Genomic DNA, 67840 nt, shown 5'->3' with positions numbered 1-67840 from the left:
ATGATACAAAATATAACATATCAATACAATTATTTATTAGTTAGTCAATTGCCCAAAATTATTAAATTTATGATATTTATTTATATTTTTAGTCGACGAATCTTCATGAATTTACATAATTCACGTGAGTTAAATTTTATCACATGATAAGAAGTGAAGTTTCGTAATCACGTGTCATGACGGTTTTAGTCTCAAATATAAATAAAAAATGTCTTTTATATATTATTATAATAAAACTCGAGCCTACCATAAATAACTCTAAAATTATGTCAAGACTAGCTTGGACAATTCGAAGGGTAATTAAATTTTGTTTTAATATTTAAACAATTTTATTATTATCTCTCTCTATATATATATACTAAAGAAGCTATGTGATTTGACATATACCTAAAGTGGGCATCACTTTGACAAAAGGATAGGAGTCATAGCTAGCATCCATCCATAGATAATAGGACAAAGTGCATCCTATCTACATCAATTGGGAATGTTGGGGGACCCACCCAAACATGACCTTAAATGTACCACGACACGCCAATAACAATAATTAGTTTTGTGGGTTTAATTTTTACTTTTATATTCTTGTCTCAATCAGGCGTCTCATATTCGGCCTAACAAAATGTGAAGAGATTAATTATGGTAATTTAATCAGGCATAATGATTAGATTAGTACTCATTGCACACAAGAAGTCTCTTTCATTTTGAGAGATTACTCTCACATTATTATTGGCGAGACTCGATTTTTGATTCTTGTCCCAAACTTTATCATAGAAACACTTTGTGTCCTCAACTATAATCAGCTGAGCTGCTTATGTGGGTTACTTTTATATTCTTGTGTTATTTAAAGACGTTGGAAAAGATAAATTAAATTTATGTCAAATATAATAAAGGTAGGTACAAGTCAATGCCTGCCTGATAATTCATAATTTGACCCAAACCATAGCTGTGTAATGTTGAATCTATGTAAGTAGAATCCAAGTAAGAAGGTCTTGAAGGACCTATCCGTCGAGCCCTCCCTCTTCTAGAGGCAATTTATATTCTATAAACTATGAACTTATATTGACAGTTTATAAATGTCTAAAATTTGAGAAATATATAAATCCAAATATAGCATGTAGAATCATAGGATTGACATTTTAAATTCTCTTGATATCAAGTGCTCTAATGTTGTAAAACTTAAAAAGATAAAAGACAACTCACGCTCATTCAATAATTTTAATTTAATTAAATTACAAAAGTGAATCCTTTTATGATTCTACTCATTATAAAACTCAATCTAAAATACATAGACCATTCTTATTAGCTCCCAATTTCTCTCAATTTTTTTTTGTTGATTTAAGTATCAAAGTAACATTATTCTGTTCAAGTTTTGAAATAATCATTTTTGTTTGTTTGTGCAAGCATGCTAAGCCTAATTAGTTCCACACACGATCAAAATTCTATTCATAGTGGTGATGGTTTTAGATATATGCAAATGGTCGATTCGATTATCGAATCAATTGAAATCTAATAAACGAAAATATTGAACTGAATGAATAAACCAAAAAATTGAAAAAAATGAACCAAAAAAAAAAAAAAATCAAACCGAACAAACAAACAAAAAATCGAACAAATCAAAAGACCAAACAAATCAAAAACATTGAAGAAACCAAGAAAACCTAAGAAATAGACAAAACCAAAAACCATACAAAAAAAGCAAAAAATCTAAAGTAAAACTCACTTCTATGGGTTGTCTATTGAAGTAAAGAGAAAGACGAAGACAATGTTGGTTGATGGGAGATGGGGACAATAGCGTTGATGGGTGAAGACGAAAAGAATAGTGGCGGAAAGAAGGTCGAAGACGGAAGGGATTCAATTCTCTATTTGAATCGCATGTAGCCGATCGGAGCAAAAATGAAGACGAAGACGATAGCGGCCAACGAGAGACAAGGACCAAAATAGTTCGTTGAAGGTCAAAGGTAAAATTGTAAAGGGAAATGACAAAGGTAGAAAGCAAGAGGCAAAAAGCAGAGGGTCTTATGAGTTTTGACTTTTGTTCTTTCATTCTTCTTTAGTGAGTGGAGTTGGGCAAAAAAACAACATAATTTTATAAATTTGATCAAATTTGTTATTTTGATTATTTTCAATGCAAAAATTAAATTGAAATCGATTACCAAAATAAAAAAAAAAAAAAACAAATCGAATCGAAGTGATAGTTTCAATCAATTCAGTTCAGTTATTTTGATTAGACCAAAGTTTTACACACTTAGATGATTTAATTCTTAATTAAAGTTTCAAATTTCCTAAGAAATAAGACTATTATGTCACGTTACTCATGTTTCTGATTTTATAAAAAAAAACATTTTGCACGCGGCGTCATCTCCAGGGACGGAGACGAAATAGCCACCGCTCCTCGCATTTGATTTGATCACACCACAAAAACGTGTTTGAATATTACAACAAATATCTAAGTTAATCACAGTCTGGTCTAATCACAGTCTGGGCCTTACCCCTTGGGCAGGTGGTCATGGGCCTTGCTGGGCCCGTGAGACATCTTGGCCCAAATTCCCTTTCAGACACAAATTTCACCGTATCCGCCGCAGTCCTTACTTCTTCTTCTTCTTACAAACAGCCATTGGGGATGATGACGCCGCTGCTAGTTTCGGCTGCGTCGGAGCAGTACGCATTCGCCGGTCCGTTTGCCTGAGTAAGCTTTATGTCTTGCAGTCTGATTCCGGTGCACGGATTGCTCCTACTGCAATCAAATGTCATCGCCGTCGGCGTCGACGACGTTCCCTTAATGTTACTGTATGTCACTTGGCTCACTTTGACTCCCGAACTCTTGTAGATAAGATAATTAACGATCGAAACGTATCATCATGGGTCAGTGAAAAAGTCAAAATATATGTAGAATGAAGGGTTTAATTAGTTTGTTCCTGACGCGGGCAACCGTACGTGTCCATCCGGGCAGTAGTTTGATCTATGATGATGGGGTTGGCAACATTGTTCATGATCAGGTTTTTGAAGAAGATATTCGAAGCAAATCCATTGCTGGGTCTTGCCCATGACTTGATGCGCATCCCGTTCTGTGTTTTTGTGAAGACTGAATTTGTTACCGTTACATTCTTCACGCCATTCTCACCAAGACTGTTGCCCAGGCTGCCTACGCTGATGCCATGGCCAGGGCCATATAAAGGATCCTCTGGATCCAGACATTGCTGGTGCCCGGACCAATGGATATGCAATCATCTCCGGTTCGGAAGAGGCTGCCGGAAATTGTGTTGCCCGTGGAGGACTGGACATGAAGGCCGTCGGTGTTGGGGCTACCGCTCGGAGCTCTGATGTTTACGTTTTGTACCATCACATTTTTGCACACGTTTATGGCAATGTGAATCCCCTGGCTGTTCGTCGACGTCAATCCCCGGACCTTCACATTCTCCGACGCCAAGAACGTCATCGACCGAGCTCCGGGAGCACACCGGGCTCCGGTCATTTCCCCTATCTCCATCTCTTGCATCTCAATCCAACATTAATCTTAATTTATCTTTTCACTTGTTAACTCTCGAGATATTTTCCTTGTTTCTTTTTTTTTTTCCTTCTTATTTTGGGCCTGTTGGTTGAATGTTTTTATAGCGTTTAGCGTTGTGGATTTAAGATTTTCAAAAAGTTCGGATCTAAAGCTGTGGAGGTGTAAGTGGATGGACAAGAAGAAGTGGTGGTGATGGGTGGCCGCCGGTGGGAGCTTTGCGATGATGGTGGCCATGACGATGATGTGCGATGATGGTGTGTGCGAAGAGCAAGTGATTGTGTACATTAAAAGGATATTTTTGAAAAATAATAGTTGCAAAGAGTAATTATGAATGGTTATAAATAGCAATTTTAAAATGTGACTATAAAGAGCAGATAGATTCTGTAAATATATACAATTTCTCAAATAGCAAACCGACTGACAAATTTGCCCTCACCACCTTCTCTATTAATTCATGGCCCTTCCCACCAATATATCACTGCCTTTGCCTTTGCCTTCTCAACCAAATTTGTGGGTTTGACCTATGATATTGGAAAATGGGTTTTGATCTCATCAGGGGCTTGTGGGTTAATTTGGTCAGAGTTGGGGGCTCTAGTTTGGTCCTATATATGATCCATGCATGCATGGTAACACATAGAGTAGTATCATGTCAAGTATCAAATTTACGTATTTTAATAATAATTATGTTTTTTTTTTTTTTTATGAATGCAAGTACATTAATTGAATCTCAATATCAATAAATAATAATCTGAAAAGGGCATGCAAGGCTCCAACATGTAATCTCTAGGCATCTAATTAAGGTATCGACTTTTGCCATTAAACCAAAATTTCATCGACTTATATAAACATATATATATATTTGCAATTATATATTGTAAAAAAAAAAAAAAAAGGTAACCATCGTAGAATGAGTTTGTTGTGTAAAAATGAATTTTACAAAATTACAAGTATTTTAATTGCATTAAAAAAGTAGGATGGTGTTCAAAATGATGACCAAGTTTTAAATTTATGCAATTATTGTAAGAAAGTTTTAAAAATTAAGCATATATATATATATGTATATGTATAACAGCAACATGCACGGCATGGCCACCTCCCTTTTCTAAATGCATGCTTGGGTCATCTATGCATTCGTGTGTGCTGTATTATGTGTTTATTTTATAATTTTTAATAATATTATTCTTCTATATACAGATAAAAATAGTAATGATTTCTCTTATTATTAAATAAAATAACTATTTTATTTTTTTTTCCTTTTCTCTCTTCCATCACCTCTAATATAATAGTCGCGCCAATTATTAGTGACCATTGGATCATTTAGTTTCGCAATCGAAGTTAGATGTATCTCAAATTCAAATTTAAGTATGAAGTTGAGAGAGAGGGAGAGATTTACTCATTGCCACCACTAAGTTAATTTGGAGTAAATTAGAGGATTCTAACAAACTCATCATATCGTGACAAATTAAAACTATAATAAAACTTAAATCCTAGTGATAAGAAAAAAAAGATAAAAAATCAAAATATATACTACTAGCTAGTACCATGATTAAAAATATATCAATGTGTATATCTAAATTGCTAAATTATTTTAAAACTAAAATCAAAATATAACTTATTATCTTAAACTCCCATCAAATCATCAAGTGTTGTAAATAAAAATTATAATTAATTAATTAATGTTGTTTAGGACTTGAGTCCATATATATTCTATTTTCAAAAAAGCCAAATAAGCACTCATATATATTTTCAGACTTGGACTCAAATATATGGTTGACCTAAATTGAACCCAAACTCAATCCCCAAATTGAACTATTAGTTGCAATCTCATCTCAAGTCGCATTAACATAGTCATTGATGGTAATTGAAGATTCATACATCTCCCAAATAAAAACGCAAGAGCTAAGTAGGTGCAATGTTGTTGGAGTTTTGATTTGGGTTTGATTTTGGGCAATAATGTCTGATTAGGGATAGAGGCTAATTAATTTCGTTAATGAAATATAAATATTATGCAATTAGATATCGTTTTTCGTTAATTAACACGGTAATGAATTTAAAAATATAAGGGAATATATAATCTTTAAATCAAAATAAATTAATTAATTTGACACTTTATCCTATAACTTCATATATATTTAACAAAAAATCACATGAATCCTAGCTAGCTATACACTAACATATATACCCGAAGACAAGGAAGCCCTAAAATAAGGTCTAATATAAAATTTTATATGAAGACTTGATGAGGTCTTACTCCAAAATAGTAGAAATAAATAATATAAAAATTAAAAACCCAAAACTATAAACATTCGATGGATTAATCAATATAATATATTGATGATGTCTACAAAAGTAAGTATATATATATATATATATATACGTAAACAAGTGATCAAGGCACAGAAGTCATGAGTGCCCAATTAATTGGTAGTTCGATCAACCTTGAAAACAAAATACCAAGGATAGATAAAGTATTATATTTAAAAGGAAGTCGAGATAAAAGATAATTTAATTTATGTAGAATTAGATAGCTAGACATTGAAATATTTTTTAAGTAAGATAAATATATACTCTTATATCATTGCAAACACAATCAAAGTAGAAGAATTAAGATCCCAATTAATTAAAAGACTCATCCACTAATTAGCCCTCAAGTCGATCGAGGCAACCCCTAAGATTAATTTAGAACACAAATAAATTTAAACTTAGTATGAAAAAAATCAAAAGATGTATACAGCTTCAAGTTTTTTTTGATGTCACATGCATGCATGTCTTAGCTAGCCTGATCTATAATTAACTAATTATATCATTTATAATATGGGCCAGATTGACTCATTCTTGATTATCATCTTTAATTAATTTACTCTAAAATATTAAAATTTAATAAGATACGGTACATATATATCTTATCTAGAAATAAAGTGTAATTATTAATTTTATAGTATAAAAATAGCTAGATTATGCATGATTGGATTGATGATGATGATGAGGAGGGAGGAGCAAGACATTGGAACCGGAAAAAAAGGAGGTGAATTAATGGCGATCGATCGAGGTGGTGGGGATATTGGTACTGCTGCCCGCCGGAGATCATCTCTGGGATGTCATCCCACGTTCCTATCAATATCGATCTCATCTCCGGCCCCCAGCTCATTTTGACAAATTATGCACCAAATTAATTAGTTAACACGTACGTACACCTCACCCTAATTAATGAACTAATTAATCAATCATATATAAATTAATGAATAACTTATTATATATCCATATATATATATAATTAACTTGCCTTGAAATCGATCGTACGTATCTTCTCTTTCAAGCAACCACCACCACCACCACCACCACCACCACCATATCCATGCATCTGATCCCTTCATTCCTTTGTTGGAATGTCAAAACAACAGAAACAATTAAAAAAAAAAAAAAAACTGTCCATCTCCCGCCGCCGATTGCTTTAGCCTCAAGAAATGATCGATCATCAACACGTGCATGCGGGCTTGCTGCAATTTGCTCCACCAAATCTGTACGTAATTTCTGCATGTTTTGCTCTCTCTTCTAAGATCAGATTCGTTAACATCCTCTCTATAAATACCCCTCCCTGTCCCTGCTGCTGCTTCCCAAACTCTCCCATGGCGATCAACTCCAAGATGAATCCTCTTCTTCTTCTTCTTTCCTTTCTTGTCCCCATCTCCCAATTATCAGCTCTTCCATTCACCCAACACATTAATAATGTGTTGGATTTGGGAGCCAACCCTGACGGCCACACAGATTCCACCGCCGCCTTCTCCGCTGCATGGGCGGCGGCCTGCGCCTCCGCCCTGCCGGCTTCCGTCTACGTGCCCCCGGGAAGGTATTTGCTTCCCAAAGCCATGAAGTTCGCTGGGAAATGCAAGAACAGTGCCGTTACTATCCGCATCGACGGCACCCTCCTGGCTCCCTCCGACTACAATGTCATCGGAAGCGCCGGTAACTGGCTTCTGTTCGACGACGTCACTGGAGTTTCCATTCTCGGCGGAGTCCTTGACGGGCAAGGGGCTGGCCTTTGGGCCTGCAAGGCCTCCGGCAAGTCGACATGCCCCAGTGGAGCCACGGTACTTGAACAACCACTGCCTTTTAAATATTATTAAGCACTGTTTTCTCTCGTCTTACGACCAAATTATCTTACTTAATCATGTTTTGCGCATCTTATGCAGACATTAGGCTTCACGAACTCGAACAACATCTTGATCAGTGGGTTGGGATCAGTAAACAGCCAGATGTTTCACATTGTGATAAACGGGTGCCGCGGGGTGCAGCTGCAAGGAGTGAAGGTTTCAGCCTCCGGAAACAGCCCGAACACCGACGGCATTCACGTGCAGTCATCGTCGGACGTCGCCATCCTCAACTCCAATGTCGCAACCGGGGATGACTGCGTCTCCGTTGGGGCGGGAACGGCCAACTTGTGGATCGAGAACATGGCTTGCGGCCCCGGCCATGGCATTAGGTTCCATCAAATAATTAATACCATGTTAATTATGAAAGATAACTGCAGATATATATATATAGATATAGATATTATGCTAATCAATTATATATATATATATAATTAAGTGTGGGTTTTGATTTGACTTGGCGCAGCATTGGGAGCTTGGGGAAGGAATTGCAAGAGCCTGGGGTCCAGAATGTGACAGTTAAAAGTGTGAGCTTTAGGGGCGCTGAGAATGGGGTGAGAATAAAGACTTGGGGCAGGCCCAGCAATGGGTTTGTTAAGGGAGTCCTCTTCCAGCATGCCCTTATGGTGAATGTCCAGAACCCCATCATAATTGACCAAAAGTACTGCCCCGACAACAAAGGCTGCCCCGACCAGGTGTCGGGTGTGAAGATAAGCGACGTGACGTACGATGACATCCACGGAACGTCGGCGACGGAGGTTGCAGTGAGATTGGAGTGCAGCAAAGCGCAGCCATGCAGCGGGATAGTGTTGCAGGATGTGAAGCTGACTTACAAGAATGAAGAAGCTGAAGCATCCTGTGCTAATGCTGCAGGAACAGCTTCTGGGTTTGTTCAGCCCTCTAGCTGCTTCTAGATGCATCATATGCATGCATGCATGTATGTATGTACCCCAATATATATCTACCTAAACATTTGGCTGCCCTTAGTATATTAATTTCAAGCTTAATTAATTAATTAGTAATCAATCCACTTACTTATATACATTTATTTTGTACCAATCTCAATTATATATATATATATATATATATTGACCAAACTCTTGGAAGCTGGGGGTTTGAACTTTAATATTTTAATTTAAGCTACACTATATTCAATGAGTTGGAATATCCTTAATTTTGTTCAAAATTTCAATTCATTTTTAACATTTGTGACATATATATATATACATCAAAATCAAATTTGTATGACGTCACACCTCATTATATTATTATTATTATTATTATGACGTGAGACTCTTTGACCATATTCTTTGTAACAAAAAATTAAAGTTTTCTTCATTCAATCAGTTCAATTTATTCGATCGACAGACAGACAGACAGAGAAGTTGGATCGATTCCATTTCCATTTAAATATTAGTAAGCCAAATTTGATCCCGAATCGACTGAATGGGGAGCCCAGCCCTACTGATATTCGTGTTCATGCGTGTGAATAAAGGATGAAGATGGGGGCATTTTGGTCATTAGAGAAGTAGCGTCGCTGGCCTATATAAAAGGGGAGCTACAAAAACTAGGGTATAAAAAGCCTCAATTGGTCTCCCTCCACCGATTCCGATTCCGATTCCGAGTCTGAGTCTGAGTCTGTTCTTCGGCAATTCAATTCGAGAGAAGGAGAAGCCGATAACGGAGCCTTCAATCCGATCATGTATACTCTCCTTCCTTCTGTGCAATCTTCATTTTACTCGTATCTTAATGCAATTTTCAATTCAATAAGGATCCTTCCACCTTCTCTTCTGAATTTTTCAAATGTTTTTGAATTGGATCCCTCCTCCTCCTCCTCCTTGATTCTTTCTCTTGATCTTGGAGCAGTTGCTTGCTTTCTCTAACTTGTTTTCTCTCATGCACTTCTGCGAGATTCGAAATTGCACTTCTGTTTCCTCTGATTTTAGGTTGATTCCCAGATCCGTCCCTTCTCTCTCGCTCGCTTGATTGCTAAAACCCCTTTCTATTTGCGTACCGCAGAGGCTTCATTTTTTGCTTGTTTATAATTATACGCGCCGCCCTTTTGGGGCGATGACTTTGATGTATGGACTTGAAATCTTGGCTGGTTGAAATTCTTTGTGTAATGCAAATCCGTTAACTCTATTGGACCTGTATATTGGGTGATGATCTTAGTGTTCGGAAGCCAGCTGTTTTGAAAGTTTATTGGATTTTGATTATTTTTGCTTAAGCTGCCATGCTAAACGTAAATGGTCTTGGAAGGGGGAAATAAAAGGAGGAAGATGTTGTTTGAGCTTGGTCGAGTCAGTCATACCACAAAATATGTTATTTGCACCACACAGTGGAAAGTAAATATTTTCAAAGACAGATATAAAAGATTTTTGGTTTTAAATCTTGTAAGAACATTTTATGTCAAAATTAAGAAGCAGAACCTTAATTCATGTCTTCATTGAAATGCAAGTTGTTAGTATTGTTTTGTTTTGAAGTTTCCATTCACATGCCCTTTTGACAGATCTGATAAGAAAGGGGAATGGCAACGTTTGAACTGTACCGCAGGTCGACAGTTGGCATGTGCTTGACCGAAACATTGGATGAGATGGTTTCAAACGGTGTTCTCAGTCCTGAACATGCCATCCAGGTCCTTGTTCAGTTTGACAAGGCAAGTCTGGAGCACTTTAAATAGCACTACTTGAGATCTAAATTCATGAATTTGTAATCATGTTTTTTTATTTTGGCTAATAATATGTGTATATATGTGTGTGTGTGTGTTTTTTGAATTTCAGTCAATGACTGAAGCTCTGGAAGCCCAAGTCAAGAGCAAGGTTTCAATGAAGGTAGTTCTTCCACTTCTTGAAATTTTCTGATCATAATGAGAGTTATGTTTGAACTTTTAGTGCTATGTTTGGACCTCCAAACCTTCATTTGTGAAGGGAAAGTAAAATATTCTTTATTCACCTCTAAAAAAAGATGAACTAAAGGGAAAGTACAAAAAGTAAAATCTAAGCATATATATTTGTTAATTTTTTGTATAGATGACAAAACCAAAAATTATTTTTTCTTGAAAAATTATCTTCTTTTTTAACTTGAAGACGCCTTTAATAAGATGAGGGAAAATATATAGATGAGAGACTAGAGAAGACACCTTTTAATAAGATGGCTCCCTTTGAGAGTTATTATCTTTTCCGAGACCTCCTCTTCTCAAATCTCTCCATGTCATTCTAAATCCTCTTAGATTTAAAAGCAACACCTAAAAGGAAGACAAGCATACATAATGGGGAGACTCCCTATTTTACAAACCTGATTAACAAATTGATGTCGTCCACCAATCCCACTGCCACAATCTCACTCTTAGTAAGATTGATGCAAAGGCTTGACACTGATGTTGCAATTAGCCACCCTGACCTCGCGCCACTACCATGATCCTGCTAAAAGGTCATTACTGTCTTCAACGCTTCGCTCATATGGCTATGTGTTTCTTGGCCGACTTCGAATGTAACAAGATGTCATTAGTCTCAAATCTGTGTGAGGTCTGAATACTTGGTTTCATCAGGTTTGTAAAAGCTGTCTGAGCATTTGTTCAATCCAAAAGGCATTACTACATATTCTTAATTTCCATATCTGGACCTGAAAGCTTAATTTGGCACATCCTCTAGTTGGATATTCAGCTAATAATATCCTAATTCTAAATGTATCCTGAAAAATATATGCGCTCTCTGCAAATGATCAAATAGTTCATCAGTGTGAAGTATCTATTCTTGATGATTATCTAACCAATGTATCATTTCATTTTTCTTGTGTATTCTGTTACTGTTAATCATTTACAGCTTAAGACTAGGTACTGTGCTGTTATTATCTAGACCTGGCATATTTCATTCTAATACCTAACCCCGTATGGCGGAATACTCATCATCAATGGTTATGGCATGATGTTGTCTGTTATCCCAAGCTCCAGCTGATAGCTTTCTTATTATGCACTGCGCCCACTCCAGGGACATCTGCACACCTACAGATTCTGCGACAACGTGTGGACGTTCATTTTACAAGATGTGATGTTTAAGACCGAGGAGTGCCAGGAAACTGTTGGTCGGGTTAAAATAGTGGCATGTGACTCGAAGCTGCTCTCACAATGAGACAGATTGCTGCCACCAACCCCCCTGAAGATTGTTTCCAATCCGAGGAGCGAGGAGATTGAGATCCTAGTCTGGTGGGGGACGAGAATTGAATAAAACGAACACTGGGGCGGGCTTGCGTTGCTCGCTTGGTTGACAATCAAAGTTGAAGTTGAAGTTGAAGTTGCAGTTGCGGCTGAGTTTTCAGTTAGTGCAGGAAGATTTTAAACCAAACAGCCAGAACCCACCCACCATCAAAAGGCAACGGCTGTTTCTATGTACTGTTTGTGACTTTGGTTATGCTTTCATTTATAAAATTTTACTCTTTTCGCTGAGTTCTTTGTAGTTTGTTTCACTGGACGGAGAGAGAAGTTTACACATTTTTGGTTCTAAGATCACTAGACCCTACTTAGTAGTTATAACACTTGGCTGAGCAATGACCTTGCCAAATGGTTGTTGCATTTGGTTTGCCCTAGGCCTAGGGTATCCTTATTCCTTACAACACCAGTATACCAGTACCAGTAGTCAATTTTATAGCCATTGGATGTGGTTTTCAAAAGCCCAGCCGTTGGATGGAGTTTTAGGGAACCCAGCTTTAGCCGGTAGAAACTGGAGAGTGGGGTGTTTCTGCAATAAACAAAGGTTAGGGGATCTTGCTGGAAATTCGTAAGTTGTAAATAAAACCAAAATTAAGAGCTATTTGATTTTGTTGTGGTTGTCTATAATGTAAAAATAGTATTAATACAAGTAATGTTTAATAACACATACGGTATTGTCTATAAATAATCTTTAATACTCCTTAGCAATGCACTTCCAGTAACTAGAACTATGGTCCCTTCATCCCAAACCATCATCCACATTGCTGATTTTTGTTTTGTATTTTCAATTTTTAACCTTTGATTAAGTTTTTTTTAATTGCTCTTTATTTTTAGTTAAATCTAAATTTAATATAACTTAATTAAATTATTTTTAAAAGAGTTAGTAACAGTGCTCGAGCACACCCCCCCCCCCCCCCGCAAAAAAAAAAAAAAAAAAAAAAAAAAACACTATTTTCAATGTCGAGAAAGTCTTCCTCCAAATGACCCAAACCAATAAAAGTGCAATTTGTACATATAAATATGTTTAAAAGTAAAAGGTAAAATTACCTCTTCATTTTTAAAATAAAGTCTTTATAATAAATTCGATTAAGAGTAAACTCATTACTCATTGAATACACACACACACACACACACACTAAATAAACTCTTAAAACACCCACACTAGGTCACACTAAGCACACAAAAAACTAAGCTGCAGAGTATGCATAGCTTGTGGTTGGGGGTGGGGGGGGGGGGGGTAGGGGAACAAGCCAGTGTTTGATACTCACAATATCATAATCCCCCTTAATTCAATCAATTTTATTCTGCTAAAAATGGCTTACGAACGCCCACTTCAATAAAGGGCTTGCATACCAGCATATACGTTTGGTAGCAGCCACTAAGACATCTCTTTGCATTTGCATCTGTTCTCTAAAGGATTGAAACAACAAAATAACCTACAACAGGATTAGGGAATTCTCTAACCATGTTTCTTGTTCACATTTGCCATCATTTGGCATTGATACATCCAGAAGACGATCCCTTGAAACCAGGCGCATCCATCAACCTGCATGCTGAAGCTTAGAGTGGATAAGAATACCCGCGGAGGTACCTGGAATCCACACCTGACTCGCGTATTAGTGCCACTCGCCCCGTGCGAGCCACCTACAAGAGGAGTTGTCGCACGTTAAGCCTTACACATAATATAGAAACAAAAGAACTGTACAAATTCGATTGGAAAATTGTATCGAATGATCATCATAAGTATCGATGGTTATAACAAAAGAGAAATGATATGGTGGAATCCAATATAGTGCCCTAGGCTAAAGCCCTAGACTTTTAGTGCCCCCTAAGGGACTTGAGTAAATAAAACCAAGATCAAGGATGGGTCACAGACCTCACAAATTCCATATGGCTCTAACAATCTCTGAAGAGCAACCATCTTGTCCAAATCTCCAGTAAGCTGGGACAAAAGCCAAAAAATATATATATTTATATATATATATATAAGTACATTACCATTCAAAGAAGAGAGAAAATAAGCAATCTAAATATATATATAGAAAAAAAAAAGGATAGAATGAGCTAATAAATTGAAGTGTTTTTAACCTCAATAATGTTAATTGTATAAAAAAATATTAACCAACTATTGTTTTTCTAAAACCATTTGCCAATTTGGGTTAATTATGACACGCCATACTCTATCCAGGAGAGACAAATTACAGATCAAAAGGTAAAAATTATATACGTGGACTAGTCAAAATTATGGCCAACTACTTTTTTTAATACTTTTATTCTTATTAGAAATGTTTGGTTTGATAATTTCCTAGCTCCAGGAAAATTCATAGTTGGCATGCAAATCAACTTGTTTTGCAGTAGGAGCCATAGTTTGAGGGAAAAAATGAAAAAGAAAATACAATTAACGCAATAAATGGAAATAGTTAATCTGGAGGAACTATTCAACTCCTGTTACATGTAAAGCTTGAATGAACAGTAAAAGATTAGTATATTGTTGCAGTATTGCAAATTCCCTTTTTTTTAATTTAATTTTTTATTTTGCTCTTCTTTTTTTCTTTTTACTCCTTTCTCTTTTTTTAAGATTATGTAAGAGGAAGTCAATTTATATGATGAGATCATTTTAAGACAGGTATGGAATTGAAGAGGAGAGCTAGCATACTCGTTCTGTTTCAAGGTTTAGAAATAATGAATTAAATATGTGATACAATATGTTTTAAACATAATATTCATAGTGGTATTAACAACCTGTATACAGGTTTTTCTCTTTTCAGATTAACTCCTCTCTCCTACTCCTACATGGCATATGATGTCCAGAAGTAAACCTAAATTGGGAAGAAAGAAAAGAACCCCCCCCCCCCCCCCCCCCCACACGCGCGGGCGCGCATGCGCATGCACTACCAAAAAAATATATATATATATATAGGCAGACTAAATGCAAACATAACAAACCAACCATTGATGCTTAAATGGAGTTTATCATTGTTGACAGTAAATAAAGTAAATTCAATATCTATCAGCTTAAACTTGTAGATGAAATGGTCGTTAACAATTTAATATGATATTATAGCAGACAAAGGTTCTGAGTTTAAACCTCACTGCTAACCTAACATTTAAATAGTTACACATATTTAGACCAATTATGGAGAAAAACGTAACCACATATGGGGCGAGCTGGGAGTAAAAAATAATAATATAAAAAAAAATTAACTCTCTACCTACTAGCTTAAACTTTTAGATCATGGTGGTTTTTAACGGTTATCATTTTTCCATTCACAAGCCACTATGCAAAAATGTCATCTGCAACATGCACTTTATGAACAAACTTTGTTAGGCATAAAATGTGTAATGACCAGATTTGTGCATGGTAAACAGTATGCCAATGTCAGAGAAGTAGTTAATTTCCCAAGTTCTTAATTACCTAGATGCAAATAGTACACTTGGATATATAAAGTAAAAGCACAAGATAACTGCCCCCAAAATGCACCTCTTAAAAGCTTTATCTCATCTACAAGTGGCAAAATGTTACTCATGCTAAGAAAAGGGGGAAGAGAGAGGGAGAGACTGATATACCTTCAAAGCATCAATTCAATACACAGCAACATATATGCTTGAAGACCAGCACTGCCAAACCTTCATCTAACAAGTAGAATTGGCTACATGGATTACAGTTTGCTAATCATCTCTATCCATAATCATATTTTCTATAAGGCCATTATATCTCATATTATACCCAAGAGTTTTTCATTATTTTTGTTTTTATTGCAAACTTCTTCCATTCCATAACTCTCCTCACAAATGAGTCTATTAATTGTTCATCACATGTCTAAACAAATCTTAAACATGCCTCATGCATCTTATCTTCAATAAACATAGCTCCAACCTTATGTGAATAATTGTTTCTGTACTCCCCCCCCCCCCCCCCCCCCCCCCCCTCTCTTTTCTTATATGAGTACACATCCATTGTAACAACATATGTACTTTAAATCATGTAAATATAGCTCAAGGAAACATCTAGATTTTTTTTTTTAATTTTTCAAAATTATTTTCTCTCTTTCCACTTGGGGCAACAATGCCTCAAAACATGTATCATAAGGAAGAGAATACAGTGTTTCCATGTTGTATTAAATCTTAAAAGTAACTTCTTAAAAGTAACTTCGGTGATGCATCTGTAACACTACCAATGACTGAATTTCACTTGGCACGTAGTCAATTCAATGCCACTTCTAGATTAACATAATTCTTCACTAAGAAGCATTGACTCTTTCTAAGAAGGTGTGGTATTAGGGCAGACACCAGCATACTCATTGGACACTGCCAAATGCAGTCAAACACCCATCTAAACATGGCCTTTTTTCAGTACTAGACACTGTATGATCTCTTAGAGGGACATTTGAAGCTAGATTTTGCATGATCTTCACTTAAAAAAATTGGAACTATAATGTAAGTGTACAAAATAAGCAAAAAATTTATTATAAAATAAAAACAATGGATAATGATTTACATTTTATAGTCCTCCCTATATAAGCTTTAATTTTAAGAATTGAGTTCTAAAGGAAATTCATAAATAGTTTTGCTAATCCATATTATATTAGACATGACATGAGATATAATGGCCCTAAAAAAGACATGGACATAGATAGGGGTCACCTTATGAGATTAAGGCTTGTAAAGTTGTTTATGTAGTTTGTTAGTGTATTATGTTAACTCTTTTCAATCACAATGATTTCTTACAATGTAGAATTTGAGCCATGTTTCATGTAAGATATCTAGTTTACTGTTTGATTTGTCCGATTGCATCATTTCTTTTCTTTTTTTTGACAATTACTAAGTCAAAATATTTGTGCTGTGCCCTAATCCTTTTGACAATTACCATACCAGCACGCATGTGTGTGTTGTCTCCATTCATATCCCATGCCTGAATACAAGCATCTTAAATTCTGTAATTTGTATATGTTCTATTCAGTACAAAAATAAATTCTTTGAGGGTGAGCCTTGGTAGCAATGGTATGGTAGCTCCTTTCTGATTGGAAAGTAAAAAGTTTGAGTCGTGAAAACAGCCTCTTTGTAAAGCAAAGGTAAGGTTGCATACAAAAATGACCCTTCCCCCAACTCTCACAAAGCAAGAAGCCTCGCGGACTAGGGATGCCCTTATTTTATACACTGAACTCATTAATCATATACCATGCAAAATGCATGGATTGATTCTTATCCTTGGAATTCTTGTATGGAACTACAAACCACAAAGCAGCAGTCATCAGAATATGAATTGTGGACTTGGAAAGATAGAAAGTTTGGAATTCACTTGTAAACCTAACATTTTAAAGACTCAACTCTCAATTTGTGTTGCCATGAAGCAGTAATGAAGGAGAGAAATTTAGATAAAATTGAAGGCGTTGACTTCCAGAAACAAAAATCATCAGCCACAAAGGTGCTAAGTCAACAAGGGTGTTGACTTTAAGGCTATAGATTAGTTGTGAAAATTTATAGTTAGATAGAAATTGCCCAAGTCTTGGAAGGAAAACAGCATACTGAAGAAATTGGCATCTGATAGATCATTCAATTTGAATAGCTTCCAAAACATGTAGCTCAAGAAATGCAAATCCATTTCCTTGTTTTTGGTAAATAATGCCTATGTTAATACACTTTTTTTTTTTTGTGTGGCTTTGTAATACACTCCATAACAACCAAAGAAACCACTCTATTCACACCCCCCCCCCCCCCCCCCAAACAAAAAGAAAGAAAGAAACAGAACACAGAAGTGATCAACGGAGAAGAATGGATATAAGAAAATGTAGACTAGTGGAATGAACTGCAAGAAACAATGCTCACCTCAAGTGTTATTGTATGGTCAGAAACATCAACAGCGTTCGCTCTAAAAATACTAGCAATGTCAAGGATATCCCGACGGGCGGCAGAGTTAACAGCAATCTTTATTAGCATCAGTTCTCGCTCCGCAAATGGCACATGGGTGATATCCCGGACCTAAAAGAGTGACCAGATCTATAAGCAAGCTGAATGTTCACCAGGCAAACTATAAGGGTAGTCTAGTGAGTAATCATTGAGTTCTATGCTTAAGTTCAAAGCTGAATACAACTAATGTATGACACCTGAAAAGTAATAATAGAAAACAAAATTTAAGGGGGAAAAACCCACAGATGAACAAACTCCAGATCAGGTATTCCCCTGAAGGGACAGCACTCCCCCTGCCCCCAAGCTGCCTTAAGAGGTGACCATCTGATCTCCTATGAGGTAAACCATTTCGGCGACCAATTTTATCCACTTGGAGAACTCTTCTAATAGATATATATTATAGAGTTTTCAAGCTAACTTTAGTGCTACATTCTATTTTCTATTTTCTGAGAGGCAATGAGGCATGGACCCTACTGCCTGCTACATACACGGTAGACCTGAAAACTAAGACATAACTTGGCCAACTGAAAATGGCGAACATATCTCGCCCCATTTACCAAAAGCAATAACTACTGGAATTCACATGGATGCACTAAGATATAAAACCCAAAGTTACCAAGAGACACAATAAACAATGGTAAAAAAACTCCATTTTCCACAGGAAAAAAAAAAAGAAATGCAATCCCAATTATGCTATTTACTCAATTAATATGTTGCATCTTTGAGAGGGATAATTTTACCTCATGAAGAACTACCAGTTTGTTCAGTTGCTGCACCAACTTGTTAATAGATTCATCTGTGCCAGGAACAACAGTTGTAATACGAGAAAGCCCCTCAACTTCAGCATGGCCAACAGCCAAACTCTGAAGGGGAAAAATGAATCCATCATCCACAAATAAAGGATAAAAATGAAGACCAAAGAAGAAAAAGTATAAGAAGAAACAAACCTGAATATTATAGCCCCTTCTAGAAAAAACTCCAGTTACCAGGTTAAGAACCCCAGGGGAATCAGTTACAAGCATGGATAAGGTGTGTGAACGAAGCCCAGTTGTCTGGAAGTATTAAACCATGCACAAATATTCAGGTGACTACTTGAAAAAATAACTCCTTTTTTTCAGGAAGGAACAAGCCAGTGGTATTCAGGAATCAATTCCCAACAGAATTATCGCTACTAATTACTCAAGTTTAATGTTGGCACCACAGGGGTCACTTTTGTTTTGGATCAAATTAAAATCTCTCTCAATTTGGACACTGCACAAATTTTTTGGGGTAGGAGTGAGAGGCCTTGTCCACATAGTTATGCACCCTCCAAAAAAGATGCTCCCTTCCGAAGGCTGCCTTATTTATTTAACTAACTTCTCGGGTGCTGTTAACAAAGTACGGATCATGTAGTTTGGCTTGTAACTCCTTCCCTTTTTTTGGTTATGTGGGCTGGTGCCATTGTATGGCATGGACAAAACAGCAGGGCCAAGCATTCAGCCCGTTTTTTAAAGGGTATTATCCTTGTTTCCAATTTTGTTACACATGGTAACAAGAAACAAAGGTTCATCTGTCATTTTGCCTACAGCTCATGAAAGTGAACATATTTCCAGAGAATTAAGGGGAATGGATCAAAAAGTTATAAACTACAAAAATGATTGAAAAGACTGCATTTAAATAATTGAACAAATTGAGTTCTATACGTCTCATTAATAGATAGGCACAAATACACTTCTCAAGCAAAGCCATTACACGTTAGAGGGGTGGGGGGGCAAGGGGACAATGATTTGATGTTGGCAATAACTATTAAGTATTATTATAATTAACACAATTATTATTGTCATCCAGAGCAACTTGCATTTTCTAAGCATGGCACATTAAACAAAAGAGGAACAGACTGCAAGCAACAATTGCTAATGCCTTCATCAACAAGACATCCTAATAAATGCTAGGACCTAAATTCATTCTAGCAAAGGCACACACCCTGACAAATTACCCAAAAGAGACTACTTGCTGCCAGATTATTTGACCAAGAGAATAGAAACCTCAGTTCCAATGCAAAAAAAAATAAAATTATGATCCAACAAAATTCCTTGCTTTTACAATCGGCATTTTCATCTAAAAGAAGAATGTCCAGACACCAATTGCAAATGTAACTGACTAGATTTGTTGGAAGAAAAACACAATTAAAAATAAGTCCTTGGGAAAGAAACAAAAGAAAAGGCCGTGCACCTGAAAATTACATATATATTGACCATTCTTGCTTTCAGCACATATTTTATGTGCTTAGTCATTTTCACATCACTGCATTTTATACAGTTTATCATCCTGATAGTCATTCAGGAAATATAACTTTTAAGTTGTATTTTTTGTAACATTAAGTTCCTTAATTTCCTTTGTAATTAATCACTAAAAGAAATTTCCAAAATCTATAGTTAGTTCATAACATCCCAACTATGTCATATACAGCCTAACCTTATCATGTGGCAACAAAGCTGCTTTAAGTAAAATGATCGGCATCTGGGTTAATAATGTTCAAGGGTATCCCACTGTTTCACCAAAGGATGAGGTAACCTGGAAGCTTCATAATCAAAATGAATCATAAATTACCCTTTTTTTTGGGGGGGGGGCAGGAAGCATACAAACTAGATATTGGAAGTTTGATGGACATCCAGAAGTTAAACACAGCAATTATCATGAAATGTGCTACTGTGATGAATTTCCAAAATTCAAGCAGAAAAGATGGATGCTAGACATGGACGGCCCCATACCTTTTTTTATCCCAAAAGCCCCAGAGAAAGAGAGAAGAAAGTTTATTTAACTACTCAACAAATACATGAGATAACAAAACAAATTGTCTATTAAATCTTCAATTTTAGGTAAGAAGAATGCTACAATCAGCTGAAAGCTGTGCTGCTGGTGATGCCACAGCAGCATGCTTACATAACCTAACATAAGATGAGTGTTTGTCCGCACCATGGGTCCACCACCTGTTGCTGATGGTAGCACCCTGCTTTTGACTAATTAGATTGGATATCTCAACAACATTTCAAAATAAAGAAGAAATAAATAGGATCATGAATAAATAGAAAAAAGAATTCTTACATCATCATCATTGAGAACACCCCAGTGAGCATCAAGAACTTTATTTACAGGGAAGTCATCAATTGGTTCCACAGGATAGACGTCACCCTTCATGAAAGAAGACAAATGTATCAAAGACCCAATCAATAAACCAAGATATGCAAAATGAATAAAGAAAAAATATAAATTACCCATGAAGTTAGTGATATCAAATAGCCATGGGCCAAAAAACTCTCATGAGTCCTCTAGTAAGATAGGAGCTAGTGACCAGAAGTTCATCAACAAACAGCAAAACATTCACAGTTTAACATCAAATTATCCAACACCAATATTATGGTAAAGCCCAGGAAAAATAAAAAATGGATTACTACTTTTGTAGATAGTCATAGTGCTAGTATCAGTGGAGCATACTGTCAAAGGTGGAGTGCTAAACTTGGTTGCTGGGGTGGTTAATCAATTTGCTTCGTCCATGTATGTCTTTATCAGTATTATACCAGGGACACTAAGAAAAGCAAAGATGGGAGGATCTGGATATACTTGGGGGAACTAGAACTGGAGTCTAATTAATATAAATTTTAAGCATAATGCTATGAGAGCTTCGAGAGAAAGAAGGTAAGAAACTAAAATCTGATTCTTGTTATTCCACAAACAATACAACAGCTCTTTCAAAGAAGAGAAGAGCTCTCCTTTGGAGAGAACTCTCCAATCAACTCTCCATCTATCTCTAGCTACCAATTAACATAACTGTTAGGACCCAAGGGTATTATTGAAATTTTTGTAATAAAAGTAGCCTCATGGTTATGATCATATTCCATGGGAAGAGCCTACATAAGGCCATGTATTGGAGGATGGGAGTTGTCTGGTTTGAATGATAATCTCTTTCCCTCTAAATTCAATTATCTCTCTCTCTCTCTCTCTCGTCTTCTAAACTCACGGTAACTTCAAGTCTCTCCTCGGAGACTTGACAATTGGTATCAGAGCCAGTCATCCTCGGTTGTGATTCTGAGCGCGAGAGTCAGTTCAATTGGTAGGATTGAGGTGAAGTGAACAGAGATAGAGATGGCAGAAGAAACTCGATTGAAACAACTGGAAAATCACCTAGAAGCAATGGAGTTCGGGATGACTCAAACGCAGGAAGCGATAGCGTAGAGCCAGGAAGAGACCAGGGTGATCTGCGATGAATTAAGGAAGGAGATGGCGTCATCCCAAGAAGGAGTTCAAGGGGAATTGGCGAAGCAAAGGAAGATATTAGATCAGTTCGGGCAGTGGATAGGCAGTGTGGTCAGCATGCTGTCCACTCTCCCTCAATTCCGATGGTCGTCAAAATTTCCTCCCCAGTCAGTTTCGAAAGCTGGCATGGCGGGCGCGAGAATTCTTCCCCAACCCCAAGGAGTCGCAGAAATGGGAAATTCATTGTACGAGGACACTAAAGAACTAGTAAGAGAATTCAATTCCCCTCGTTCTCACCAAGGCTCTATGCCGAGGTTGGAGATTCCTCTATTCGAAGGATCCAAGCCTAGGTGATGGATCCGGAGGTGTGAGAGGTTCTTTCAGTTCTATCAAATCCCTGAAAATCAACGGATCAATCTGGCCACAACCTATCTAAATGATATGGCGGATGCTTGGTTTCAAGGGTGGTATAGATCAAGGGGAATGGAGGCTAGATGGATTGATTTTGCGGAAGAAATGTGTATACGCTTCGAGGAATGAAATATGGTGGATGTGATAGAGAAGTTTAATAAACTCAAACAGGAAGGGTTGATGGCCGAATATCAGGAGAAGTTTGAAGAGTTAGGAGCTTTGATGTGGAGTGCTCAACCAACTCTCACCAATCAGTACTTCGTATCCAGCTTCATTAGTGGTCTCAAGGATGAGTTGAGGTCCATGGTAAAAATAATGATGCCAACAACGGTTAGACAAGCGGCAGAAAAGGCCAAGTTGCAAGAATTGACACTGGAGGCGATATTCAAGAGGAATAGGGTGGTTGCTAGGTCAATGCCAACTCCTAATTACTCTGCAGGAGGGAATAACATATCGTTATTATTGGGAGGGCCTTTTGGGGGTCCTAAGGTTAACTCTTTGCCTTCCCGTGCTACAACCATGGAGCATAGGCAACTTATGGGACTGTGTTTTAAATGTGGTGAGAAGTATCATGCCGGGCACTAGTGCAGGAGGCAACTCCTTAACATGGAAGGGGAGGAGGAGCCTAATGTAAACGGTCTAGAGGAGGAGGAGGATGAGGTGACTCAAGAGGCAATTGGACTAGTGAGGGAAGAAGAAACAGAGCATGAGGGAGGAGAAATTTCCTTCCATGCTTTGAAAGGTGGGCCTACTGGTCAAATCATAAAGGTGCAGGGGTAGGTGGGACAAAAGAGGTTAGTATTGATCGACAGTGACAGCACCCATAGTTTCTTAAATGAAGCCATTTCCATGGAATTGAAGTATAGATTAACAGCTACAACTCCCCTCTCAGTGACGGTGGCTAATGGGAGTAAGATGTATAGCCACAAAAGGTGTTAAGGGTTTTGTTGGGAGATGTAAGGACATGCATTCCAAGCTGACTTGAGGGTGCTGGAATTAGGTGGTTGTGACATAGTGTTGGGTGTAGATTGGATGAAGACTGTTAGTCCTCTCACCTTTGACTTCAACAAACTGGAAGTCACAATGGAAAGGGGAAATTCTAAGCTCATTTTGGAAGAGACCATGGAGCAAGGAGAATGCAAATGGATAAGGGGAGAGAAACTACAGAGATGGATGAAGAGTAAAAGAGGTTAGATAGCCCAATTGTATTCAATCCACGCATTGGAGGAGCATGAACCAGAGGGCAGGGATACATAAAATAATTTTCTATGGAAAGGAAGCTGGGTACTACTCCAATCCACCACTCAGGTACCACTTCTGAATGGCTTAACTTTACTGTTAAAGGAATTTTAGGATTGTTGAGCCAACTTACTCATATTAATTAAGTTTTGATAATTAACAAAAAGAGAATTTTTAATATACAAATTATAGTATTTTTGGTGATTAACTAAAAGAGTATTTTTCTTAAATATATTAATTGCAGCACCAAATTATTTTTTATTAATTTATAAAATATTTTTTTCATAGCATATGTATTACCAAAAATATTATTTCTTGTTAAAAATATTTTTTAGATTAATTTATAAAATATTTTCAAAACATATGCATTATTAAAAATATTATTTTCTATTAAAAATATTTTTTAATATATTTTTATGCATTATTTAAAATATTTTTTAAACATATTTTAAATTAATTTATAAAATATTTTTCTACCTTATGTATCAAAAAAAGAATATAACAAACTAGGTGTGCCCCCCATGGTTTGATCCCATAACCTCAAGCTAGCTACAGCTTTCTTTTGCCAGTTGATCTACAAGCCTCTTTGTTATTTAAGTACATATATTAAATTTAAGTTATACTAAACTTTTTCTACAATAATGGTCAAATTTTTTACCGTTAGAAAAGTGGCTAAAATGCCTATAAATACCCTTCAAACTCATTTTTTGAGCATCCAAGTACTTCCATTGCATATCCAAAGCACCCAAAAGCTCTCAAACGCTCTCAAGCAAAACATCCAAGCAATCCAAGGCTGTCGAAGCATTATTGTACATCCACCGAAGAGCTACAAGGCAAGAGAAGAAAAATTCTTCAAATTTTCTACGACAAATCTAAACTTCTCAATTTGACGTTACAAATTTATTTATTTATTTAAATATTATTGCCTTGTATAATTTGTTCTTAATTGTTTATTTGTGTCCAAGTGTGAACAAATTATTTGTAAACATTTAAATTATTATTGAGGATTGTATAGATTTCCTAAATCTGTTAAAATCTAGGTGAATCTAGTTTTCAAGGTAAGGTAGGGAGAAAACTTTGGTGTAATGGTTGCCTAGAATCTATTGTAATCTAAGTGTGTATCTAGTTTCCAATGTGAGCTAGTATGGAAACCTTGATGATTTTGATTTAGTGAAACTTCAAGGGTAGTTAGATCTTGAGAGAGTGGATTAGGTATGCGTGGAAACACCGAACCACTATAAATTGTGTTGTACTTCATATTATTTATTTTTCTTATATCTTGTGGCTTACATTTATTATTAATCTTAAACATAATTTATTAGATTTATCAAATGTATTTTCCAATAAAATCTTTAATCAATAATATTTATTAAAATTGAAAAAAAATTTAATCAAGCAATTCACCCCCCACCCCCCCTCTTGAGTGGCCATACCCTAAGGGACCAACAAGGATCTCTTTGTTGAACCTCACTCCTTACCACCCCAAAGAACCTTAGACCATTCGATATTCGTTAAACCTCACTCTAAACTAGTGAACTTGAGAGCCTATAAATACTCTCCCATACAAAAAGCGGAGATTGAAAAACAAGTGGCTAGCATGCTCTCTTCAACCATCATACGCCCTAGCCAAAGCCCCTTTACATCCCCCGTCTTACTTGTGAAAAAGAAGGATAGGACATGGAGGTTATGTGTTGACTACTAACAACTCAACTCCAATACCATCAAAAACAAATTCCCTATACCCCTCATTGATGACCTTTTAGATGAGTTACATAGGGCCAAAATATTTTCTAAATTGAACCTAAGATCTGGATATCATCAAATCCGGATGTCACCCCCTGATATACATAAGATAACCTTTTGTACTCATCAAGGACTATACGAATTTATGGTGATGCCTTTCAAACTCACCAATGCCCTAGCTACCTTTCAAGCCTTGATGAACCAAGTATTTGTCAGATCTAAGGATCTGACCGGGAGTTACTTCCAGAATTTAGGGGAAGAAGTGGCGAGAAGAAGGGAAATAAGAGAGAGGGAGAGAACGAGATAGAGAGAGAGAGAATTGAGATTGAATTAGGAGGGAAAGGACTTGTGGATTAATCTTCACATATACCCATCCTCATGAGCAACTTCTTATTTATAGGAGTTGGTTACACTAGAGACTTCCTCTAACTAACTCTCTAGAATCTCTAAGTGGTTTATTACAGTTATACCAGCCTCCTTTATACCCTGCTATACCCTTCTAATTACATACCAGCCCTTGGGCTGTGACAGTATTTCAATCTTACCTAAGGAAATTCATCATAGTTTTCTTTGATGATATCCTTATATATAGCCAAGACTTTGACCAACATTTAACCCACCTAAGAATGACATTTGAGGTCTTGAATTCTAACAAACTGTATGTTAATCTATCCAAGTGTATATTTGCTCAAAAAGAGGTGGAGTACTTAGGCCACATTATTTCAAGGAAGGGGGTGAGGACTGACCCTCAAAAGATTGCAGCTATGGTTGAGTGGCTTAGACCACAGTCAGTAAGGGGGTTCCTGGGTTTGATTGGTTATTACAAGTAGTTTGTGCAAAATTATGGGCTCATTAGCAAGCCCCTTACAGAGCTCCTCAAGAAAGACAGTTTTCAGTGGAACTCTCAAGCAAAGGCTTCCTTTCTGACCCTCAAACAAGCCATGATGGAGGCCCTTGTGCTAACCCTTCCAGATTTCTCCAAGAACTTTGTGGTGGAGACAAACGCAAGTGACAAAGGAATAGGGGTTGTGTTAATGCAGGAAGGTAGGCCCCTAGCTTACATTAGTCAGGCACTAGTTCCCAGGCATTTGGGTTTGAGTGAGTATGATAAGGAGTTACTGGCAATATTAGGGGCTATTGAGAAATGGAGACACTACCTTGAGGCCAGCCCTTTTATAATTAAAACCGACCACAAGAGTCTGCAATTTTTATCCCAGCAAAAATTGCACACTCAACTACAAAGGGAAGGGGTCTCAAAGCTGATGGGGCTAGACTACTCCATTGAGTATTGAAGAGGAAAGGAAAATATAGTGGCAAATGCTTTATCGAGGAAGGAAGAGGTTGGACAATGCCAAGCAATGTCGGCGATAATTCCAGAGTGGATGAAAGAAGTGGCTGGAAGCTATGAGCAGACACCATGGATCAGAGACCTAATGGCAAGTTTGGCAGTGCAGTCATCAAGACCCTCAAGGTACACCCTTACTGTCAAGTTTTGGAAAAAAATAACCTTACTATCTCACTTTTTTTATTCACTAGAAAAGCTTGATTTATACAAGCTTTTTTACAAAAATAGGAAACAACTAACTTTAGGAAAGAATCCTAGGATCTATACAATTTAGGATACAACCAAGATAGGAAACATAATCTAATCTAGAAGATACAATTTTACTTTTAGGAAATAATATATACAGTCAATCAATCTAGGAAACATATATAATCAATCACCAATCAATCAATCACCAATCGATCATCAATTAATCAATCACCAATCAATGATTGAATCATCAATCAATCAATCATCAATTAATCAATCACCAATCAATGATTGAATCATTCCATATCAGCTGCCATCTTTCCCAATACAGAAACATTACGCTTGCTGCTGTTTCTTGTTACTTAGGGAAACCCTAGCTGCTGACACTCCCCCTCAAGATTGAGCGTGTATATCTTGCATCCCAATTTTGCTTATCATCCTGTTAAACAATGGTGCCGGCAGGCCTTTAGTTAGCATGTTTGCTAACTGATCTTGTGATGAGATGTATGGTGTGCATATCAGCCCACTATCCAATTTCTCCTTGATAATGTGCCTATCTACTTCAATGTGCTTTGTCCTATCATGTTGAACAGGATTATGAGCGATACTGATTGCCGATTTGTTGTCACAGTAGAGCTTCATAGGCGTAGTCCACTCAATCTTGAGATCATTTAAAAGAATTTTTAGCCACAATAATTCACACATACCTAGAGCCATGGAACGAAATTCTGCCTCAGCACTTGACCTAGCCACCACATTTTGTTTTTTGCTCCTCCACGTTACCAAATTGCCTCCTAACATAGTACAATATCCGGAAGTAGATCTTTTATCTATAACAGAGCCTGCATAGTCTGAATCTGTGTAGGCCTCAAGGGTCATAACTTCTCATTTTTTAAACAAAATGCCTCTTCCAAGTGCTCCTTTTAGATAGTGGAGTATTCGATACACAGCTTTAAGATGGACTTCCCTTGGGTTATGCATGAATTGACTAACCACCCCCACAGCATAGGCTATATCTGGCCGAGTATGGGCCAAATATATTAGCTTTCCAACCAGCCCTCGGTAAACTCCTTTGTCAACCTTATCTCCTTCTAGAGCTTCTCCTAACTTATGATTTGGGTCAATGGGTGTGTCACTTGCTTTGCAGCCTAGCAATCCGGTCTCCTTTAAAAGGTCTATCACATATTTTTGCTGAGATATGAATATGCCCTCTTTAGAATGAGCCACCTCTATTCCCAAGAAATATTTTAATCTCCCCAAATCTTTGATTTCAAACTCCTTTAACAAGCACTCCTTTAATTGAGTCATCCCTTTTTTGTCATTGCCGGTAACAACAATATCATCTACATACACAATTAACACAGTTACTCCCCATGTGGCCGAATGTTGAATAAAAAAAGTATGGTCTCCTTGGCTTTGTCTATACCCCATGCCAAGCATAACACTCGTGAATCTCCAAAACCAAGCCCATGGGGACTATTTCAGTCCATATAGGGCTTTTTTTAGTTTGCATACAACCGGCCCTTGTGTGGCTATTTCATAACCTGATGGTATTTCCATATATACTTCCTCCTCTAGGTTACCATGTAAAAATGCATTTTTCACGTCAAACTGATGCAATGGCCAACCTAGATTAGCAGCTAACGAAAGGACTCTAACTGTATTTAGTTTAGCCACTGGTGCAAAAGTGTCCAAATAGTCTACCCCATACACTTGTGTATATCCCTTGGCAACCAATCTTGCTTTGTACTGATCTAGAGATCCATCAGACTTATATTTCACAGTATAGACCCATTTACAACCCATTGGATGTTTTCCTTTAGGCAATTTTACCACTTCCCAGGTCTGATTTTTTTTCAAGGCTGTCATCTCAGCTTCCATGGCATCCTTCCAATTCTTATTCCCTATAGCTTCAGAAAAACTTTTTGGAATAGGGATGGTATGTAGGCTGGTAAGAAAGGCTTTATGGGTAGGAGACAACTTAGAAAAGGAAAGAAATAGGTGTAATGGATGCTCGGTACAAGTTCTTTTCCCTTTTCTTAGAGCAATGGGCCAATCAAGGTCGTAGTTATCTGGTTGGACAATAGCTTCAGCAGATTTTGTACAGCTCATATGAGTCATATCAAGAGAATTGGTTGCGGGAATACCTGGTGATGACTCTGAAATGGCAGGATTGTCAGTGTTATTCCTGTTTGTAGAGACCGTAGAACTAGGACTTGTAGAGGATGCAGGAGCTTGCATAGGACTAGATTCGGTTTTATTCCTCCTTGAGTATACCTGTATAGGCCGAGGAGTAGAAGGTGAAACTTTCTCAGGTGTCATGTTTTTCGAGTCTTTCTGTTTAGGAGATGGGTTCAAGGATAGCAGATTAGGGTCAAGAAGAAAAGAGGAATCCCTATTAATCAAGGTCTGATTTTGTTCTAAAAAAGTTGATGATCTGAAGTACGACTCATTTTCAGCAAAGGTAACATCAACAGATACAAAATATTTCTTTGAAGGAGGATGATAGCATCGATAGCCTTTTTGTGTAGATGAATATCCAATAACTACACATTTTAAGGCACGAGGATCTAGTTTCCCTCTATTGGCTATTGGAATATGAACATAGGCCGTGCACCCGAATATCTTGGGCTGCCAATTACTAGTCACATGGAAGTCAAGAAAATGACTCATCAATAGTTGAATAGGACTTTGAGATTCTAGGGTTTTAGATGGCAATCTGTTGATAAGATTGGTGGCAGTTAGGGCTGCTTCTCCCCAATAATGATGAGGGACATTATGGTGAAAAAGAAGTGCTCGAATAACAGCTAGAAGATGACCATTTTTCCTCTCGATTACCTCATTTTGTTGAGAGGTGTAAGGACAAGAAGACTCATGAATAATACCTTTTTGTTGAAAGAAAGCAGATAGAGTGTGATTGAAGAAATCTTTAGCATTATCAGATCTAAACCGCTTTATATTTACCCCAAACTGAGTCTTAACCATGTTGTAAAAATTGGGGAAAACATGGCTTACTTCTGACTTGGCTTTCAACAAATATAACCACACCACTCTAATACAATCATCAACAAATAAGACAAACCATCTTGTCCCAGAAATATTGGGAACACTTGATGGACCCCAAATATCACTATGGATTAAAGAGAAGGGGAAATCAGTCCTTTTATTAGAAAGAGGGAAAGAAACCCTTTCATGTTTGGCAAGTTCACAATCAGCACAATGAAAGTGACTAAAATCCAGACTTTTAGCTAAATTAGGAAACATTAATTTGAGAGTAAGAAAGGAAGGATGACCCATTTTATAATGCTGTAACCACATCTCATCCTCGTTGGATTGAGCTAGGCATGACATAAGAGGAAGAGACTCCTTGTCCGGCCCTACTGATTCCTCGAGGTAATAAAGCCCCTCTTTAGCCCTAGCAAGCCCAATCATCCTCTTCTTGCCCTGTTCCTGTATCTCATAGACATTGGAATAAAAATATACACTGCAATTAGTATCCTCAATAAGTTTTTGAACAGATATAAGATTAGCAAATAATTTGGGGACATGAAGGACATTCTTGAGGGTTAGGTGATCATTGAGAAGAATATCTCCTTGACCAGCAACGATAATGAGTGAGCCATCTGCCATTGTAATTTTTCTAAAGCTAGGACGAGGATTATAGGAAGTAAACAATTGTGGATGGGATGTCATGTGGTCTAAAGCACCCGAGTCTAGGATCCAACAATGTTGGTGTAAAGTTTCTGAAGCATGTAGGGAAAAAGTGTAGGAAGCAATACCTGTGAGAGCAAGAGAGCTACCTTTTTCTGCCTTTTTATCTAGAGATCCTAGAAAATTTTTTAGTTTTTCAATTTCTGCCTTGTTGAGTTCAAGAGACTGTCCCCCATGCTCCAATCCTCTCGGTTCCAGTTGTTGCTGACTGTTGGCTACTACTATATGCACTTGACTCCTTGGTGGTCCCCCTCTAGATGGCTTTCCATGGAGCTTCCAACACTTCTCTATGGTGTGCATAGGTTTTTTACAAAAGGTACACCATAAAGAATCCCTATCCACTGGTTTCTTTTCATCCCTAGGGCCTTTGTTTTGATTATGAGTTTTTAAAGACACTAGGGCAGAACTCTCACTGGAGATAGCTTCTAGCATCACACCCCTTCTCCCTTCTTCTGCTCTTATTAAGGAGATTACCTCATTCAAGGAAGGTAAATCCTCTTTGCCAAGAATCTGCACTCTGACCGCATCAAATTCACTGTTGAGGCCGGCCAATAAGTCATATATCCGCTCATTTTCAACAAATCTCTTATGGAGTGCAGCATCCTCACTACATTTCATCTTCAAACATTGGTAGTGATCTAGCTCTTGCCATAGAGTTTGCAACATATTTGCATACTCCGTGATGGTCTTCGAGCCTTGTTTGGTTGCTGCCACCCTTGCCCGTATTTCATAGATTTGGGCTGCATCTTTAACCTTGGAACATGTCAACTTTATGGCCTCCCAAATATCCTTGGCTGTGGTCAAAAACATGACAGTGTCACTGATCTCTGGAACCATGGAATTCCAAAGCCAGGACATTACCAAGGAATCTTCCTCGTCCTATGCTGCGAACGCTAAATCACCTTCTTTTGGGCCCGTTCCTAACAAGTGGCTAAGCTTCCCCTTCCTTTTAAGAAAGGTCCAGATCAACTATGACCACTTTAGGTAGGTTTTCCCGTTCAAACGATAGGCTGCCTGGAGAGACTGCAATTCTCCTCCTAAGGTCCCATTTTGAGTTCCAGCAATTGGAACTTCTGAGGTATGGCAGGAATTGGCTGTATCTGATGTAGGTTCTTGGACGAAAGACATCTCCTGGCCAAGATTCAGATGACAAACGAAAGATGGGAAGACTGGTAAGGATAGGCTTTGTAGATCCCAGAGAATTGTAAAACAAAAACAATCCCTAGGGCTCTAATACCATGTCAAGTTTTGGAAAAAAATAACCTTACTATCTCACTTTTTTTATTCACTAGAAAAGCTTGATTTATACAATATTCTTTACAAAAATAGGAAATAACTAACTTTAGGAAAGAATCCTAGAATCTATACAATTTAGGATACAACCAAGATAGAAAACATAATCTAATCTAGAAGATACAATTTTACTTTTAGGAAATAATATATATAGTCAATCAATCTAGGAAACATATATAATCAATCATCAATTAATCAATCACCAATCAATGATTGAATCATCAATCAATCAATCACCAATCAATCATCAATTAATCAATCACCAATCAATTATTGAATCATTCCATATCAGCTGCCATCTTTTCCAATACAGACTCATTACTCTTGCTGCTGTTTCTTGTTACTTAGGGAAACCCTAGCTGCTGACACTTACTAATGGGCTAATGCGGTTCAAAGAAAGAGTGGTGGTGGGTGATGATGAAGCATTAAGGAAAAGGATACTAACTAACTTATATGAATCACCAATGGGAGGCCATTTGGGCATCAGGGCAACCTCCACAAAGTGAGACAATTATTGTAATATCCCAAAATTTGAAAATAAATAATAATTATTCTAACTGGTGTTTGAGGACATCAATGAATATTTGGGAATTTAAGAGGAAGTATGTATTTATGTGATTTTGAAAAAAAATAAGAAATTTATGGTTGATAATTATTAATTATTGTATTTGTGGGTTTAAAGGAAATATTAATTTATTTGGGTATTTGGAGATTTAAGAAAAATATTTATTTATGTTATTTTGAGAAAATAATTGAGTTAATTGGGAGTAATTAAGGAAATAGTAAAATAAATTAAATTGGTGGATTTTTTGAAAGTTTTAGGGTGTAAGTGAAATAAGTGGAAATGGAATTTTGGGTGCATGTGTAATTAAACGTTATTGTGTGGGGTTAAAATGTGATTTGCAGAAGTGGTTGTGATTTACTATAAAATTAATTGGCCGCGTATAAAGAGCAAAGGAAGTGGCCAGCCCAGCGATCGCGTGCATGCGAGCGCTGGCGTGAGGTGCGGGATCGAGGCCTGGGGTGCGCGCGGCTGGGGGGGAAGAAGAAATTAAATTTTGGGCAGCAGAGGCGGCCCAAAACGGCGCCGTTTTGGGGTGCCAGTGCTGGCCCCTTGCGCGGCCACGTGGCGCGCGCTGGCGCGCCCAGCGGCTGCCTCTCTCACGCCCACTGTTTTGCTTCTTTTAAGGCCAATTTTGGTCGAATTTGAAGCAGAATCAGAGGAAGAAAATGGAGAAGAAGAACAACGCGTTGGGGCTAATTTTTTTGGAGAAATTTCAAGATTAATCGAGGTTTAAATGCGGTTTAATTAGCCAGGTAAGTAAATAATTTTGTATTAAACATTCTCTACGGTTGAAATTTCATTTTGAGTCCAATTTTGTTAACTTTGGGAGTGTATATTAATTTACAGCGTGTATTAATTTGGTGGTGTTCAAGCGTGGGAACGTTGTAATCAGCTTAAACAAGGCAAGCTCCTTCTACCTTTGCGATCTCTTTCCATTTGGTGAACCCCTTGTCTTCCCTTAATTCGGTTCGGTTTTGCGTATTAATTATATGAATTAAGAATGTTTTTGGGCATGATTTAATTTAAAATAAATATGAGATTTATTGGGATTTTATTTGCAGTGCGCCTACGTGGGATTTTAAACGATTAAATTATTTATATTACACGGTTAGATTTAATTAATGCGAGCCAGGGTTTTATTAATCGCTATTAAATGTTTTACTTCACAGTAGGAGTACAAGAAATGCAAGAAACGGCCATGTAAAGGCAAGCTCCTAACCCTCTCCTCATGATCTTTAGTTCCCGTGAAAGACCCCATGATTTCCTGTATTTTATCCTCTCCCTTACTCTAATTCGGCACCTAGCATTAATTATTGAATCATTATTCATTTATTTTAATTTAAATTAAATCCGAGACTTCTAGAATTTTATTCGTTGTGAGCCTATGGGGGTTTGTACCGCCCCCACTCCTTTTGGGAATGATGCTGAACTAGCCTGAGAACTAGGTTCCTAGACGTGCGGGTTTATTTATTGTTTTTCTTGGATTTATTTATGGTTCGGTTAGAGCTATCGAGCAGTAGGGCAGGGGTCGGTTGTTGGTGACATTGGGGTAGACTATTGTGCGACCCTGAAGTGGACCGTCGGGTGGACACTCCTAGTCACTGGCCGTTAACCGGTGCCGGGCACTGCCGACTAGCTCTGCCGGTATGTGATTTACTGCACGTTTAGATTTATTATATTATTGTTCATGATTTGATATGCACATGGGTACGGGTTGCATGTTGGGATATTCATTTATTGAGTATGCTTGGACACCACATGCTAGCTTGGTCAGGTTGCATCCACCACGGGCATATGCATCGCGTGTGGTTTACTATGTGGACGGAGTATGGCCTGATGTCTAGATGTATGGGCGCCAGTGTATCACGTTGATACTCACTACGCCATTGCATTGTTATGTGCATTGCATGGTTACTGGTAGTATTTAGTTCTCGAACGGGAGTACCATTCTGAGGGAGCCTATGGCTCGGCTGTCGGGAGTACCGACATGGACGGGTGACAGGAGTACCGACCCGGGACAGCGCGCGCAGGTTTGTTGAAGATACATGTTGCCTTTCAAGGCAGCGGCAGATTGGTATGGACTTGGGTGCCATGTATCTCATGTGGGCCCCAAGGACCGGTATATGCTTTTATTATGCTATGCTATTGTGTTGTAGCATCTCATGACTTGTGTGTACATGGGGGTTTATTCTGAGAGAGAGTTTATTGGATTCATACAACCTTCAGCCTTTCTTTTCTTATGCTTGCTGAGTCTCTTGACTCACCTTGTTTTCCATCATTCCAGGTAATGGCAGCGTAGGCCATGGCAAGGGAGTCATCTCTTAGCGGCAAAGTCGGTATGGTATACAGGCAGTCCCGTCAATCCCTGTCAACTCTGATGGTTGAGTAGGATTTACTCTATTATTTTTATTGTGCCAAGTCATTCCTCGAGTCTCGGATATATTGGCATAGGAGTCTGTTTTTATTTATTGATCTTGTGATTGCTGTACTTGCGGTGTTCCCGTAGTGCATGCATGTATATAGCTTTCGCTTCCGTTGTTTTAATTCTTGTGTATGCATGCTAGGGTGCTTTTGTCTTTCGTGTTCATTCTTTTTCTCTTCCGTAGGCGCTCCCGTTCGGGTAGTTCGGGTGGTTGAGATATTCGGGCGGGGGTGCTTACAATTATTTTTTTGGCCAGGGCAGAAAAAAGAAGTAGTGAACTTTGTCTTATCATGTTCAATCTGTCAGAGGTGTAAACATGAGAATGTGTCCTACTCAGGTCTTCTACAACCCCTAGAAATTCTAGAGTAGGCATGGGAGGGAGTATCTATGGACTTTGTTGAAGGGTTGCCAAAATCAGAAGGGCAAAATGTGGTCATGGTAGTGGTGGATAAGCTGACCAAGTTCGCACACTTCATCAGCCTAACCCATCCCTTTACTGCACAGGAGATAGCAATGGTGCTTATGGACTTGGTGGTGAAGATCCATGGCATGCCAAAGTCAATTGTCTTTGATAGGGACAAGATTTTTATGAGTACTTTCTGGCAGGAGTTGTTTTAAGGATTGGGAGTGGGATTACACATGTCTACTGCCTACCATCCACAAACAAATGCCAAACTGAGAGAGTCAACCAATGTTTGGAGGGCTACTTGAGATGCATGTGTCACACTAAACCTAAGAGTTGGCATAAATGGTTGTCTTTAGCCCAGTGGTGGTACAATTCAAGCCACCACAGTGCCATTAACATGAGCCCTTTCGAAACAGTATTTGGGTACAAGCCCCCTCTGATTCCAACCCTATCTAGTGCCATAGCCACCATGGCCACAGTGGAATAGTATCTTTAGCAAAGGTAGGAAGTTCTAAGGATACTCAAGAAGGAGAGTATAGTTCAAAATCGGATGAAGCAGCACACTGATCAAAAAAGGAGTGATCGGTCCTTTGAGGTGGGGGATAGAGTCTTCTTAAGGTTGAAAAGGTTCTTACAACAACCTTTTACAACCATACCAACATCTAAACTAAACCCCAAGTACTTTGGGTCCTATGAGGTGGAGTCAAAGGTTGGGAAGGTGGCCTACAAACTGAGATTACCTAAAGGAGTCAGCGTGCACCTGGTGTTCCACGTATCCCTCCTAAAGAAGTCCATTGAGCCCCATGCTACTATCAGTCCCGACCTACCACAAATGAATGAAGAGGAAGAAAGAGTAGTAGAACCCCCAAGCTATTTTGGATAGAAGGGTATTATATCAGGGCTCAGTGCCATTGACTCAGGTGCTAGTAAGATGGACATAGAAAGACCCCAACTACACGACATGGGAGTACTTGCCGGAGTTACTCGATCAATTCCCATGAGCTACAGGGCTACTCTAAATTCTTGGGGACAAGAATTGTTTCTAAGGGTGGGGAAATGTTAGGACTTGAGGGTATTATTGAAATTTTTGTAATAAAAGTAGCCACATGGCCACTTGCATGTAAGTAGTTAAAGAGGAGGCTCACAGTTATGATCATATTCCGTGGGAAGAGCCTATATAAGGCCATGTATTGGAGGATGGGAGTTATCCAATTTGAATGATAATCTCTTTCCCTTTAAATTCAATTCTTTCTCTCTCCCTTTTCCTTTTCCCTCCAAATTCTCTCTCTCTCTCTCTCTCTCTCTCTCTCTCTCTCTCTCCTAAACTCACGGTAACTTCAAGTCTCTCCTCGGAGAGTTGACAATAACTACAACTAACTTTCATCTGTTAAAATCAGTAGAGACAACTACTAACTAATTAACAGCCACTAACTGCCAATCAATTAACAAACAACTGAGTAACCAACATCTACAACAGTTATGCATAGCTAATGGCCAGAATTCATACCACAGGCCCACAATTTAGATAACAAAAAGGAAAGAAAGAAAGAAAAGGAATCCATCCATATCCTAGTTTTATGAACTAATGCAGAACCACCTCAGGATGTCAGAACTCTGGTCAGTCCATTTTCTGTTTATTCCTGTTATATCTGTTATTTGTAAAAGCTACAGATGTTAAGAAAACTTCAGATAAGGTTTACAGGTAGGAGATACAACACCACCTATCATGTTATAGCATGTAAACAGGAACAGAGAACAAAATGTAAGCTTCTTCTAGTAACCAAGAAAACATTTTACGTTTCCTAAGGCAATCAAACAAAAAATCCATAAAGCACTAGGCCAGGAATTAGAGTCTTGATATATTTTCTAATATTTACATATAGGAAAGCAGTAGTGCATGAAGCCACTAACTTGGACACATTAAAGGAGAAATTATGAAGGCAAAATCAATATCCTCCCCAAAAAATAACCCCCTGTATTGGTAAATCTTATCAAGTGTTGGTAATTTATGATGAAAAATGGTAGAAATGATCAACAAACTATTCTTTATATTTTGGAGTACAAGGGGCAGTGCATTATGAGTTGCCTACATTAATTAGAAAAAAACAATTCAAATGGTGATCAAAATAATACTGTTGAAGTTTGCCTAGAGTTTTGATGCGGTAGAAGATCAGTGATGTTGAAGTCTATCGGCTGGAAGTTTTTAGATCAATTAGGTTTTTAAATATAAGTGTAATTACTTTGTAATTTGGAGGGCCTAATTGTAATTTCTCAAAGTAGTTAGTTACCTTGAGAATCTCGCCATTTTCTATATATAGGAGGGCGAGGTAGGCAGTCGTGTGACCAATTAGGAGAGAGCTTCTGGTTGTCTATGTTCGAGTAAGCAGTTCCGTTCTTGAGAAAGAGAGAAAGGCAGTTTAGTCTTGTGTATTTCTTGGGAGAATGTGTGCTTATGCTCGGGGAGATAGATGAGTGTTTAGAAGCTTGGTGTACTGATCTTTGTTATCCTAATAAAGGCTGTTTGAAGTGGGTGTTGATTGCTGGATGTAGGTTTGCCTAAAGGCATTCCGAACCAGGGTATATCTTGTCTCTTTTGGTTTTGTTTTATCTTTTCTAATTCTGTTTTCGTTGCTGGTTCTGTGTGGTTTTCTATTTCTGCGAGTTGCTTTGAATTCGCAAGGGAATTCTCTTTGGTTGGCTTCGGTAATCAGTCCTAAATATCAACAAATACAAGCATATGTTTAACAGGGAAATTCAGACAGCTTATTTCTCAAACTCATAATTTTATTTGAATATGTGCTACTGCTAGTTGCTATCTTATGCCTGAAGAGAAGAAACAAAAGTGTATAGCGAGCAAAAAAATCTGTTATGAGTTTACAAGAAGGCATACCCTAGCAGATGTATCAGAATCTCCATCAAGTGTTCTCTTCCTCTTCTGTACAGAAATGTCCACTGGTGTTGTTCCTTCAAGATCTGGATATGAAGCTGCCGAATATCGCCAAAAAGGAGCAGACTCCCCCATCTTTTCTCTCCTCAAGGCAATCTAAAGGTCCAAAAGTTAAGAATGATAAAAGCATACAGGTTTGAATGGACAATCTAGATAAGCCATGAAATAAAAAAAAAAAGAAAAGAAGAAAGAATGACTAGAATGTTTCGCCAAAGTATTTTAGTTGAAATACCAACCTTTCCAGTTCTGGCAATTTCACGAATTCCAAACTTGATCAAATTTCTTTGCACTGCAACCATCTTCCCTGGGTCTCCAGTCACCTGAATCCCAGGTAAAAGATTATGAAGGGTAAGGAAACAGTCAGGCTCTCCATGAAATTGCAAATGCAATATGCCTAGAAACCTTAACCTTCACCTGAAGTATGGCATTGGGGTCCTAGGACTATAAGCAATCACGCAAACAAGAAGCACATTGAATATTATACAAAAGCACCTAAAAAAGATGAAGATCGCCAATGACAGCATAGCTTCAATCAGCTGGTATAGAAAAATTTTACCAAATTGTTCGCTTAAAAATTTCCTAGGTGCAACCCTTTTCTTTTGAAGTTGACATGTTACATATGTACTTGAGGATTTATTTTCTCAGAAACAATAAATGCTTAATTTTCATTAGATATTTTATTCATGCTTTACATTATGACTTGGTATTCCAAAAAAACATCCAACAGTCCAACCAACATATACTTCTCTTGCATATGTTAATAATTCGGCAAGAATCCAAATTTTTTATCTGATGAACTTTAAGAGTATTCTCTACTACAGATAAAGCAATTTGGCACAATTTCAGGAGAATCAAATCGCTCATGAGTTTCCTGACTATCTTTCAAGGATTCTACAATTTCTAAATATGGCAGGGTTCTGGGTTTGTCTCAAAATCAGTCCATAGCTATAGAAGGGAAGGTGTTGAATTCAAGTGAGGACGATTCATGCAAAGCTCACACCAGCTAAAACCATAAGAAGACTGTCAGATAATATGGACAAGGTTAAAACAAGAGGATAATGATTGCTTCTAGAAAGAGATTTTCACTTCTAAACAGACAAGCAACTTGTTTTCTAAATAAATCCACGGAGCCTGAAATTTGCCTGCTTCAACTTTCCTGTTTCTTTTCATATGCTTCGTGGCAAAATAGCTGCATATTTTTCATATGGGATTGCATATCTTAATGGTTACTCAGGCAAATGCAGGGATGTGATTCACTGATGGTTACAAGTAATTATACCTATCAAGTTCCTAAACATTACAGCACACAAAACTTTCCGAAACAAGCAAAAATCAATCAAAGCATGGGTAACATTATTCAAGATACAATATGTAATTGCTATTGATTTCTGAATCTCACTCAACAGCTATGAGATTTCATATTCCAAGTGTTGCATCATTGCCTCATTGTCAATGGTTTGAACACATCTTTCTCAGTTATGCATTTATCTGCAATATTTTAACCTTTTGTTTTTCCTTGCTAATAAAGACAATAAAATGATTACTCAGAATTCTAATAATCAAAACTCTTAAACCATGGGATTGGAAAATTGATGGTATATTAATATATATTAAAGAAACGAATAATAAAACTTCCTTTAGAATGGCCATGTACCTCCTTTAGAACTTCTGGCCAATCCAAATATTAGAGAAATGGGGATTTTAATAACACATTCGAGTATTAAATGATTTAGGCTCCTTGACAAGTTGATATGAAGAGTTATGTGCCATTCACGGTCAGTCAAGCTTGATATTTATAAGAAATTCTAGGCTTTTGTGTGGAAGTCTCATTTGTAGTTCCCCTTTGCTACCAAATCTCTAGAAATGCACTTCCTTAAGAAGTTTCCAGCTACTCAGGTTATTAGAGAAAATGGAAAATGTAACTATCAAGAGTTATATGCCATTCAAGGTGGTCATGCTCCAATATTTTCAAAAAGAAAAAAAAAAAAAAGTAGAATGTTGAGGGGAATCCACCTTTCCTCACACTTTCCTCTTATCATCAAAACTTATTCCTACCACCACATCCTGTTGTTTCAAATAGGACTACTGAATAATCATCATGAACTATCATGCAGATAATAATTTGTTCCAATGTTTTCAAACATTTTCCCTCATTGCTCCTCAAAGTACACACTTATATGCATTTATGCATTCACAAAACAAATTCCATTAATTAGGAATTCTATTTTAATTTAAGAATCCGATGATTCATCACTGTTTCAAGAAAAGAAAATGTTTAAGATAATTCTTTCCAAAACTCCAAAAACATTAGAACTAGGTGTTTGCAATTTCAACAACTGAGTAGAACCTGAGTTATACCAAAAGAACATAACAAATAGACAAGCTTGGACAAAATTACAGGATCAACCAAATATGTTTTCCTAGTAATTTTCTCCTCAAATCTTTCAAGAGTTCCAAAGTGATGCCCATAGTTATGTACATACTTTTGTGTTTTGTTTGGTAGTGCTCAAAAGCCCAACAGACCTCCAGTGATGATTTGCACAGATTACAGGTATTCATTGCTCATCCCCCTCTCCCCCGGTGGGTGCATACACAAAAATATTAACTTTGTGTACTACCAGGGTCTAGGGGGACCGCAGAAGAAAAAAATAGTGATTTTGATGAGACAGCACAGCAGCAGTCTTAACATCCTATGGATATATATTTGGACAATGATCTCCAAACATTTCAAACATAACACATATATTCAGACAGGCAGCATCCATTAACAGTTATTCTCTCTTATAACATGATTAGCTTAGAATAAGAACAGTCCTAAAGGCTGAAACCCACCCCACCCTAGAACAATACAAATAGTGATAAAACTCCAACAGAATTGCGCAATTGCTTGGAGCCATTAGATAGTGCAACTGCGGCAACAATACAGTTGGCCCCTCCACAACCAGAGAGAGAGACAGAGACAGAAAACAACCAACAAAATAAATGATAAGCGCCATAATTTTCTCATGTCATGTCAAAAGCAACATTAAATTCCCTCAAGATCAGTTGCAGTAATGGTGAAATAGAAAACGTTTTAGTCAGACCATGGATTGGGGCCATACAGCAAAACCGCTGACAAGATCCTTAGACCCCTATGGCTTACAGTCATAAATTCCAGGGGCTAACCATATAACGATAAGGCTAAGATTCCATGTAGATGAAACTACAATTTCATCTGACACTAACAATACAACTCATAACATGTGATTTCTGCGATTTAGTAATACTAAAACAGCAGAAGTTCACGATCCAGGTCATGTGCTGCATTAAATTTTTCAAAAAGGATCCAGAATATTTTACCATGATCAACTCAATGGTTAGCAAGTCCTCTCTGTAAACAATAAAAATAAGCAACATACCTAAAGCAGTGTCCAAAGGTCAGGACCATCAAGAAAACCTCTAACAAGGTCCCTTGATCTCTTTTTAATTCCTACATTAGTCTCAAAGAGCCTTACAAGATACTTTCATCACTGTGCCACAGAGAATACTAGCTACGTAGCTTAATGAGAAGACGCACATCTGCATCTGACATTCATTAGAGAAGCTAATGAAGACAAAAGCTACTTTAGGAATTTAGTGATACCAACACAATGGAATTTGAAGATCCAGGTCATGAGCTGCATTAACTTTCACCCAAAAAAAAAAAAATTTCAAAAAATTTCACTGGGATCACCTCAATAGTTAGTGAGTGCTCAGAGATGTCCACGATTTTGGCTCGGAAGACGTCCACCAGCCACATGATCTGGAGATTAAACCAAGAAAAAAAAATCAGTAAACGAGAATGACAAGAAATTCCCTAAACAGTTCCTTCTTTAACAGATCAATTTCACTACAAAATGATCAAATGTGTTTGCTGCCTCCTCTACTGATACTCAGAATGAGATGCAAATAGTTTCTCATTTCATTTAAGGAGCCTAAAAAGGCCTGGAAACATAGAGGAATCCCTCTCTCAATCACCCCTACCTTATGATTCATGGCATGCAGGCAATGCAGATACTGGAATAATGAATAGAGTAAGTTTGACCACTGGGAATGGAAACACCAATATGCTGGTGGGCACACTGTCCTCCTTTTCATTTTGGATTCACAATTAAATTTATTTTTTGGTAAGTCACAATTAAATTTATGGTTAATATTACTTAAATTGGTAGTCTTAATATGTAGTTACAAATTGGCTGCAAGCTCTTGCATGAACACGTTGCCTTTTTAAGTCCACTCAATAAATAACAGAAATAGTGGGTAGCAATTCCCACCATTTACTTGATTCTATCCCTTTAGGGGTTTTTCTAGCTGGAATTCAGAAGCATTACTATTGAGGCAAGAATATTTGCAAAGGCTTCAGAATCTATGAATAGTCAGGATTTCACCAGAAGTGATTACATTTATTGAACTAAACTCTTTGACCTGCAGAAAACATACTCAAGAACAAACACAACTGTCACGAGACAAGGGAGACATCTGATTTTTGTGGCTAAGTTTTGTATTAGATTTGGTTATTACATATTTGTATTGGCTTAATATTTTATTCTCCTGCTTGTATTTATTTTCTAGCTGTTTAGTTTGTTATGGCAGAATCTGCCAGGAGTCCAGGTGCTGGAATAGGACAAATTAGTTAGTTAGAGTGGGTGTGATCTGCTGTGGCAGCACCCACGGATCAAGCTATATAAGCTTACTCCTTCTGTAAAAGGCATCAAAGAAATTCAATCAAAGACTATTACTCTCCCTCCTACTTCTCTTCCTCCCTTCTCTTCTACATTTCCTTCTCCTTTCTTATTTTCTGTCCAGCACACTCCTCCGATTCACGTTGAATCAGAAGAGTTGTTAATTGTCACAGCACTGCCATGACAACAACCAAGAAGGTCCTCATCCCCATAGCACTTCAATCTTCATGAGGATGAGAGCTGAGAGGTTTGGACTCAAACTATCACATGCGTTGCTTTAAAATTTCATTTTCTTCCAGTTTTTCAGGTTTTTTTTACTCATTTCCTATGAGGAGAGTGAATGGAATGGAACAAGTCTTTAACAAAAGAGATAGAGGAAGACAGAGAAAAACTTGGTGAAAGATATAATCATGAGTTAGAAAAACTTGGTGAAAGATCTAAAAGTGTGTAGCCAACCTCACAGCATGTTGTTAGGTTTACTGGACAAACTATAAAAATCAATCATGAGAATGACAGAATAGGAAATCATTGTCAAAAGTTCCAATTTATCATATTGCATTCATTGAACGCTCTCCATTGTTGACATATAGGGGATTGCAAAAATAATTGTCCAAGCAACGGAGGCATTTTGGTTTCCTTCTGCCACAATATGCCAATAAAACATACAAAAGGGTGAAGCACCAGAGGAACATGACCATGGTTGTCCAACCATTGAACATGTTCCAATATTAGTTTTGGGATCTATAATAATGCTTTCCAGGCTACGGCTACAAAAACCATGGAGCAGACTCATGAGTGGCAATCAAGAATGCGACTTTATACATATGATACATGAATAGCATAGAGATATCACCATAAGAATATATCAGAACACAACAATTGGTATTTCTAATAAACTGTGAGATTGTTGTCAAAATGAGCACCTGAGCTACGCGGAATGCCTCGGCTCCCAGGCTTGGCTGGGCACCTCGCTCTATGAGGCATGCACCTAAGTGCTAAAGTGCACCTCACCTGAGGTGCAAGGCACACACCTTTTGCTCCTGTGCAATCGTTTTGTTGTTTTTTGATGGACTCGTTAAAATCTAATCAGTAATAATCAGAAAAAATTAAAAGAAATTTCTAAAATAATAAAACACCCTATTATTTATGAGTTTTTAAGTTTGCATTTACCTCTTTATAGGTATATGTTGAAAATAATGATGTATAAGCATTTTTATACATATTTTTTAAATGCACACCTCACATCCAAAAGGCTCATGTCTTTGCCCTGCGCCTATAATTGTAGTACTAAAAAGATAAAATAGGTGTCGCAAATAATTTATAACTTTTCATCCCCTAATCAAATTTCTAAAATATCTCAAACAATCTGGTAAAGGGCCTAAGAGTGATGCTTATCAATGGGCAGAACATCTCAATAAGAGGCCAAGTACGTATGCATTGCATCTTTTAGTTCTATGAGCATTGCGACAAAGGGATTTTGAGCCAAGATTAGCAGGAGATTTTCCAGAAGACTTGCATTCTCATGTAATGAGTGGGGAATTAAACGAAAGGAGTACAGTTTTCAATGCTTCTAAGTTGAGTTAAAGTTATTCAATAAATTATGTAGTGGCTTGTTTTTTTCTTGGTTAAATATGTAGAGGCATATTCACTGCCAAACAAAAAAACAGTACACATCTAGAAAACCATTACAGGAGATTAATTTTTTTTTTAAAAAAATATTAGATATAGATTTTGGAGAGCAAGCCTTGATAGCAATAGTAAAATTGTTGCTTTGTGATTGGAAGGTCATGGGTTCAAGTTATGAAAACAGCCCCTATGCAACAAAAGCAAGGGGAACCCGTGTACAGAAACAACCCTCCCCTATTCTCACAAAACAAGGAACCGAGTGCACTGGGATTGCCCTTTAAACCTATCCTTTTTATAATAGAATACATATTTATGAAGAAGATAACTTATTTTCTGGCAACACATCCCGTACACAAAAATGAACCCCTGTCCTCTCAGAGGACAAGCAGCAGCTTAGTATCATGGACCGACTTTACAAGGATTAAAATCTAAACAATTTTGAGAAAACTTGGTATATATTTCTCTAATCTTCACTTGGAATGGATACAATATATATATAGGAGAAAGAAATCAATCAAATCCCTATAATTAAGAAAAAAAAAAAGGAATCCTAATTACATCAATTACTAATTTACATCAATCAATTAATCCCAACAATTAAGGTTGATTATAATCAATTCCATAAATTGTGGGATCTGATTTTCCAACACTCCCCCTCAAGCTAGTGAATAGATGTCAATCATTCCCAACTTGTCCACACAAGACTCAAAGTTTGGTTTGGATAGAGTTTTGGTAAGAACATCAGCTTCTTGAAAAGTTGTGGGAACATAGGACAAGAATATAGTTCCATTATCTATTTCAGACTTGATGAAATGTCTGTCGATTCTAACGTGCTTCATCCTATCATGTTGTATTGGGTTGTGTACTACACTTATAGCAGATTTTCTGTCGCTATAAAGTTTCATGGGAATGGTGATAGGCATGTTTAAATCCGCCATAAGTCTTTGGATCCAAATGAGCTCACAAGTTCCTTGAGCCAATGCACGAAACTTGACTTTTGCACTGCTTCTTGCAACAACGGTTTGTTTTTTACTTCTCCAAGTGACTAGATTTCCCCAAAGTTTAGTGCAATACCCAGTTGTAGATTTATTGTCATCTACTGCTCATGCCCAATCTGCATCTAAGTACCCCACTACATCCCTAGTACTCGTCTTTCTGAACAGTAATCCTTTTCCTGGACTTCCTTTTAAATATCTCAAGATCTGAATTGTTACATCCGTATGCCTCTTCGTGGGAGCATGCATGAATTGGCTGATCAAGCTCACACTGAAAGCGATGTCTAGCCTAGTTAAGGATAGGTAGATCAATTTTCCAACTAGGGGTTGATAGGTCTCCCTGTCCACTGGAGGATCATTATCTGTAATATTTTGTTTTCAATTCCTCTCTAGAGGTGTCGATGCAGGTCTACATCCCAATTTTCCAGTTTCCTTCGATAGATCCAGAACATATTTTCTTTGTGAGATGAAAATTCCCCGCTTACTCCTAGCAAACTTCATTCCCAATAAATACTTTAGAGTTCTGAGGTCTTTCACTTTGAATTCTGACTAGAGTTCTTTCTTTAAATTCACAATCTCTATAGTGTCATCACCTATGATAACCATATCATCTACATAGACAATTAGAACTGCTTGCTTCCCACTATCACTTCTTTTGACAAATAAAGTGTGATAAGTATGTCCTTGTTTATACCCAAGTTCCTTCATAACAGAGCTAAATCTAATAACCATGCTCTAGGAGACTGTTTTAGACCATAAAGGGATTTTTTCAGTTTACATACTTCCCTAATCCAACATGCATCTCAAATCCTGAAGGAGCTCTCATGTAAACTTCCGCATCCAGAGTGCCATTCAAAAAAGCATTCTTAATGTCCATCTGGTGTAATTCCCAATCCAAGTTTGCAATTAGTGATAGCAATACTTGAATTGTATTTAGTTTTGCCACCAAAGCAAGGGTTTCTTCATAGTCAAGTCCATAGGTTTGGGTGTACCCTTGAGCCACCAATCGAGTCTTGTATCTTTCTACAGTGCCATCTGATTTGTACTTCACTGTAAACACTCACTTGCTTCCAACAGTCTTTTTTCCTTCGAGTAACTCCACCATCTCTTATGTTCCATTTTCTTTTAGAGCTTTCATTTCTTCCATTACCGCCATTTTCCACTATGGATCTTGTAATGCTTTAAGAATAGTGAGAGGCAGTTGAATCTCATTTACTTTAGAAATAAAGGCCCTGTAACTTCTTGATAGCTGAGAATATGTGAGATAGTTAGAAATTGGGTGCTTTGTACAAGCTCTTACCCCTTTTCTAACAGCAATTGGGAGATTCAAGTCATCTTCTTCTTTTACATCTTCTTCAACCACACTTGGTTCCTTTTCCACAGGAGGATCTACCACTAGTTTAAACTCATGGTTTTGTTCGAGAGTGTGTAGCCTGCAAGAGTAAACATGTTTCAATGGTGGTCCGGGATTGTGGGACTGGTTCAGTTTGAGTGTTTGGAGAGGAAGAGCTGGGAAAATCAAGGGCAAGGAAGATTACAGGATGCAAGGGAAAAGCTTGTTGCTCAGGGTTCAATCTAACAAGTTCTCCTACGACTATTAGATCCCAACAATGATCTCCTGATGAAGTCTCCCCCTAGAGAGTAGCTTGAGGATAGAAGAATTGGTGTTCCACAAAGGAAACATCACAGGAAATCAAAAATCTTTTAGAGGGAGGATGATAATACCTGTACCCTTTCTGAAAAGCAGAGTAGCCCAGGAAAATACACTTGTAGGCTTTGGGGTCAAGTTTGTTGGGATTGGGTTGATTATTGTGAACAAAGGCAAGACACCCAAAAACCCGAAGTGGAAAAGAGTTATGAATGTGAGATGAAGGAAAGACAGAGAGTAAAGCACTAAATGGAGTGCTAAACTTGAGAACTTTGGATGGCAACCGGTTGATAAGGTAGGCTGAAGTCAAAAGAGCCTATCCCTAAAGAGAATGAGGGGCATGACTAGCGATCATGAGGGACCATGCAACTCCTAGCAAGTGACGATTTTTGCGCTCAGCTACCCCATTTTGCTTAGGAGTATAAGAGTAAGAACTTTGGTGGAAGATACCCTGGTCTTGAAGGTAGTGATAAAAGGCATGAGAAAAGTATTCTTTACCATTGTTAGTGCGGGGGATCTGTATAGAAGATTGGAAAACATTTTTGATAAGCTGGTGAAACTGTTTGAAATTCATGGGAACCTCAGACTTATCTTTCTTCAAATAGACCCAACAAACTCAAGTATAATCATCAATAAATATGACAAACCACCATTTCCTAGTGATGGTGGAAACTCGAGATGGACCCCAGGCATCACTATACACAAGGTGGAATAGGCATGATGGTGTATCACGAGAAGGATAGGGAGAACGTGAATGTTTTGCTAGTACACAATGATCACAATGAAAGGAACTAGGGTCTTTATTAAGGAATAATTGGGGGTACAAAAACTTTAAATATGGAAAACTATGATGCCCGAGAAGGACATCGGATTCTGGGATAGTGTGAAGACCCACAGGAACAAAAGGACTGAATAGACCACCATTGGACAGATAGTACAGGCCATTGTGCTCTCTAGCATTGCCAATGGTAAATTTTGAAATTGACAGTGAGAAGGAAAAAAAAATTATAGAGCAATGTAAATCAATTGCTAATTTATGAACAAAGATTAAATTGCATTGTAATTTGGGCACATAAAGAATAGATTTAAGTGGCAACCCAAACACCATGAAATCATCCCAACCCACGACCTTACACAAGGACCCATTTGCCACAGTAATACTAATGTCCTCTGTACAAGGGCGAAAATTAAGGAGTCTGGCCAAAGAGCGACACATATGGTTAGTCACTCTGGAATCCACAATCCAAACGTCTTGAGGACCTTTGTAGGATAAAAGGGAAGCAGAAAAGCTTATTTTACCTTTGTGAGCCATAAGTGCACTAGAATTAGTAGGATGGAGGAGTGTTTTCAGCATCTCCATTTGTTCAGTTGTGAACGGTAAGATGCCAGAGGAGGGAGAGGCAGGTGGAGCATTAGCAACATAAGTTGTTTTAGTGCATCTTTGACTTCTGGGTTTCCAGTCGACAAGCTTCCCATGAAGGTCCCAACAAGTCTCCTTGGTGTGATATGGTTTGTTGCAATACTCTCACCATAAACGATCTTTCTAAGGCCTGAGAGACTACTGCCCAGAAGGTCCTTTGGATTTTTCAGGACAATAAGCTGCTAATGCGAACCCTTGGGCAGTAGAATCCATGTCAGGATCTTTGGAATGAGGCATCATAACACGTTTGCGACTTTCTTCGTGGCGGACAATTGCAAATGCCTCATTGACAGTCAACAGAGGTTTAGTCCCCAAAATACGACCCTGTACCCAATCTAAATCAGCATTTAGTCCCTGTAAAAAATCAAAGACACGATCTTTCTCCTGCATAGCTAGAAACAGTTGATCATCCTTGGTAGAATGCCAAGTAACGGTGTGATCCAGATCAAGTTCCTGCCACAACTCATAAATGGTATTAAAATATTCCGTGACTGACATACTTCCCTGTTTTGTGGAGTGTAAGGAAGTTCGGACTTCAAACAATTGAGAGACATACTCCAAGTCGGAGAACATTTGGTGGACAAGAGTCCACACTTCTTGGGCAGTGTTGTAGATCAAATAGCACCTTCTAATTTTGGGTTCCATGGATTGGATGAGCCAAGCCATCACCAGAGAATTTTCCACTACCCATGTGTTGTATTTGGGAGATTGAGGGCTAGGGGCTGGCGGAACACCAATAAGATAGCCCATTTTCCCTTTACCAGTCATCACAAGCTTCATAGACTGGTACCATTCCCAAAAATTGGTGCCATTGAGATGATGAACAGTCAAGGGGATGGGGTGCTGGTCAAGGTGGGACGCTTACACAGTGGCAGCACCAGGATTAAGGGAAGGAGGCGTCGGGACAGTGTTTGGGTTAGTGCTTTGTTTGGTATGGGAGTCGAGGGTCAAAAACATGGAGGGTTTCGCCGATGGAGAGCTAGTTGTCATGAACCTAGGGTTCATAACAAGGTTGGAATTGGCAATCGGAAGGATCCGATTGAATAGGACTGAAACATGATTTAAGAGGGAAATGGGGGAGAAAATAGGAAGAATTGAGGGAGAGTAATAGAGAGAAATGAGAGGGAGATTTGAGAGAATTCTTAAAGAGAGAATAGAGTTTCATTAATCAATTAAAGCATATCTCATTTCTACAGCTGAGGCAATATATATATAGCCTCACTTAGCTACTAAACAAAACTCTCTAACCACCTAGGCTACAAGATAAAAAAGAAAAGTAACAGAATAACAGCACCCATGTGCTTGAATTATAAAAATATCCCCTAACTGTAATTGTTACTCAATTACAGCTTTGCCCCTATAATACCCAAGGTCATGACACTAGTCAGTGAGGCCATGGTGGTCACTAGATCAGTCGGCACCACCATCGTTGCTAGGGCAAGGGTTCGGTGTTTGGGTCAGTGGGTACTGCAGGCCGAAGGATACTTCATGGCTCTGATACCATGAACAATTGTAAGAATACTTGGTACATATTTCTCTAATCTTCACTATGAATGGTTACAATATATATAGGAGAAAGAAACCAATCAAATCTCTATAACTAAGAAAAAAAGAAGGAATCATAATTACATCAATTACTAATTTACATCAATCAATCAATCCCAACAATTAAGGTTGATTATAATCAATCCCATAGATTGTAAGATAATTGGGATTGATAATCAATCCCATAAATTGTAGGATTTGATTTTCCAACAAAATCCATGCAGGCATGATATGGATGCGACTAGGAGAGTTGCACGGCATGCTACATGGCAAGCATATTTTGTACTTCTTCAAATTTCTCTAGAATTACCAGATTATTCTAGTATTATCTGGTATGTGATGTGATATGCAAAGGTCTTGTAACAAGGAGCCACTAGAGGAACAAAGCCAAGAGTCAAGTATGTGAAGAGTCTTCTTTCACAAGCCATGGTGGAAGGCTAAAGCCCTATCTTCCCTCCCTTGTAGCCACCCTTTCCTCCCTATTGTCACGGCCTAAGCCTGACAATTGTCTCTCTTCCTATTCGATATGAACGGGAAGATGTTCCCAAAGGAACAGAGTACTAAACTGAGGAAAGAAAGGAGGAGAGAAAGAGAGATAGAGAAAATTGAGAGAGAGAGAGAGAATAAAATATTAAAATATTCTTCATTGATACCCAAGGTAGATTCCTACAGCTAGGCAGTTGTAACCGTCTACTGCCAGCTATATCCACATGCATGTGGATTCCCTACGCTAACAATCTCTAACAGGATTGGAATTACAACAGTAAGTAAAAATAACAATAAGGAAATTACAACAACAAAAGAAACAAGAAATTAAGAAATTGAAAATTCTTCCTAGGGTCAAGAATAAAGAAATTCAAAAAAATTATAAAGAATCAAAAAAGGTAGCAAAAAAAGCTGTTAGTGAAGCAAGGGCAAAAGCATACGAGAATCTATATAAACGACTTGATACAAAAGATGGAGAAAGGGATATATATAAATTAGCTAAAGCAAGAGAAAGAAAAACAAGGGATTTAAATCAAGTGAAATGCATAAAAGATGAAAATCAAAATGTATTAGTGAATGAGGGAGCGATTAAGGAGAGATGGAAGGAGTATTTCACAAAATTATTCAATGATGATGGCGACACAAGAGTTAGGTTGGGACATCTTAGTAACTCCGAAGGGAATGTGAGTTATACATTTTATCGACGCATAAGTCCAAATGAAATAAGGCAAGCATTAAAAAAGATGAAAAATCATAAGGCGGTGGGACTGGATAATATACCAATAAAAGCATGGAAATGCATGAGAGAAGAGGGTATCTCCTGGCTAACGAAATTATTTAACGCGATTCTTAAATCAAAAAAGATGCCAGATGAGTGGAGGAAAAGTACTTTGGTCCCTATATATAAGAACAAAGGAGATGTTCAAAACTGTGAAAATTACAGAGGAATTAAGTTAATGAACCATACCATGAAACTCTGGGAGAGAGTAATAGAGCAGAGGCTCAGAAAAGAAACAGAGGTCTCAGAAAATCAGTTTGGTTTCATGCCCGATAGGTTGAATGGAAGCTATATACCTACTGAGGCGCCTAATGGAAAGGTATCGAGATCATCAGAAGGACCTACATATGGTGTTTATACATCTAGAAAAGGCCTATGATAGGGTCCCTAGAGAAGTATTATGGAGGATTTTAGAGAGGAAAGGAGTCCGAATAGTCTATATACAAGCCCTTAAGGACATGTACCATGATGCAGAGACAAGGATCAGAACATGCGGAGGGGATACTGAACCGTTTAAAATTACAATAGGATTGCATCAAGGTTCTGCACTAAGTCCATACTTATTTGCTTTAGTAATAGATGAACTCACTAAAGATATTCAGACAGAGGTGCCATGGTATATGCTATTTGCAGACGACATAGTGTTGGTGGATGAAACAAAAGAATGAGTGAACACTAAGCTTGAGTTATGGAGAAACAATTTAGAATCTAAGGGATTTAAATTAAGCAGAAAGAAAACAGAATATATAGAATATAAATTTAGTAAGAATGCAAGAGTGGAGGATGTTATAATAAAATTGGAAGACCAAATCTTACAAAGAAAAGACCATTTTCGATATTTGGGATCAGTGATTCAAAAAGATGGAGAAATTCACGAGGATGTCACACATAGAATTAAGGCAGGTTAGCTAAAATGGAGAAATGCATCGGGGGTGTTATGTGATGGTAAAATCCCATTAAAATTGAAAGGAAAATTCTATAGGACAGCTATAAGACCAGTTTTGTTGTACGATTCAGAATGTTGGGCAGTCAAATACCAACATAAACAAAAGACGAGTGTAGTGGAGATGAGGATGTTAAGATGGATGTGCGGCCATACAAGAAAAGATAAAATTAGAAATGAAGTTATTCGTAATAAAATAGAAGTAGTGCCAATAGAGGAGAAGATGAGAGAGACTAGACTAAGATGGTTTGGTCATGTGAGAAGGAGACCAAGAGACGCTCTTGTGATGAGAGTTGATGAAATGGAACAATTAATCAAAAAAAGAAGTAGAGGCAGACCTAAGAAGACTTTGGGGGAGACATTAAAGTTTGATATAAAGTATATAGATCTCAATGAAGATATGACAAAAGATAGAAATACATGGAAGTCTAGAATTCAGGTAGCCGACCCCACATAGTGGGATAAAGGCTAGATATGTTGTTGTTGTTGTTGGTCAAGTTCATAGCGTGACATTTCCCCCCTTGTTAAAAATTTCTTGTCCTCAAGAAATGCTAAGGAGATTGGTTGATCTAGGAAACTGTTTGAGTAAATCAGGAAGACATTCCCAAGTGATGTCCTCAACTGTACCATCTTGCCACTTAACCAAAACCTGGATTAGGGGTGCCCCTGCTTGTATATGACCCTTCTGTCCATTATAGCCTCCGGTTCTACGGCCTTACTGATCTCTTTAGGTAGTGTAGGTAAGGAAGGGCTCACCCTTTATGTTCCTACAGACTTCTTCAACAGTGAAACGTGGAACACCGGGTGGATGTGAGAGTCTTATGAGAGCTGCAGTCGATAGGCCACCTACCCAATCTTAGCAATTATGGGAAAAGGTCCATAATACTCAGGACTAAGCTTGGACACCTGTCCTTGAGATATATACTTCAAATGAGGGTATCTTAGCTGCAAATACACTTTTTCTCCCACAAAAAATTCCCTCTCACTCCTCCTACGGTCTGAAAATTGCTTCATCTTGTTCTGGGCTAAAGCTAACTCCCTTTTCAGCTGATGTAAAACCCTCTTTCTTTGCTGCATATAATCCAGTCCTCCACGGTTACCACTGTTGAATAATTTCCCACTGCTGGTAGGATAAACGGTTTGTATCCAAATAGGGCCTCGAATGGGGACATTTTAAGGGATGTGTGATGGTTGAGATTGTACCACCATTGGGCCAAAGATAGCCACTTGTGCCAGCTCTTAGGATGTAGGAAACTCACACACCTCAAGTACGTTTCTAAGCTTTGATTAACTCTTTCTGTCTGGCTATCAGTCTAGGGATAATAGGCTGTAGACATGTTCAACTTTGTTCTCAATGCTTTCATGAGCTCCCGCCACAAGAGGTTGGTAAAAATCTTATCACGGTTTGATATTATGGTCTTAGGAACCCCATGCATTTTCACCACTTGATCCAGAAAAATTCTAGCCACATCTTGGGTTGTAAAGGGGTGAGTGAGCCCTATAAAATGAGCAAATTTAATCAGCCTATCGACTACCACCAAAATGATATCCTTACCTTCCGACCTTGGTAGCCCCTCAATAAAATCCATAGATAAGCTTTCCCATGCTTGGTCTGGAATGGGTAATGGTTGTAAAAGGCCTAGCTAAGCAACAATTTCACTCTTGCACTGCTTGCAGATGTCACAGACTATTACAAAGTCCTTCACTTCTGTTTTGAGTCTGACCCAAAAGAACAACTGCTTCACTCTAAGGTAGGTATTTTGCGCCCCTGGATGTCCCCCTATCGCAGACTCATGTAGGGACTGTATTATCCTCCTCTTGAGTTCACCATTGTTCCCTACCACTAACCTTCCTTGGTATCTCAGCATACCCCCAACCAAGGAATATTCATCCCTCTCTCCCCTGCTGACAACCACCATTTCCAACAAGGCCTTTACCTTCTCATCCCCTTCATAGCTGGCTATGATCTCTTGGCACCACTCAAGAACTAAGGTTGTAATGGCGACCAAACTTCCTTCCTCATAGCACTTAGAGAGGTCATCCGCAACCACATTCTCTTTCCCTTTTTTGTATTGAATACTATAATCTAATCCCATTAGCTTGGACATCCTTTTCTTTTGAAGTTGGGTGTGCAATTTCTATTGTAACAGAAATTTTAAACTCTCATGGTTTGTCTTGATGATAAATCTACCCCCCTCCAAATAATGTCTCCATTTTTCCACAGCTATTAACACAACCAATAATTCCTTTTCATAAATGCTAAGCCCCATATCTCTAGGACCTAGGGCTTGGCTGAGGAAAGCTAATGGCCTACCCTCCTGCATCAAAATCGCTCCAACTCCCGTTGCACAGGCATTAGTTTCTAATACAAAAGGCTTGTTGAAATCTGGTAGCCCTAGAACAGGTACCCTACTTACAGCTTCTCTTAGCTTTTCAAAAGTTGTTTATGCCTCTGGCCCCTAATTAAACCCCTCATTCTTCAAAAGCTCAGCCAACGGCTTGTTAATAATTCCATAATCCTTAACAAACTGACGGTAGTAACTGGTTAATCCAAGGAACCCCCTCAAAGCCTTGATTGTTTTTGGTTTTGGCCAAGCCACCATGGCTTCCACTTTCTTAGGGTCAGTACTAACCCCTTCCTTTGATATCAAATGTCCCCAGTATTCCACCTGACTTTGACCAAAGGCACACTTAGTTCTTTTGATAAAGAGCTAATTGGACCTGAGGACTTCAAAGGTAGTTCTTAGGTGGGTCAAATGTTGATCAAAGGAGGAATTATAAATGAGGATATCATTAAAGAACACTAGTATAAACTTTCTTAGGTAAGGCTCAAATATTTGGTTCATGAGGGATTGAAAGGTGGTTAGGACATTGGTGAGCCCAAATGGCATTACCAAAAACTCAAAATGGTCGTAGTGTGTTCTAAAGGCTATTTTAGGTGTGTCCTCGGGTCTCATCCTTATTTGATGATAGCTCAAGCATAGGTCCAGTTTAGAAAAGAATTTGGCTTGATGAAGTTCATCCAAAAGGTCCTCCATCAATGGTATAGGGAACTTGTCCTTGATGGTCACGGCGTTAAGTTGGTGATAATCCACACAAAATCGCCATGATCCATCCTTTTTCTTGACTAGTAGGACAAGGGATGCAAAAGGGCTTTAACTAGGTTTAATGAATGACTGTTGCATCATTTCCCTAACCTTTTTTTCTATCACATACTTCTGAACTAGTGGATAACGGTAGGACCGAATATTAATGGGTTCTGAATTAGGTTTGAGGTTAATGACATGGTCAAATTCTCAAGTAAGGGGAAGGGTTTTAGGGTCCATGAATAGATCCTCAAATTCAATCAACAATTTATCAAGGAGAACTAAATCATGTACCTGGTCAAGCATGCTCATAGGAGTGCTGACATTGAAGTAAATTTCTCCTTGTTCCTCTTTACTGTCCAGGCCTCTTCCATTGCCACACTGTCCAGGCCTTCTTCCATTGCCACAATGAAGAATAGTTGTGTCAGATGATCCCACCTGCTTTTGAACACCTTTTTCAACCTCTTGCCCGTTATCATTTTGCAAACCCCTGCGTCTCTCCCTCCAGTTAAGGTCAACTTCCTCCATTCTTTTTCAAACAAGACCTCTATTCTGTTGAAATCAAAACTGATGGGGCTAACTCCTTTCATCCAATCCACCCCCCAGAACCATGTCACAACCCCCCAAGCCTAGGAGCCTTAGATCTATCTCAAATGGCTCACCCTACATTTCCCAACAAAATCCATTGCAAGGAAACTTGCTCCATACCCGACTCCCATTAGCTATTGTTACGCTCAGTGGTTGAGTTCCTGAGAGTTAACACTTCAGCCTCTTAGCTGTACTCTCATCGAGAAAGCTGTGGGTACTCCCACTATCTATCAAAATCATGAGGCTATTGTCCTTAACCTTCCCTTCTACCTTAATGATTTTATTGTTAGGTACTCCCTTCAGTGCATGTATAGAAATCTCCCCATCATCGCACCCTTCACCGTCACTATTCTCTTCTTCCTCCTGCGATTCCTCATCTTCACCTTCCAGTAATAAGATCTGCCTCTTGCATTGATGTTCGAGATAATATTTATCCCCACATCTAAAACATAGGCCTACAAGTCTCCTCTGTTCTCCCAATTTTCCTCCATAGGATGAGGAACTTGATCCAGCCCCATTCTTCATCCCAACATTCCCCTTTACCATCTCTCTATTAAGATGCCTTCCTCCCGGATGGGATGTCCCTAAGACCACCCCCTTCTGTTGTTGTCTCTGCTTCTTCATTAGAGCTTCTACCAGCAATTCTTGTAGGCGAGCACTCTCCAATGCTTGTTCCATAGTTTGAGGCCCTATCATTTTTACCATCAGTCTCAGCTTCTCATTGAGGCCACTCATGTAACCTGACACAAAATAGGCCTCTGATAGGTGAGGGTTGTGGTGAATCATGAGAGATCTCAACTCCTCAAATCGTTTTTGATAAGATCCTACATCTCCCGTCTGTTTAAGTTTATTAAACTCCTCTATAATGTCCACCATGCTCCTTTCTCCAAATCCGTCACACAATTTCTCCGAAAATTCTTCCCAACTGTAATTCCTCCTCACCCTTATGCACCCTTGATACCAGGCATCAACCACTTCGTTGAAGTAAGCTGTAGCCAGGGACACCTTCTGTCTCTCAGGTATATTAAACCACTCAAACATCCTTTCGCACTTTCTCAACCACCACCTGGGATTAACTCCCTCAAATGTTGGAATCTCCATCCGGGGCATGGGAAACCCCGGGTGTTGGTGATTGATAGGGCTATCTCGCCCTCCTTCCATCAATCCTTCTAACTCTTCCTCTAGGTCCACCTCAATCTCAAAGGTGCCATGACCTCGATTCATTCTATTATCCCTTAGAATGGGTTCAGTCCTCGCTCTAGGTGGGAAGTCAAGGGATACTCTCACCGTGTTCTAGCAAGTGAACATCACCATGAACTGGTGCATTTGAGCTCCTAATTCTTCTTGCACCCTCACAATCGACCCATCCAGTCTTCGTTCCAATCCTTCCATGGAACTCTCCACCTTGTGATCCATTGCCATGATCGCTTCATGATTTCGAGTGGCTTCTAACTCTAGTTGGTCTACCCGATTTTGGGAATCGACCATAGTCAAGCTGACTTGTTGCAGCTGCAACTCGAAACTTTTCATGCAGGTACCCTCCGCCATTGGTCTAGCAATTCCCGTTGAAGATCGCTACTCTAATACCAATTTGTCAAGGCCTAAGCCTGACAATTGTCTCTCTTCCTATTCGATATGAATGGAAAGATGTTCCCAAAGGAACAGAGTACTAAACTGAGAAAAAAAAGAAGGAGAGATAGAGAGAAAGATACAATTGAGAGAGAGTAAGAACGAGAGAGAGAGAGAATGAAATATCCAAATATTCTTCATTGATACCCAAGGAAATCGTTAGGAGATGATTTATACAGCCTGCCAAGGCAAATTCCTACAGCTAGGCGGTTGTAACCATCTACTGCCAGCTATATCCACATGCACGTGGATTCCCTAGGCTAACAATCTCAAACATAATTGGAATTACAACAGTAAAGAAATTACAGCAATAAAAGAAACAAGAAATTATGAAATTGAAAATTCTTCCTAGGGTCAAGTTCATAGCGTGACACCTATTAAAGTGATTGATTGATAGTGTTTTTTTCTAAAGAACCCAGCTAGCTTTCCAAGTTTGGTCCAAGGCAAGCACTCACGGGGTGGTTCCCATAGGCGCATGAGGGTAAAAAGCTAACTAGCACCCACAGGAAAGGCCTAGTTCAAGCTATGTGCAGCACAAGCTACCCAGGGGAATGTTCCAATCATGATGTTGGGCATCTGAAAGATTGGGTTGTAACATTGGGCTGCATTCTTCCAACAAAAAGACTCAAGTTTGAGACCCATTAAGTTACCTACTAAAAAATGTATAAATAAATTCTATACCAAATCTTCAGAAAAACACAGCATACTACCTCAGCACGGTGCACTGGATCGGCATTGATTTTTATGAGCATCAATTCACGTTCCACTTGAGGCTCCTTTGAGATATCTTCAACCTGGTAAGAAAGGGGTAAAATTTGTGCACAACATAAGTAAACATCCAAACATGGATAAAAGTCAAGAGCCAGAGTCCAGAATGTTAAAAGAATTCTTCAAATAAGTTAAACACATAATTGGAAAAGAAAGAAAGAAGGAAGGGAAAAATGAAAAGAAAAAAAGAGAGATGGTGTTCAATCCTCTCAATTCCAGCCAGATTTTTGCTTGGAGGCTTAAGAAATATCGGAGAACTTAACAATAATGAACTCGATCAAACATCTTATGTTTTACTAATTTTTAAATAATTTCAGAGAATTAAAGTAGATTAAAGATCTAAAAATGTTGAAAAGGAATCATAATCACCACAAACCTTAATCCCACTAGGTGAGTTGGCTACAAGAATTCTAGCTCTCCAACATATGAAATTGAATGCCATTTATTTATTAATAAATTTTTAGACCATGGATAAGATCATTACCTTCCAGACATTGACAAGCTTCTGAAGCTGTTCCATGACTTGGTGTAACACTCGTTCAGTTCCAGATACAACTATGGTGAAGAGAGCCTTGTCCTTGTTTAAACCAACAGCAAGAGACTCAATGTTGTATCCCCTCCTTGCAAAGACACCTGCAATCCGATTTATCATTCCACTTTCATCCCCAACAAACACCGAGATTGTGTGACGCCGCACCCTGATATGTTCAGCATGTAACAAAAATAAGCATCCACCAAGAGAAGGGAACAAAAAGCATATCATGATAAACCTTACAGATAATTATCATCTACAGCCTTCAATTACAATGATCACACAGAAACAACAACAATGACATAACCGTAAAGTTTTGTAGCTTCGATAACAATGATCATGGAGAAAAAATACTTGTAAATATCTATCTAAAGAAGAGAACATAGAAAAATAGATATATTAAATATCAAAAAGAGCAACCTCCAGTGGCAATGATATGTAATCGTAAATATGTTAAGCATTACACATCCAAGAAAAGAGAAGATAAAAATTAAATACAAGTTCCTTACAAAAGCAATTGCCAACATATCACAAAAAAACTGGTTATAAATGAAATAAAGTTGAATAAAAATAATGATGACAAAGCATAGCAGATGATTGTAAAAGCCATTGGCTCAACATCTCTATTACTGCAAAAACATGATCTTAGGAATACATAACTTGAAAAAAGGAACACTTAAGCAATACAAAGGTCTGCTTGTTCTTCTTTTTGTCACGACAATTCTTCTTAGTAGCATGAATTTTAATTTTTTGCATTAGGCTGCAATTCGTAGTATTACTTTTACTGCTTGTATTTCTTATTTACTGCTGTAATTCCTAGAATAGTTTGTTAGCCAATGATTGTCCACGTGTAAAGGGCTAGAATAGGACAAAAGATGTTGTTACAGCTGTTGGGGGAGGATTGATCGTCTGTGGCAGCGACCATCCTACCCAAGCATATCGCCTTCCAAGTCTCTCTTGGAAGGAAAAACAAAGATCAATAGAATTTATGATATTCCTTCTCTCTTCTATCTTTCTCTCTTTCTAACTTGTCTTCTTCTTCTCTGTTCTCTCTTCATTCTCTCTGTTTTCTCGGCTAAGCCGATTGTATCTTCCTAATTCAATCTGAATTAGGAGTGCGATCCTATTGTCACTTCACAACTGTGACACTTTTTTCTTCTACTTTTTCTTTCTTTCTTTCTTTCTATGTTGTGGTGTAGGGGGTTAATAGAAGAGATAAATATAATGGTGAAGCAAAAAGTTATTTTCTTTGTTGAATGCACACCAACTTCCACCAACAGGCAATCAAACCAGACCAAATTCTGTCCCAAAAAGGTAAAGTTTTCTTCTAGAAAGGAGTGTTGATAACTCCAATTAGCTCGAAATCAGAGCTCTTCAATTAAAAATGAATTTCAGGCTACCTCACGCTATCTGCTGAGGTTATAGTTGATTAAAAGGCTTTCATCACAAAACAAGCTCTCTAATATATGAACACATGACAACCCTGAAGTAATGAACCACACGAGACTCGTAACCAAATAAAAAAATTGATAACCCGACAAGCAGTAGCGCAACCCAGAAGAAGAAAATAGGCATCTAGCAGTATCTGTGAAGAGGAAGTCAATGTAAATACTTTGGTCTGGTCGTAGACGGGGGAGCCTCCGGGAGAGGGAAATGGTTATCCTCGACGAGTTTATCGTCGCTGCTTGCAGAGACCACCAGTCGCCGATTGAGTGCAGCATTCTTTGGTTTAGAAAATAGACATGGAATTCTGGACGGAAAACATGAGGACTTAGAAAACCCTAGATTCGAATTACTCGAGTCTATAGATTGTTTCAGAAGCTGCACCGAACCGCCAGTGAAGTCCGCCGATACGATCGCCATCATTACGCGGGAGGATGTGTGAGAATGGTTTCTGAGACAGGTTCTTTAGGCGTCTTCTTCACATGTGAAGATTGCCCCTAATTTTTCTATCTTAAATAACAACGATCACCCTAACATTTATCTTAGCTGCACATGTTACCCGTCAATTTTTTCAAAATGACAATAAACTCCTTACAATTAAAATAAAATTACAATTTGACCCCACTTTCTTAGCCTTACTGTCTCCTTCACCTCTAATTTTTATATTTTTATCTTTCTAACATATTTCAAATCATCATAACTATATTAACGGGCATCAACTCAAAAACATTTTTTTTAATTTTTTTTGTTAACGGGTACAAATGTCTTATATTTATTATTATACAACACAAATTTGTTAAAAAATAAAGCCTCATCATTGATAAAGATCTTGATAATAATTTGAGTCTTTATTAATATATAGATTATTATCAATAATAAATAAATTTTGTAAATTAATAAGATCGACATAATATTTATTATTTAATGTATCAAATGTATGATGATATTGTTAAATAAATTTGATTGAGGACATATGATTTTAAACTTGTTGGCTTTTTTTTTTATTGTCATGGTTAAGGTTTTACTATTGATAAAGATATTTAATGAAAGAAAAATAATAATTGTGTGTTAATGTTGCGGGACTAAAAAAAAACTATCATATCAAAGACATGAAAATTTTGGTTGGCCAATAGAAAAAGAGGAAAAAAAGTAAAGATATTGTTGTTACTTATATAAAAATTTAGCTGAATTAGCGAATGATAATGCAAAAATATAACATATTCAATAACTTTAAGGAAGATGGGTGTAATTTACAAGATATAAGAGATACTTTCTGCAGTTAAGTTAAACTTGAAAGGTAGTTAATGTATTTTTCGTAAAGTTGTGCTTGAGGGAGAATGTATTTGCCCCTTGAAGTTGAAGTTGAAGTTGAAGTTGGAATTGGGGTTGGAGAGGCAAAACCCTAATCCACAGTGAAAATGGCGCTGTCTAGAGTTCGCTGTGCTCTCACCAAGGTCGTTCTTCCCGCCGCTCGTCCGTTCAGCACCACCTCTTCGTGTACTCTCTCTCTCTCTCTCTCTCTCTCTCTCTCAACTGTACGTATAAATACTCGTATAAGGAAAGCATTTGCCCTTCGAATTTACGGAGCATTTGGATCTTCTTTTTGCTTGCTTGCAGATGCATTTGAGTCGCATCATCACATGTTTACACTGGATCCCAGTTCCCAAATAGGGAGCTGCATGCCAATCTCGATGATGCGAATCGGCACCCTCATCCACAACATCGAGATCAATCCCGGGCAAGGCGGCAAGCTGGTCCGCGCCGCCGGCACCTCGGCCAAGATCCTTAAGGAGCCTAAAGCCTCCCGCCACTGCTTGATCAAGCTCCCTTCGGGAAAAGAGAAGCTGATCGATACGCGCTGCAGGGCCACGGTTGGAATTGTGTCCAACCCCGAGCACGGCGCCAAGAAGCTGCGCAAGGCTGGCCAGAGCCGGTGGCTCGGCCGCAGGCCTGTCGTTCGCGGTGTCGCCATGAACCCCGTTGACCATCCTCACGGAGGTGGCGAGGGGAGAAGTAAGAGTAGCGGGAGCCATGGAAGGACTTCGCTCACGCCCTGGGGTAAACCCTGCAAGAGCGGCTACAAGACCGGTCCGCTCAAGCGAAGAAAGTAGGCCCCTTTTTGGATTTTCTCTTAAATCTGGATACTCGGATCTTGGAATGTATCTCCTCTCCTTAATGTTTCTTTTTTGCTTCACATTACTTGCTTTTATTGATTTAAAAATAAAAATTAAGTTGGCGCCCCCATAAGAATACGTTTAGTTCATTTGGGTATATTTTTTTGTGGTTGTTTGGATTGCTTGACTTGTTAATTTGGTAAATATATCCTTAAAATTATATAGTTTTGAGTTTCTTCAGACAGGTACCATCAGAAGCCCAATGGAATTTGTGTTCCAGGCTTGATTGAACTGCAGTTTTGGAAAGCATCTCAGGAACCGAGGGGCCATGCATTGTATCCGTATTGCTGTCTTTGACACATATGAACTCACTGGGTCACTGACTGATCCCACTCGGCATCTTCTTTCAGTGTTTTAACTTACTGTCTATATGATTAAAAGCTAATTATCTTTATCAGGTTCTCTTATGCATATAAGATAGATTATCAAGTTAGCATGGAGAAGTGTGGATTCAGTCTTTCTTGTTGGCGGCTGTATTAAACTGATCAACCAAGATGTCGATGTAAGTGTAATCTAATTATGCTAATTATGCTCTTATCGCTCTCTTTTGATCTAGTACTGTTGAATTAGCAATCGCCAATATTTAGAAGCATGCCACATTTGAAATCCCTTGAGAAACACAAGCCAAACCAAATTCATGTCAGGCTAGCCTAAGTAGCCTATCAATAGTTAACTAAAATTATTGACTGCTCAAGAAAAACTATCAGCAGGCTGCTCCTGTCAACAGTTCCTGTACCATCGACCATATCTTTTCCCCTTTGACAATTCTAGCTCAAACTTTTAATGCAATCTCATTGCATCAACACTTTAGTATCCAATTACCATCATGCCCTTCTAACACCTCAAGTACTACTAGTTTGACCAATTTTGTTCTATTTACATAGTCTCCCAATAGTCCTGAAGGAATGGAATGTTACACATAACATGTGGAAAAAAAAAAAACTAAGAATAACAATGTATGTATTAGAAAGCTAAAAATAAAGATGTACAATCAAAGCCCAAAGGCACATCAGAAGAAAAAAAAAAACAACAAAACCATTCACTATCTTAGAACATCCACAAATACAAATTTATATAATCTAAAAATGTGGTATACTAAACAAATTAATTGCTCTTCTTGGGGTGGCCCCTGTTGAGGAGGCTGATTGGATGACATGTTGCAATGTTGTATAATGCCATCTCTTGAAGGTCTTTGGATATGTAGTGCAGTGTCAAGCTGGGTGGCTCCTGATATAATGCATGTACAATCAACTTTAGCTAGTCTGCATCGGTGGATGGATGTGCCAGTTGCAGGATTTGGTGGTTGGTTGTAGATGTGTTATTCCATGTTGTAAGCTGGAGATGATGGCTGCAACTGTTGTCCTTGGATCTTTTACACTCTACTACTGTATTGCTTACTTGCTTTTCACTGAGTTGTGCATGAGCCTTGACCGCGAAGGCATGAAAAAAAAAAATTAGCGATAGCAATTTATAATATAATAAAATATAACTTTATGGTACTATATAATCTTTCCATGGTTTCTAACATAGAGCTTGGTGGATGGAATGACGTAGGCACTCAATCAAATATAGGTAAAATGAATTATTGAGTAATGTTGTCATACCATGACATGTATAAAGTAGGATCCTTTGTCATTGTAGCTGTTGCTTGAACCACCGAATCACCGATGCTCAACATCCATTCTATAGCTCTATATATAATGGTGATGGTAAGCGTCTCATTCAAAGCTGTGCCTTTGTCTTATATCTTGATTATATAAATTTGAATTTGTGTCAACAGGCAGCAGATGGATGTTCTGGACCAGTTCAAACTGTCGCATGACTTTGCTGGGCAACTGCCAATTGATGATGTCAAAGTGGTGCCTATTTTAGTTGAACATCCTATCTATTATGACGCATTGCATGCAACCATTGAAGACCCTCAATGAGTAAGGCTGCCATGATAAGACCACAGCCTAACCTAAGCATGGCGCCTTTGTCCCGTTGTGGTTTTTTAGCAGTTTGGGTGTCGTGTGGTGTTTTGGGCCAAGCATAGGCCAGCTGGGAGGTGAGCTTTGTTCTAATCTGGCTTTAAGCTGTAGATGTCAACCTGGTGTGGGCTGTGCTGAGCATGACCGTCCTTGCCCCTTCCTCACTTCAGTTACTACACATATGGAGCAGCAAATAAAACGAAATTAAAATTAAAAACAATTAAAAAATTTAAAAAAATGCGGCAAACTTGTTGCATATATTTGCAACAGCATATTAAAAAATTAAAAATTTGGTTGAATGGGTTTGGCAGGCATTGCCTGTTTGTCCAGCCATCCAGAATAGTACAGTCCAGCCTGGTTTTGCCCAGGTTGTTTGACATTTATCTACAGTTTAAGCCTTAAGGGCTGTTTGGGCATCTTTGGAAGGTGAAAGGTCTCAAGGGCAATGCATTAGGGCTACTTGAGCTTGTGGGAAAAGCTAGCCATGCTGTGAATGTGATGGCTTGGCAAGTGTGCTTGCAGAAGCTACAATGCACGTAACCTCATGCAGGCTGCCTACTCTAACACTTCCCCAAGGGCACTCTAAGTGGAATCACCAATATAAGGGCCTCTTTGTGGTGCTTTGGGATTTTGGAGAGTGCATAAGGTGTTGGTGCTATTGTGTGTTTGGGATCTAGAGAGAGAAACAGAGGTGGAAAGGCTCAGCAGCTCGTGCTCTGTGCAGGGCGTGAAGAGAAGACCAGAACAGACTATATATCTGTGTTGTGGTTTCTTAAAAATGTAAACACAGTGTCATTGCGTTCTTGCACATGCGTAATGCATGTTCATTTTGATTGACAGCCTGCATTATTTCATGGAAACTGATAATCCATTGCATGCTGCATGTTTGTAGAACTGTCTATGAGACAGTGTGCACTCTTTCTTGGTTGAATCCAATGAGTCTAATGTTCTTGGGATGGCTCTCCTTGGCTCTTGCATGTGACTCCAGTGAGTGGCTGGGCCAGAGTGGGGCAGTTCGGTCAAGGGTTGAAGGTGATGCCTTATGCCCAGGGATCCCATGTCCATGTGGCATGTGTGCTTGCTGCATGTTGGGGCTGCCTAGCATGTCTTACTGTTTTTGCATGTGATGCAATGTGCATTAGTTGTTCCTAAGCCCGTGGCCCATGAATTGTTTTGGTTATGTTTTCCAGGTGAGCTGAGTGTGAAGGGTAGGGAGCAAACCATGGATTGGCAACCTAGCCTCAGCCAAGCCTTTTATTTTATACCAAGCATGCATTGTATTCTTTTATTTGGGTTGTATATTCTTGATTATGTATCGTAAAGGAGGTAAAAGCTTTTGGTGAATGATCATGGAAGGCCAAGAGGCATGTGCCATAGTGGTGAATAGGTTGTATATTCTTGAGACGCAATCTTGTTTCAAGCGATTTGGGAAAGGTCTAAGATTGGTCAGGCAGGGTTGCATGAGAGCTGAACCTCAAGTTTCTTGAGGGGTGAGTTAGTGAGTTGTGACCTTCATAGCATGCAAAGGAGCGACTGCTGCGTTCTTGTCTCAAAACCATCTTTGATTGTGACAAGAACCTCAGCTGCTATTATTGTGTTCTGTCCAGTTTGATTCTCCCCATTTTTTGCTTTTATCTGTTTGTATGTTCCATATAGAGGCCCTGTGAAAGATGGCAGCCTGACCAAGACACCCTTGATGGGGAACATTGCATCTTATTGTTTGAATGTAGCTTCTTAACGGGCTTTAGCTTATGGACTAACTAGAAGCTAAAATTAACTAAAAGATTAAAGTTGAAAGCTCATAAAAAATCAAATATTATGCCAAACCTTAATATGTGGGACTCTTTTAAGTGTGTCTGGAATTAATTAATTGCTTGGATTAGCTGAGCAGTTTTGTTTTGAACCCCATTGATAAGAAGTTTGTGAGCTTATATGTTGAAGTTTTGAAGTACAAATACAAAAAGAAGAGGCCAACTTATCAGGTTTCCTTCCCTTCTCTTTGTGTTGTGTGCTGTGCCTGTGTGTGGACTTTGGGCTTTAAGCACATTTATCTTCCAGTCTGATGAGTTGAATACTACTTACTATGATGGGTATTGTTATATGTGTACATAGGTTACTTGTATGAGCAAACTTGTAAAATATTATATGGTGGAATTACAATCCAATTAGAATAAGAAATTTCAGATAATAGTTTGTAATCACAATTTTAACCAAAATCGATAACAAAAATGTGAGTTAGGCCTTCCAAATTTAGTTAGTTCCATGAATAAGAACACAATAGCTTTTGAATCACTCAAGATGAAGATGGGAGGCAAGCTAGCTAGCTGGTCTTCTGAAATGTTGGAGGATGCATTTACAATATTTATTTCTCTTTAACCTTAGGAACAAACTTAGAACCGTCAACGTTAGACGACCAAAAGAAAAGGGAAACAATAATGCTTACCGAAATTATTTGTTGTTAACGTGAGCTAAAACTTGGCCTCGTCCAATTCAAACTAATTAATAATTGGTTGTTGGGTCTGATACATGATTGTTATATAATTATTAAAGCACAAAACAGGGTACAGTAACAATAGGTTTGCTTTTCATTTTTATTTTTATTTCTTATTATACATTGAAAGGAACCGTCCCAGCTCCGCCTGTACTTGAAACATTGATGGAGCAGTAGTGGTAAGTAACTTAATTGGACACACCAGTCTGTCTTTGTCCGAAGCCTTTGATTGCAGCTCCAAAAATCTCTTTTGAGTTGTATGTATACACTAATCCCCTAGCTCATTTCTGTTTTGCTTTTCCCCTGCGTGTATATGGTGGTGGTGTAACTGATGAATGCCTCTTACAGCCTGCAAAACAATTACATTGATGCTTTAAACATGCAAAGCCTCGGGTTTAATCAGAATTATGTGCAAAATGGACAGACTAGTCTTGCCCCAACCTCTGTCCGCCCCTGGACTCCGTTGCTCATTATAGCCTATAGGTAACCCTTCATGGGCTATTATTAGTAACAAAAGAATTCACGTTCCACCCATTCACCCTTAAAGTCTGCTTTAACATGGCTGGTAGCCACCCGAATTCCATGCAAGGGATTTACAATCGAATTCTTGGGTACCCATTGAGGTTGACTCAAATTGGGTGGGCATACAAGTTTACTTAGTTACAAAATAGCAAGGTTGGAGATCCTTACCAAGGAAGCTTAAACGTGTCTTTCCATGATCCATTTTTAGAGCCATTTGCAACAATTTTG

The 67840-nt window shown here is 38.2% G+C and overlaps 5 protein-coding genes and 1 pseudogene across 8 annotated transcripts in view; 3 read left to right on the top strand and 3 right to left on the bottom strand.

The window, feature by feature from the left end:
- Positions 1–2598: 2598 nt before the first annotated feature.
- On the bottom strand, positions 2599–3469 carry LOC127788736 (polygalacturonase-like; annotated as a pseudogene).
- Positions 3470–7131: 3662 nt separating this feature from the next.
- Positions 7132–8712, top strand: LOC127788735 (polygalacturonase-like). The gene is made up of 3 exons (XM_052317332.1): positions 7132–7593; positions 7696–7985; positions 8120–8712. Exons 1-3 carry the CDS (start codon positions 7132–7134, stop codon positions 8565–8567), a joined length of 1200 nt encoding a protein of 399 aa, XP_052173292.1. The 3' UTR covers positions 8568–8712.
- Positions 8713–9187: 475 nt separating this feature from the next.
- LOC127787867 (transcription initiation factor IIA subunit 2-like) lies at positions 9188–12094 on the top strand. Of its 2 annotated transcripts, none has more exons than XM_052315927.1 (4): positions 9188–9355; positions 10163–10309; positions 10434–10484; positions 11640–12094. In XM_052315927.1, exons 2-4 carry the CDS (start codon positions 10181–10183, stop codon positions 11778–11780), a joined length of 321 nt encoding a protein of 106 aa, XP_052171887.1. In that variant the 5' UTR covers positions 9188–9355; positions 10163–10180; the 3' UTR covers positions 11781–12094. The 2 variants fall into 2 exon arrangements, with proteins under 2 accessions (XP_052171887.1, XP_052171888.1); XM_052315928.1 differs by having other exon boundaries at positions 9192–9355; positions 10207–10309.
- A 1035-nt stretch (positions 12095–13129) lies between these two features.
- LOC127788609 (acetolactate synthase small subunit 2, chloroplastic) lies at positions 13130–60946 on the bottom strand. 2 transcript variants are annotated; one of them, XM_052317086.1, is made up of 12 exons: positions 60625–60946; positions 58965–59178; positions 58423–58506; positions 41981–42049; positions 38505–38588; positions 38212–38364; positions 20849–20935; positions 18712–18816; positions 18505–18627; positions 17684–17836; positions 13734–13799; positions 13130–13501 (listed from the first exon to the last, which is right to left on the bottom strand). In XM_052317086.1, the coding sequence occupies exons 1-12, from the start codon at positions 60876–60878 to the stop codon at positions 13418–13420; spliced, it is 1476 nt and encodes a 491-aa protein (XP_052173046.1). In that variant the 5' UTR covers positions 60879–60946; the 3' UTR covers positions 13130–13417. The 2 variants fall into 2 exon arrangements, with proteins under 2 accessions (XP_052173046.1, XP_052173047.1); XM_052317087.1 differs by lacking the exons at positions 13130–13501; positions 13734–13799 and adding an exon at positions 14800–15490.
- Positions 60947–61796: 850 nt separating this feature from the next.
- Positions 61797–62789, top strand: LOC127788376 (60S ribosomal protein L2, mitochondrial). Its single transcript, XM_052316561.1, has 2 exons — positions 61797–61952; positions 62073–62789. The coding sequence occupies exons 1-2, from the start codon at positions 61874–61876 to the stop codon at positions 62564–62566; spliced, it is 573 nt and encodes a 190-aa protein (XP_052172521.1). The 5' UTR covers positions 61797–61873; the 3' UTR covers positions 62567–62789.
- A 4148-nt stretch (positions 62790–66937) lies between these two features.
- Positions 66938–67840, bottom strand: part of LOC127788375 (integrin-linked protein kinase 1-like) — a 9477-nt gene continuing 8574 nt past the window's right edge. Inside the window, exons 11-12 of one of the 2 annotated variants that reach the window (XM_052316560.1) lie at positions 67781–67840; positions 66938–67439 (exon numbers count right to left, since the gene is read on the bottom strand). The exon at positions 67781–67840 is cut by the window's right edge and continues 72 nt beyond it. In XM_052316560.1, coding sequence (XP_052172520.1) covers positions 67433–67439; positions 67781–67840 — 67 coding nt within the window. In that variant the 3' untranslated portion in view covers positions 66938–67432. Of the gene's footprint in view, positions 67440–67776 lie in introns of those variants that run through there. The other variant, XM_052316559.1, reaches the window with a different exon arrangement.

Source organism: Diospyros lotus, chromosome 13 (genome assembly GCF_014633365.1).
Source record: "Diospyros lotus cultivar Yz01 chromosome 13, ASM1463336v1, whole genome shotgun sequence".
Lineage (NCBI taxonomy): Eukaryota > Viridiplantae > Streptophyta > Magnoliopsida > Ericales > Ebenaceae > Diospyros > Diospyros lotus.
The sequence above is the reverse complement of the archived record's forward strand: the minus strand, read 5'-3'. Positions and strand labels throughout refer to the sequence as shown.

Bases quoted from the DNA above. Each gene is read 5' to 3' on its own strand.
- LOC127788735 (XM_052317332.1), top strand. From the start codon at position 7,132: ATGGCGATCAACTCCAAGATGAATCCTCTTCTTCTTCTTCTTTCCTTT. The intron at 7,594-7,695 runs GTACTTGAACAA...CATCTTATGCAG, and splicing joins CATGCCCCAGTGGAGCCACG to ACATTAGGCTTCACGAACTC. The intron at 7,986-8,119 runs GTTCCATCAAAT...GACTTGGCGCAG, and splicing joins GGCCCCGGCCATGGCATTAG to CATTGGGAGCTTGGGGAAGG.
- LOC127788609 (XM_052317086.1), bottom strand. From the start codon at position 60,878: ATGATGGCGATCGTATCGGCGGACTTCACTGGCGGTTCGGTGCAGCTT. The intron at 13,800-17,683 runs GTGAGCATTGTT...CTTTTGTCCCAG, and splicing joins ACCATACAATAACACTTGAG to CTTACTGGAGATTTGGACAA. The intron at 13,502-13,733 runs GTCTGTGACCCA...CTCCTCTTGTAG, and splicing joins AGCCATATGGAATTTGTGAG to GTGGCTCGCACGGGGCGAGT.
- LOC127788376 (XM_052316561.1), top strand. From the start codon at position 61,874: ATGGCGCTGTCTAGAGTTCGCTGTGCTCTCACCAAGGTCGTTCTTCCC. The intron at 61,953-62,072 runs GTACTCTCTCTC...GCTTGCTTGCAG, and splicing joins GTTCAGCACCACCTCTTCGT to ATGCATTTGAGTCGCATCAT.
- LOC127787867 (XM_052315927.1), top strand. From the start codon at position 10,181: ATGGCAACGTTTGAACTGTACCGCAGGTCGACAGTTGGCATGTGCTTG. The intron at 10,310-10,433 runs GCAAGTCTGGAG...TTTGAATTTCAG, and splicing joins TCCTTGTTCAGTTTGACAAG to TCAATGACTGAAGCTCTGGA. The intron at 10,485-11,639 runs GTAGTTCTTCCA...CGCCCACTCCAG, and splicing joins AGAGCAAGGTTTCAATGAAG to GGACATCTGCACACCTACAG.